We start from the raw sequence: 72089 nt of genomic DNA, 5'->3' as shown, positions 1-72089 counted from the left end.
AACATACTATTTTCTGGTTAGCCAATAAAGGTATCACTCCCAGAATACTTCTGTCATCATTGGGCAGAAAAGTATTCATATTGATTAATCAGACACATAAATATAAGGATAAAATGGCTATATTACAGCCCCCTATGTATAGGGATATAAGTACTATAATACTGCTCCCTATGTACAAGAATATAACTATTATAACACTGCCCCTATGTACGAGAATATAACTACTATAATACTGCCCCTATGTACAAGAATATAACTACTATAATACTGTCCCTATGTACAAGAATATAACTACTATAATACTGCTCCTATGTACAAGAATATAACTACTATAATACTGCCCCTATGTACAAGAATATAACTACTATAATACTGCCCCTATGTACAAGAATATAACTACTATAATACTGCCCCTATGTACAAGAATATAACTATTATAATACTGCCCCTATGTACAAGAATATAACTACTATAATACTGCTCCTATATACAAGAATATAACTACTATAATACTGCTCCTATGTACAAGAATATAACTACTATAATACTGCTCCTATGTACAAGAATATAACTATTATAATACTGCCCCTATGTACAAGAATATAACTACTATAATACTGCTCCTATATACAAGAATATAACTACTATAATACTGCCCCTATGTACAAGAATATAACTACTATAATACTGCCCCTATGTACAAGAATATAACTATTATAATACTGCCCCTATGTACAAGAATATAACTACTATAATACTGCTCCTATATACAAGAATATAACTACTATAATACTGCTCCTATGTACAAGAATATAACTACTATAATACTGCTCCTATGTACAAGAATATAACTACTATAATACTGCTCCTATGTACAAGAATATAACTACTATAATACTGCTCCTATGTACAAGAATATAACTACTATAATACTGCCCCTATGTACAGAATATAACTACTATAATACTGCCCCTATGTACAAGAATATAACTACTATAATACTGCCCCTATGTACAAGAATATAACTACTATAATACTGCTCCTATATACAAGAATATAACTACTATAATACTGCTCCTATGTACAAGAATATAACTACTATAATACTGCTCCTATGTACAAGAATATAACTACTATAATACTGCTTCTATGTACAAGAATATAACTACTATAATGCTGCCCCTATGTACAAGAATATAACTACTATAATACTGCCTCCTATATACAAGAATATAACTACTATAATACTGCCCCTTTGTACAAGAATATAACTACTATAATACTGCCCCTATGTGCAAGAATATAACTACTATAATACTCCCCCCTATGTACAAGAATATAACTACTATAATACTGCCCCTATGTGCAAGAATATAACTACTATAATACTGCTCATACGTACAAGAATATAACTACTATAATACTGCCTCCTATATACAAGAATATAACTACTATAATACTGCTCCTAATGTACAAGAATATAACTACTATAATGCTGCCCCTAATGTACAAGAATATAACTACTATAATGCTGCCCCTAATGTACAAGAATATAACTACTATAATACTGCTCCTATGTACAAGAATATAACTACTATAATGCTGCTCCTATGTACAAGAATATAACTACTATAATACTGCTCCTATGTACAAGAATATAACTACTATAATGCTGCTCCTATGTACAAGAATATAACTACTATAATACTGCCCCTATGTACAAGAATATAACTACTATAATACTGCTCCTAATGTACAAGAATATAACTACTATAATACTGCCCCTATGTACAAGAATATAACTACTATAATATTGTTCCTAATGTACAAGAATATAACTACTATAATGCTGCTCCTAATGTACAAGAATATAACTACTATAATGCTGCCCCTAATGTACAGGAATATAACTACTACAATACCAGCAAGCAAAAAAGAAAAGGGCACACAGCAACAAGTGACAGCAAAAAGTACAGCCAAGAAGCAACGAAGAGTGGTGGTGGTGGGAGACTCACTACTGAGAGGCACCGAAGCAGCCATCTGCAGACCGGACATAACTGCAAGAGAAGTATGCTGCCTTCCAGGTGCGATGATCAAGGATGTGACCGATAGGATACCAAAGCTCTTCAGCTCCAAGGACGTCCACCCATTTCTTCTGATACATGTTGGCACCAATGACACGGCAAGGAAGGACCTACCGACAATCTGCAAGGACTTTGAAGAGTTGGGGAAGAAAGTAAAGGAACTGGATGCACAGGTAGTTTTTTCTTCTATCCTTCCAGTAGACGGGCATGGCACCAGGAGATGGAACAGGATCCTTGATGCAAACAACTGGCTAAGACGATGGTGCAGACAACAAGGATTTGGATTCCTGGACCACGGTGTGAATTACTGGTATGATGGACTCCTCGCCAGAGACGGACTACACCTCAACAAACCTGGGAAACACACATTCGCCAGAAGACTCGCTACACTCATCAGGAGGGCGTTAAACTAGAAGAAGAGGGGACGGGAAGAAAAACATTAGACTCGAACAAAGACGACCCAGGAAAACATACTCAGAAGGGAGGTAAGAACATTTCTAAAACAATCCACAGTGAGGAGATTGGAACAAAACAAAATCCTCTTAACTGCATGCTCGCAAACGCCAGAAGCCTGACAAACAAGATGGAAGAACTAGAAGCAGAAATATCTACAGGTAACTTTGACATAGTGGGAATAACCGAGACATGGTTAGATGAAAGCTATGACTGGGCAGTTAACTTACAGGGTTACAGTCTGTTTAGAAAGGATCGTAAAAATCGGAGAGGAGGAGGGGTTTGTCTCTATGTAAAATCTTGTCTAAAGTCCACTTTAAGGGAGGATATTAGCGAAGGGAATGAGGATGTCGAGTCCATATGGGTTGAAATTCATGGAGGGAAAAATGGTAACAAAATTCTCATTGGGGTCTGTTACAAACCCCCAAATATAACAGAAAGCATGGAAAGTCTACTTCTAAAGCAGATAGATGAAGCTGCAACCCATAATGAGGTCCTGGTTATGGGGGACTTTAACTACCCCGATATTAACTGGGAAACAGAAACCTGTGAAACCCATAAAGGCAACAGGTTTCTGCTAATAACCAAGAAAAATTATCTTTCACAATTGGTGCAGAATCCAACCAGAGGAGCAGCACTTTTAGACCTAATACTATCTAATAGACCTGACAGAATAACAAATCTGCAGGTGGTCGGGCATCTAGGAAATAGCGACCACAATATTGTGCAGTTTCACCTGTCTTTCACTAGGGGGACTTGTCAGGGAGTCACAAAAACATTGAACTTTAGGAAGGCAAAGTTTGAACAGCTTAGAGATGCCCTTAATCTGGTAGACTGGGACAATATCCTCAGAAATGAGAATACAGATAATAAATGGGAAATGTTTAAGAACATCCTAAATAGGCAGTGTAAGCGGTTTATACCTTGTGGGAATAAAAGGACTAGAAATAGGAAAAACCCAATGTGGCTAAACAAAGAAGTAAGACAGGCAATTAACAGTAAAAAGAAAGCATTTGCACTACTAAAGCAGGATGGCACCATTGAAGCTCTAAAAAACTATAGGGAGAAAAATACTTTATCTAAAAAACTAATTAAAGCTGCCAAAAAGGAAACAGAGAAGCACATTGCTAAGGAGAGTAAAACTAATCCCAAACTGTTCTTCAACTATATCAATAGTAAAAGAATAAAAACTGAAAATGTAGGCCCCTTAAAAAATAGTGAGGAAAGAATGGTTGTAGATGACGAGGAAAAAGCTAACATATTAAACACCTTCTTCTCCACGGTATTCACGGTGGAAAATGAAATGCTAGGTGAAATCCCAAGAAACAATGAAAACCCTATATTAAGGGTCACCAATCTAACCCAAGAAGAGGTGCGAAACCGGCTAAATAAGATTAAAATAGATAAATCTCCGGGTCCGGATGGCATACACCCACGAGTACTAAGAGAACTAAGTAATGTAATAGATAAACCATTATTTCTTATTTTTAGTGACTCTATAGCGACAGGGTCTGTTCCGCAGGACTGGCGCATAGCAAATGTGGTGCCAATATTCAAAAAGGGCTCTAAAAGTGAACCTGGAAATTATAGGCCAGTAAGTCTAACCTCTATTGTTGGTAAAATATTTGAAGGGTTTCTGAGGGATGTTATTCTGGATTATCTCAATGAGAATAACTGTTTAACTCCATATCAGCATGGGTTTATGAGAAATCGCTCCTGTCAAACCAATCTAATCAGTTTTTATGAAGAGGTAAGCTATAGACTGGACCACGGTGAGTCATTGGACGTGGTATATCTCGATTTTTCCAAAGCGTTTGATACCGTGCCGCACAAGAGGTTGGTACACAAAATGAGAATGCTTGGTCTGGGGGAAAATGTGTGTAAATGGGTTAGTAACTGGCTTAGTGATAGAAAGCAGAGGGTGGTTATAAATGGTATAGTCTCTAACTGGGTCGCTGTGACCAGTGGGGACCGCAGGGGTCAGTATTGGGACCTGTTCTCTTCAACATATTCATTAATGATCTGGTAGAAGGTTTACACAGTAAAATATCGATATTTGCAGATGATACAAAACTATGTAAAGCAGTTAATACAAGAGAAGATAGTATTCTGCTACAGATGGATCTGGATAAGTTGGAAACTTGGGCTGAAAGGTGGCAGATGAGGTTTAACAATGATAAATGTAAGGTTATACACATGGGAAGAAGGAATCAATGTCACCATTACACACTGAATGGGAAACCACTGGGTAAATCTGACAGGGAGAAGGACTTGGGGATCCTAGTTAATGATAAACTTACCTGGAGCAGCCAGTGCCAGGCAGCAGCTGCCAAGGCAAACAGGATCATGGGGTGCATTAAAAGAGGTCTGGATACACATGATGAGAGCATTATACTGCCTCTGTACAAATCCCTAGTTAGACCGCACATGGAGTACCGTGTCCAGTTTTGGGCACCGGTGCTCAGGAAGGATATAATGGAACTAGAGAGAGTACAAAGGAGGGCAACAAAATTAATAAAGGGGATGGGAGAACTACAATACCCAGATAGATTAGCGAAATTAGGATTATTTAGTCTAGAAAAAAGACGACTGAGGGGCGATCTAATAACCATGTATAAGTATATAAGGGGACAATACAAATATCTCGCTGAGGATCTGTTTATACCAAGGAAGGTGACGGGCACAAGGGGGCATTCTTTGCGTCTGGAGGAGAGAAGGTTTTTCCACCAACATAGAAGAGGATTCTTTACTGTTAGGGCAGTGAGAATCTGGAATTGCTTGCCTGAGGAGGTGGTGATGGCGAACTCAGTCGAGGGGTTCAAGAGAGGCCTGGATGTCTTCCTGGAGCAGAACAATATTGTATCATACAATTATTAGGTTCTGTAGAAGGACGTAGATCTGGGGATTTATTATGATGGAATATAGGCTGAACTGGATGGACAAATGTCTTTTTTCGGCCTTACTAACTATGTTACTATGTTACTATGTTACTGCCCCTATGTACAAGAATATAACTACTATAATACTGCTCCTATATACAAGAATATAACTACTATAATACTGCTCCTATGTACAAGAATATAACTACTATAATACTGCTCCTATATACAAGAATATAACTACTATAATACTGCTCCTATGTACAAGAATATAACTACTATAATATTCTTGTACATAGGCGCAGTATTATAGTAGTTATATTCTTGTACATAGGAGCAGTATTATAGTAGTTATATTCTTGTACATAGGAGCAGTATTATAGTAGTTAAATTCTTGTACATAGAAGCAGTATTATAGTAGTTATACTGCTCCTATGTACAATAATATAACTACTATAATACTGCTCCTATGTACAAGAATATAACTATTATAATACTGCTCCTATATACAAGAATATAACTACTATAATACTGCCCCTATGTACAAGAATATAACTACTATAATACTGCTCCTATGTACAAGAATATAACTACTATAATACTGCTCCTATATACAAGAATATAACTACTATAATACTGCTCCTATGTACAAGAATATAACTACTATAATACTGCTCCTATGTACAAGAATATAACTACTATAATACTGCTCCTATGTACAAGAATATAACTACTATAATACTGCTCCTATGTACAAGAATATAACTACTATAATACTGCCCCTATGTACAAGAATATAACTACTATAATACTGCTCCTATGTACAAGAATATAACTACTATAATACTGCCCCTATGTACAAGAATATAACTACTATAATACTGCTCCTATGTACAAGAATATAACTACTATAATACTGCTCCTATGTACAAGAATATAACTACTATAATACTGCTCCTATGTACAAGAATATAACTACTATAATACTGCTCCTATATACAAGAATATAACTACTATAATACTGCTCCTATGTACAAGAATATAACTACTATAATACTGCTCCTATGTACAAGAATATAACTACTATAATACTGCTTCTATGTACAAGAATATAACTACTATAATGCTGCCCCTATGTACAAGAATATAACTACTATAATACTGCCTCCTATATACAAGAATATAACTACTATAATACTGCCCCTATGTACAAGAATATAACTACTATAATACTGCCCCTATGTGCAAGAATATAACTACTATAATACTCCCCCCTATGTACAAGAATATAACTACTATAATACTGCCCCTATGTGCAAGAATATAACTACTATAATACTGCTCATACGTACAAGAATATAACTACTATAATACTGCCTCCTATATACAAGAATATAACTACTATAATACTGCCCCTATGTACAAGAATATAACTACTATAATACTGCTCCTAATGTACAAGAATATAACTACTATAATGCTGCCCCTAATGTACAAGAATATAACTACTATAATGCTGCCCCTAATGTACAAGAATATAACTACTATAATACTGCTCCTATGTACAAGAATATAACTACTATAATGCTGCTCCTATGTACAAGAATATAACTACTATAATACTGCTCCTATGTACAAGAATATAACTACTATAATGCTGCTCCTATGTACAAGAATATAACTACTATAATACTGCTCCTATGTACAAGAATATAACTACTATAATGCTGCTCCTATGTACAAGAATATAACTACTATAATACTGCCCCTATGTACAAGAATATAACTACTATAATACTGCTCCTAATGTACAAGAATATAACTACTATAATACTGCCCCTATGTACAAGAATATAACTACTATAATATTGCTCCTAATGTACAAGAATATAACTACTATAATGCTGCCCCTATGTACAAGAATATAACTACTATAATACTGCCCCTATGTACAAGAATATAACTACTATAATACTGCCCCTAATGTGCAATAATATAAAACTTCCATAATACTGTCCCTATATACAAGAATATAACTACTATAATACTGCCTCCTATGTACAAGAATATAACTACTATAATACTGCCCCTATGTACAAGAATATAACTACTATAATACTTCCCCCTATGTACAAGAATATAACTACTATAATACTTACCCTATGTACAAGAATATAACTACTATAAGGCTATGTACCCACGTTCAGGATTGTTTGCAGTATTTTCCTGATCAAAACCAGACTCCTTTCGCAGGAAATCCGCACGAGGTTTTTTTTCCAGAGCATCCCAATACAATAATATAGCAGCAAATCTGCAGATTTTCCGCAAAATTAATGAACATGCTGCGTTTTATCCGCAACGTGTTTTTTTTGTGGGAAAAAAAAATGCAGCATGGGCACAAAAATTGCGGAATGTATTCTAATAATGGGATGCCTAATGTAAGTGTTTCTGCAGCGGAAAACCACCGCAAAAACGCTAAAAAAAAACAAACCGCGGAAAATCCTGAATGTGGGCACATAGCCTAATACTGCTCCTATGTACAAGAATATAACTGCACCATGTTCCAAATTATTATGCAAATGATATTTTTCTCAGAGTTTCCTAAATGGTCGGTGCAGATGACAGTCAGTCTAATAAAAGTCATCACCCGTTAGATTATACATCAAATTTTATTGGAGAAACCTCCCAATGTCCAATGATAACAGTATAATCTCCAAAATGAATAAAAACTCACACTGCCCTGTTCCAAATTATTAGGCACAGTAGAATTTCTAAACATTTGATGTAAAGAACTGACAATGCTCATTTGTGGAATTTGCAGCATTAGGAGGTCACATTCACTGAGCAAAAAAACTATTTAACTCCAAAACCTCCAAACAGGCCAAGTTACATGTAACATCGGACCCTTCTTTGATGTCACCTTCACAATTCTTGCATTCTTGAGTTTTTGCTTGTATTTCTTTGCCTCCCAGAGCTGTTTTGATGTGAACGGCCTCCCACCCTCATAGATCTTTTGCCTGATGATCCTCCAGGGATTTTCTATAGGGTTGAGGTCACAGGAAGATGGTGGCCGCCCCATGAGTTTATCTCCTTTTATGCCCATAGCAGCCAATGACTCAGAGGTTTCTTTGCAGCATGAGATGGGGCATTGTCAGCATGAAGATGATTTTGCTCCTGAAGGCACGTTTCTGCTTTTTAGACCATGGAAGAAAGTTGTGAGTAAGAAACTCTATATACCTTGCAGAGGTCATTTTCACACCTTCAGGAACCTTAAAGGGCCCCACCAGCTGTTTCCACATGTTTCTGGTCCAAAACATGACTCCTCTACCTCCTTGCTGACGTCGCAGCCTTGTTGGGACATGGTGGTCTCCACCAACCATCCACTACTCCAACCATCTGGACCATCCAGGGTTGCTCGACACTCATCACTAAACAAGACTGTTTGACAATTAGTCTTCATGTATGTCTGGGCCCAATGCAACCGTTTCTGCTTGTGAACACTGTTTAGGGGTGGCCGAATAGTAGGTTTATGCACCACAGCAAGCCTTTGAAGGATCATACACCTTGAGGTTCGAGGGACTCCAGAGGCACCAGCAGTTTCTAATAACTGGTTGCTGCTTTGTAATGGTATTTTGGCAGCTGCTCTCTTAATCCAATGAATTTGCCTGTCAGAAACCTTCCTCATTATGCCTTTATCTGCACGAACACGTCTGTGCTCTGATTCAGTCACAAATCTCTTCACAGTACGATGATCACTCTTAAGTTTTCGTGAAATATCTTAAGGTTTTCATCCCTTGACCAAGGCATTGTACTATTTAACGCTTTTCAGCAGCAGAGAGCTCCTTTTTCTTTCCCATATTGCTTGAAAACTATGGCCTGCTTAATAATGTGGAACATCATTTTTAAGTAGTTTTCCTTTAATTAGAATCACCTGGAAAACTAATTATCACGTGTTTAAGATTGATTTTAGTGATCCATTGAGCCCTGAGACACAATACCATCCATGAGTTTATTTGAAAAACAAAACAATTAAATCTTTATGACACTTAAATCCAATTTGCACAATAATTTGGAACACGGTGTAACTACTATAATACTGGCCCCTATGATTGACATAACAGGAGAGTTAGCTATTGTCAGTGATGTATGATGACAGTCCGTATAGAAGTTACTTTTGCATACACTGTATATCGCCATCTATACTCCGGGGTCTCGGGGATCCAGTCATGATTTAGGCGGAGATGAAACTGAGATCTTGGTATCTGTAAAAGACATAAATAAGTCTGACCTCCTGTAGTCACTTTCTTAGTCTTCCATAAATACCGCTTTTTTTTTTGGAGCCCCTTCTAGCGGCTATTATTGGCTCATTGGGAATAGTCCTGGTGCCTGCAAAACTCATCTATTTGTGGATTCAGGAGGGGGGGAAAACAGGAATCGGACAGACGAAGAGTCAGACTTGAGGAGAACACAAGGGGACAATTCACCCGAAACGCACGTGAGGGGTGAATAAGGATATAATATAGGAAATTAAAGGGACGTTATGATGATGAGTAGCGTGGCGTAGGAGGCGTTGCGTTGTACGACCGTAATTGTTTAGACTTTTGTGCGCTTCTTGTATATTGAACCCAAAGCAGCAGCTTCTTCTCCAGAGATGATGATGATGACAGGTGGAACCATGTGCCGGTCTCTCGTGGTCTTCTCCGTCCTGTGTCTTCCGAGCGTCTTCATGGAACAGAGCCGTCTTCTGGAACAGAGGAAGCCTTTCTTCGAACGTTTCCGCCGGTTGGAGGAGCAGGTGAGACTGATAAGAGTCTTGTGATGATTTGAGGTCCACAGTGTCCTTCTACAGCTCCTCACGAAGATTACGGTATATATTATGGTCTACACCTGATGGTGTTTATCCCAATATGTATTACTAAGGTCATATTCGCCCTTTCTTAAACCTCCCTTACATATTCCCCTCATTATGAAATATTTCCCATAGGGGGCACTGTTCCAGTGGACTCGATGGACTCTGTTTGCTGCTACATTTGCCCCTTTTTTTGTTTATTTTTTAGCGTTTTCTGCCTTGTTTTTCATTTGCGACTTACTCTTCTTTTCATTTGCGTGTCTTTTATAATGTATTTTTTATGTATTCGCCTGTTTTTATTTATGCTCGTCATGGTGAACTACTTTTCGGTTTTGCAGATGTTTTAAGATGATTTATCAATTGTGACTTTTAAAAAGTTGACAAAAGTTTGGTCCCAATGTTTTCCAGTCCTCTCCATCCCTGGAATTATTTTATTCATGTTTGGATTTTTTTTTGCATAAATTTTCCAACATTTTTAGGTAAAACGTGACTTTATTAGAGAAAGTCACAAAAATAAGTTTATAGATAAAAAGTTAAAAGCAATTTTTATTTTGTACAAAATACATCAAACGCGTGCGCGATTTTGAAGAATTTGGTGCAGTAAATATCAAAGCATATCACAAGATGAAAAGGGACTTAAAAAATGCAAATCATGAATTAGGCGCAAAGGAATTGATGGCTATTCGCAGATCACAAGTTATAACTGTATTATAGATATATCCACAGGTTTAGTAACGCCAAGATGGGAGGTTACAACACATGGAGAATTTTCAGATTTTAGAATATATATAATGGTGGATGTACAATCTACATAAACATTCATGACTCCGACATCCTGTATTATATGCCAGAGCTGCACTCACTATTCTGCTGGTGCAGTCACTGTGTACATACATTACATTACTGATCCGGAGTTACATCCTGTATTATACTCCAGAGCTGCACTCACTATTCTGCTGGTGCAGTCACTGTGTACATACATTACATTACTGATCCGGAGTTACCTCCTGTATTATACCCCAGAGCTGCACTCACTATTCTGCTGGTGCAGTCACTGTGTACATACATTACATTACTGATCCTGAGTTACCTCCTGTATTATACCCCAGAGCTGCACTCACTATTCTGCTGGTGCAGTCACTGTGTACATACATTACATTACTGATCCGGAGTTACATCCTGTATTATACTCCAGAGCTGCACTCACTATTCTGCTGGTGCAGTCACTGTGTACATACATTACATTACTGATCCTGAGTTACCTCCTGTATTATACCCCAGAGCGGCACTCACTATTCTGCTGGTGCAGTCACTGTGTACATACATTACATTACTGATCCTGAGTTACATCCTGTATTATACTCCAGAGCTGCACTCACTATTCTGCTGGTGCAGTCACTGTGTACATACATTACATTACTGATCCGGAGTTACATCCTGTATTATACTCCAAAGCTGCACTCACTATTCTGCTGGTGCAGTCACTGTGTACATACATTATATTACTGATCCGGAGTTACCTCCTGTCTCCTGTATTATACTCCAGAGCTGTACTCACTATTCTGCTGGTGCAGTCACTGTGTACATACATTACATTACTGATCCTGAGTTACATCCTGTATTATACTCCAGAGCTGTACTCACTATTCTGCTGGTGCAGTCACTGTGTACATACATTACATTACTGATCCTGAGTTACATCCTGTATTATACTCCAGAGCTGCACTCACTATTCTGCTGGTGCAGTCACTGTGTACATACATTACTGATCCTGTATTCTTCTCTTTAAAAGCGGCAGTACTATTATGAGCTCTTGTACTATTATAAGCTGATGACTTCACGTTTCTTTTTCTTTGCAGTTTCGTCGCTTTCAAGAAGTAACCTTGACCCGTCTACAAGGAATCGCTGAAAACTACAACATCTCCTACAATATTGATGCACGCTTCCACGCCACTTATGACCAGCAGCAATTGTTGTCCAAAACCTTCAACGATACCAATGAAGAGACTCAGAATGAGCTTAACGGCATCAAATTCTGGCTGAAGAAGATCCAGAAGAAAACCAAAAAGTTGGACCTCAAGATCTCCGCCCTAGAGGAAGCCATGGCAGAGAGGAACAAACAGATGACTAAGGAGAACAAAGCTAGAGATGTGGCTGTTGCCAACCTGACAACAGCTCTCAGCAGCCAGAAAAGGATCATCTACCAGCTGGTGAAGGACAAGAGCGCGTTACAGAATGGGATGGAGATGTTCCGTGAGTCTATGGAAAGACAAGGAGGCAAAATTGCTGATCTGGAGAAACAGTTGCAGAATATGCAGCAAAATGAGATCTTGCCACCAAGTGCTTTGATGGCACCACAAGAAATAAATCGAACCCCGGAAACCAAGCAAGAGCTTCCACCACAGACTAATTCTGACTTTAAAACGGATCAGCAACGCATGGTGAAGCTACAGGCCAAACATAATCAGAGGAAGAAGCTGCAGGAAGAGCAGCAGGTGCTGATGACCACCATCAATAAGATGCCTCCGATGGCAGCTCAGCGTGGACAGGAGACAAGGATGGTTAGTCATTCTGAGGAAGAGTTGACTGGTCAGCATGCTACAAAGGCTCCATTCAGCATAACAATGGTCCCAAACCACGATCCAAAAATTAACGAGAATGAAGACCAGGCTGTGACTGACCCTATCAACAATGTCATCCAAGTATCAGCTTTAAGAGCGAATATGACCAAGGATGACAGTCCTCCAGGATGGGAGAGAGCTCCCAATGTGCACATTACCAAGAGGCCTCCACTCTTCACAAAGGTCCCAGAAGAGATGACCGCCAAGGCTCCAGCAAAATGTAAGATCATCCAATGCAGAACATGGATCGCAGCCATTGGGAGGGTTTTGGGTCCAGTCTAATGTCCTGTGTGGTGTCAACTGCGAGATCAGTGACTTACATAACCCAAAACCAGGGTATACGTCCCACCATCTAGTGACCATTTATCAATATAACCAGAGACGTTATATGCAGTGCCGCAATCTGGGGTTTTTAAAAAGATTCAGACCCCTGAATTTAGACCTAGACCACGGTATAAATATAGACCAGACTAAACCTTAATCAATTTAGCCCCAGACCTGACCCTATAATTAGTTAAAATTAATAAAGTCTGCCTAAAAAGAAGTTCAGACTCCAGGCCAGGCAAAAAAGCAATTAGACTACAGACCACCAGAGCCAAACTTTTGCACCCTAGACCAGAATAAATTTAGTTTTCAGACCACACCTTTTTATTTACAGACGTCACCTTAAAATTTTAGATCCCAGACTAAGGGTTCCATATACACATTAGACTACAGTTTGCCAAACCCACCGATATCGATGGGTTCAACCAATAGTCTAATATGTATGGAGGCTGCAACTCATCGTCTTTCGAGGGAGATAAGAATCCGGTATGTCCGATTTTGGACTTCCGATCCTTTTCTTCTTTAGGAGGTGTCTGGCAGCGGCTCTCTCATAGAGAACACGGGAGTGCATTTCAAAGTTCTCCTGTGTATGGGAGAGTAGTGAGAAAGCTGTTTAAGGGTCCACAAGCCCAAACCCCTTCATCTACTTACCACTGTTTGTTCCCATGTCCTATTCATCACCAGACACCGCTGATAAGGTCCCGATGTCAGCTGGCACCTAGGCCCAGTGTGGTGGCCTGTAGAGGTGAGGAGGACCAAGGCGCAAGTATGTTTGTATCTTGAATGTGAATAATTATAATCTGTTCTTGTTTCTCATTGTAGTATGCAACGTGGACTCAATGCTGATTTTCCCAAATTCTTCCACGGAGAACTTCGCAACATTTGGCAAGGAGTTGAAGGAGCCTTTACATGAACTCTCCATCTGCAGCTGGGTGAAGGCTAATGTCAGCTACGTGGGCACCATCCTTTCATATGCTACAGAAGACAATGACAACAAGCTGGTTCTTCATGGTAGACATGGTGTCATCTCGGACTCTATTCACTTTGTCATCGGAGACCCAGCCTTCCGAGAGCTCCCTGTTGTCCCACTTGCAGATGGCAGCTGGCATCATACGTGCTTCATATGGTCCTCTATCCAGGGCAAATACTGGTTCTTTGTTGACCGCAGGTTAATTTCCACTGGCTCTAGATTTCAGAAAGGTTACGAGATCCCTCCTGGAGGATCTTTGGTTCTTGGCCAAGAGCAGGACATCTTGGGTGGTGGCTTTGACAGCACAGAGGCTTTTGTTGGACACTTGGCAGGATTTGCTATGTGGAATAGAGCCTTAACACCTGGAGAAGTATCTGGCATTGCCACTGGGAAAGGCTTGCCGAGAGGAACCATCTTAACCATAGCTGATGCCTCTTCTCTTCATGGTTCAGTGGAGCGGGTGGACTGTACCTGTCTTGAGCACTGTGTGTAGACTTTCAAGACATTGTGTAAATAGGGGATTGCTTCTATATTGGATAATTATTTATGGGACAGCTGTGGGCACGTTACATGGACTATTAGTAGTGACCAATAACCAAAAATGTATCAGTATATTTAGCTTGTTCACTAGAAGATCCTGCAATGGGCCCAATTATGACATGACAACTGCAGACAGCTACCATCAAGCCCAAGAAGTCCAGCACAGGACAACCCCATCAGAAGCTGACCGTGGAGGGGGATCACGTACTTCCTTTTTGGTTGTTTACAAATAGTCTTACTTCTTTACAATGATATTGTGAAGCCTTAAAGTCATTGTCTCCAGAGGGTCTACAGTTCCTCCTTTTGACCCCAAAAATATAAAGTATGTCACAATAGGGCACCATCAAAAGTCTATAGACTTCTTAAAGGTTGTGGTTGACAAAAGAACAATTAATCGCCTATTAACCTGATAAATATATGACTGTGGAGGGTCTCACCACTGGGATCTACCACCGATCACAAACACAGAGCTTTTGTATCCATTATTTGGATAGACTCAGTTATCTCCGTCAGTCAGTCTGATGAACAGAATGGAGAGGTAGCACCTTAAAAATGAGGGACAAAGGTTGGATCCCCATCAATCATATATTTAATACCTATCCTGCGCATAGTTAATCTTCTCATTGGCCACCAAAGTCAAACCGTGGACATGTCAGATTGTGTATTTATACCCAACACCTATAGATGGCAGTACAGAACTTGCAATATGCTGGACTTATGGAACCTTCTGGCCCATTATCATTCTGCAGAACTCCTGTATAATGTGCAATTGCTGCGTTTGTCATTTATTACATATACTGTAGTATGCAAGTTTTATCAATGCTAAGAATAGAAATACAATTTCTCCATCTTGTATGTAAGAATCACTATTTGCTTTCATGCTTGGTCTAGATATGTTTAAGCTTGTTTTTAATTTGCGTATCTTTTAATGGTCTTGGAAATATTGGATGAAGACTGACGCCAAAGCTCCGTTCCGAAGACTTCTAATGGCAATTCAATATGGAAGAAAGTTCAATTATCAACTGGCCAATGGCTTAGGGTTATGGTCACCAAAACTGCCCATGTCAGGTGTACACTTTGTGTGACCATACATCTGCACTGTGGTAAGGTGGCCGTACACATTATCTATAGGCCGGTCAATGGTTGAATGAACATTCGTCTATTGAATGCTTCTTTCCCGATGCAACCAATATCATTTTTGTTAATACTGGCCATTAAAGCAGCCACAAATGTTTAATGCCTAAGTGTCTTCCAGTATAGAAGGACAGAAGATTGTCTGTTTTGATCAACTTTAGACTAAAGCTGTCCATACACATTAGACTTTTGTCGGCCGAACCTGCTGATATCGACAGGTTCGGCAGATGGTCTAATGTGTTTGCAGGCACTGGCCAAATGATGGTTGTGAGGGATGCCGATCACGCGTGTCCAATTTTGAACTACCGATTGCATTGCTGTCCCTGAGATAAATCAGCTAGCCAACGTGTCAGTCCACGGCTTTCTCAAAGAGATACAGGAACGTTCGACAAACGAGCACTCCTGTGTGAGGGAGAGTCCGCTAAGATGGTCGAAAGATTGCTTTGCTGACAGCCAACAACCAACTAATGTGTATGGCCGACCTACTTGAGTACAGCTAGCTTTAGGCTCATGGAGCTCCAGACCCTAATTTTAAGCTTTCCTTTTGAGAAGATGGAAGAGCTTCAAGGTGTCTTTTGCTATGCAACGGTCAACAAGAACATATATGATCCAAACCAAACGTCCATTCAATACCATTAATGGTGGCCACTCAACATCACATAAAAGTAGGTTGATGATTGAAGAACCATTGAGCTAATGATCGTTACGAAGATGCCTAACTATACATGTTCAATTAAACCGGTTGATGAACACACAATTCCGCGAATGTTCTTAAAAGAAATAATTTTCTTGAAGAAAAATATTGAAGATTCAATAAAACAAGTTACATCCACTTCTGTCCAGACGATTGTGGTTTGCGATTAGTTCGCTAAAACTATAGCTCATTATTGAATTTCACCAGTTGAAATTGTATGGAAAAATAAAGTTGCCTAACGGTTCCGTCATGCTTCTCAAGGGGTGAAGGACCTCTTGTTGGAGGCCCTTTTGGTGGAGTCATCTTCTCTAGCCATATCTCATGGCCTTTCTACAAAATTACATATCAGATTGATGGTTTCAAAGATGGAAAACCCTATGAACTGGTGGATTCTTTTTGCGATTTATGACAACTTGACCCTTTCAAGACAGAACTGTTGGTGTTTGGAGAAAGTTTACTCAAGTGTAGAGAAGTTACAGTGTCATTTGGTTGAGAACTTTAAATAACTTAAGAATAACAAATTGAGCCAGTGAGGAGGTGCTCGGATTACAACTGGCTCCAGGACTGTTAGGCCATGAAGACGTCTTTTACAAGACCGAGCTGGTGGTTCAGAAGCCGTTATGGACACACAGAGGAATTTACTTGCCATTTTCTTCTGTCTTGGTTGTGGCTTGTCTTTGGGGAATGTTGGGTGGCCATTGCTAAATATGGATCTCCAGGGTGAGGACATAAAAAAAAAAAAAAGAAGTTGACAGGGCTCTTCAGGTGGTGAACCAACCAAGCTTCCAAGGATGGAGGTTTGAGCTTATCAAACAGGTGAGAAACAGATTCTGGTGATGTCAGACTTTGTAAATCTTTAGGTCTATGCATGGTAGCAGCCAACTGAGGTTACATTAATACCCAATGACCATATAAAGGGGCAGCATTATCTTAAAGGAGACGTGATGGGTGGGCTAGCAATTGTACAGATCTGGCATTGTGCTTTGTCTTCCAAACACTGGGCATTAGTACATTGATTAAAGGGTCTCTATGTTTGTATGTATGAAGATATGATGAGCAGTGAGCATTTGCTTCCAGCAAATTTGTGACTTCTAATTAAGGTATGTCCAAGCCATAAGTTATGATCAGTCTGAACAAAGTGTGTGATAATTGTAGCTAGGGCACTGATAAGAGGATGTTAACCCAGGAGGACAAGGAAACAGCCCAATATCATTCCTTTGGTCCTGCCGATCCTTCACTGGGCAACCTACAGAATCATAATAAAGAAGAACGAACCAAAAATATACTTACCACGAATCAAGGTAATGACTCAAAGCTGAAAGTCCTTTAATTCTGGATGACAGAGGTACCATTCAATGCAACTAACCAAACTTTGGTTGGGAAGGGAGTCACATAATCACTTCTCATGATGTGACGTGGCTACGACTGCACGGGGTTAATCTATCTATGCTCACTCACCTTCCAGTAAGGATGCAAAAGGGGTATAAAAATCACACCCCAACACAGTCCACACACCATGCATACACCAGGATCTGCCACCATTCCTCAAACAAACATTTTTTGGAGTATACAAGGACTAAACTTGTAGTCCTTGTATACTCATAGAAGAGGATTCTTTACTGTTAGGGCAGTGAGAATCTGGAATTGCTTGCCTGAGGAGGTGGTGATGGCGAACTCAGTCGAGGGGTTCAAGAGAGGCCTGGATGTCTTCCTGGAGCAGAACAATATTGTATCATACAATTATTAGGTTCTGTAGAAGGACGTAGATCTGGGGATTTATTATGATGGAATATAGGCTGAACTGGATGGACAAATGTCTTTTTTCGGCCTTACTAACTATGTTACTATGTTACTATGTTAAACTTAAAGTTTAAAAGGGAACCTGTCACCCCCAAAATTCGCCTATAAGCTAAGGCTACCAGCATCAGGGGCTTTTCTACAACATTCTGTAATGCTGTAGATAAGCCCTCCCCCCAATGTATCCTGAAAGATAAGAAAAACAGGTTATATTATACTCACCCAGGGGCGGTCCCGGTTCAGGTCCGGCGCCTCCCATCTTCATACGATGACGTCCTCTTCTTTTCTTCCTGCTGCAGCTCCTGCGCAGGCGTACTTTTCTGTCCTGTTGAGGGCAGAGCAAAGTACTGCAGTGCGCAGGTGCTGGGCCTCACTGACCTTTTCCGGCGCCTGCGCACTGCAGTACTTTGCTCTGTCCTCAACAGGGCAGATAGAGTATGCCTGCGCAGGAGCTGCGGCATGAAGCAAATAAGAGGACGTCATTGTATGAAGATGGGAGGAGCCAGACCCGGACCGCGACACCCATCGGACCAGAACCGAACCGCCCCTGGGTGAGTATAATCTAACCTATTTTTCTTATCTGGCAGGTTACATGGGGGGGGACTTATCTACAGCATTACAGAATGCATTACAGAATGCTGTAGATAAGCCCCTGATGCCGGTGGCCTTAGCTTATAGCCGAATTTTGGGGTGACAGATTCCGTTTAATAAAAAAAAAAAAAAAAGTAAAAAGTACAATGCTTACAAGATAATTAATGAAAGGAAGATAAGGCGACACAGTTATAAATTAAACAGACAGAAAAATACCTGACGCGTCCGTCTAAAGTTGTTCTGTTCCTCGAGGGTAGGGGAAATTATGGATTTTTTTATCCATAGTCCTGGACTTTTTTCGGGACGGCTTATCTTAATTGGTCTGTAGCTGGACAGTAAGCTCATGAGGCAAGTAGATTGAATATTAAGTAGTTTATATCCTTCCATCCCCGCTTCCTAGAGTAAGGGTATGTGCACACGTTCAGGATTTCTTTGCAGAAATTTCTTGACAAAAACCGGACATTTCTGCCAGAAATCCGCATGCGTTTTTATTGCGTTTTTTATGCGCTTTTTTTTCCAATGCATTAAATAGCAGGAAAAACGCAAAAAAAAAAAATCAGCAAAATTAATGAACATGCTTTTTTTTACCGCAATGCGTTTTTTTTTCGCGGGAAAAAAAAAACGCATCATTGCACAAAAATTGCAGAATGCATTGTAAATGATAAAAACGCATACATATGCATCCTATCGCGAAAAAACCTGAACGTGTGCACATAGCCTAAATGGGAGATATAGGACCATCTTCTCATCCTTTGAAGCTCAGGCTCACCAGGCGGAGGTGTCAGGATTGTCCCGCTCAGTAGTCCCAGGGATCTTCCCATTTTTTTCTGAGTTCTTATTTGCCTCGACAGATTTTATGACCCTTTGTACAACTTTACCATGGGAATATCACACTCATCATAATATTAGATTTGTTAACGTCATCCGTCATGTGCCTTCAACAGCCGGGGGACTACAGGATTTAACACGCGCCAGCTGGAAGCTCGTCATTCATCCCACCCATCGTGCCCCTGTCACGTGATCCCAGGGAACCGATGGAGTGTCATGACAGCCGGGGGTCTGCTGATGACCACCATGCCTGTCATTACAATCCTCTTGTTAATGCCCTGCTATGTGTAGCACAGGTGATGGGAAGATCGCACCCTCAAGTCTCCTAAAGGGACTATTAAACACCGTAAAATTAAAAACTTTACGAAAAAAATAAAAACAAAATAAACATATTTGGTATCGCTGAGCTCGTAAAAGTCCAGTCTAACAAAATATAAAATAAATTAATCTGATGGGTACACAGCGTAACAAGAAAAATAATCAATGCAAAAGAATTACTTTTGTTTGGCAGGTGCAACAATGCAATAATAGGTGATCAAAAGAACGTATCTACCCCAAAATGATATCAATAAAAACATCAGATCGGCACGCAAAAGATAAGCCCTCATCAAGCCCCAAATACCCTGAAAACGTCTTGGAAAAAGGGTGGCAGAAGCTAATTTTTTTCTTAGAAATGTTTGAATTTTTCTTCATCACTTAAAAAAAAAAAAAAAAAAGACACGTTTGGTATCTTCGTAGTCATACTAACCTGGAGAATTATATTTTTACCATATAGTGTACAAGGTAAATAAAACCCTCAAAAAACAATGGTGACATATCAATTTTTTTCTGCAATTTCAACGCAGGTGGAATTTTTCCCGCTTTATTTTGCAGCACATAATAAAATGAATGGTTTCATTCAAAAGTAAAACTTGTTGCGCAAAAAAAACAAGCCCTCATACGGCTATGGAGACCCAAAAATAAAAAAAACCTTACATCTCTTGGAAGAAGGAGAGGAAAAAACAAAAGCGCAAAGAATGAAAAATCGCAAGGTCATGAAAGGCTTAAAGGGAACATGATAGCTTTCCCAGGCCCCTTAACCGCTGCCATGCATTTATTGCTACCACTATTGCCTAACAAGCCTATTATACTGCCTTATTGATTTCTACATATGCCAAAAGGTTTTTATAACTGGTGACCAGTGGATGATGACTAGTCAAAGGCGCGCCGCTTAATCGTCCCACTAATGATGTTATCACGTCCCTGTGGGCATGAGTAATATTTGCCAAAGTGGCAGCCAGGTGTACGTTACGCATTTGGCATGCCCATGGATGCAGAGGCGACGTAGGACTCAGCCAGCTGTTGCCGTCAGCTGTGCAAATCTCGCGGCTGGTTATTTCCTTATCTGCAGACCTTTCCCTGTAGCTCCTGATTACTCTGCGGTGTTCGGTTTTGTCGCAGGCTGCGTCCCCGGTTGCACATTGATCTGCTTGAATTATGGTTTCAGTTTCGTAAATTCCAGAAAGATCAAGATGAAATGTGGAGGACGATGAAGAGGATGATGAGGACGTCTGCAGCTTCCTGCCAAGGTGCAACTTAAATTTTCCACCCCCATCACAAAACTGGACACAGGAAGTGACAATAAAACGTTAAGCTCCACCCCATTTGTGCCCGCTAAAGTCCTAATCTATGCAGAAACACCCATTTTTATGCAAATTTTAACAAGTCCCTCATCCTCATAGGGAAAAGTAGCTGACGATAACAGCTGCGAAAACTGGATAGTCCTTGTGCTGTACACAGGGGAAGTTACTGGTGGCGGTCACATGATGCCCGCCATTCAGTCAGCATTGGTAATTAGATTTTTCTGCATATAGGGTAAGACCGTGTTTAGAGATCTGATATGACATTTTAGGTTGTTTCGTGTAGTAATAACAAGTATTACAGGATCATTTTGGACCAGTCCCCAAAAAATATTTTAACATCCAGTTATGAAAATTTATAACCACCCCTTTGCCATCTATTTTGCATGACTATTGGAAAGTATATAATCCACATGATTGATTATTTTTCAGACCTGAAAGCCAAGATGAGGGACATTGCTATCCAGGTGCCAGATCGGATCGACCAGATCGAGAAACGCGTGGAAATAATGAGAGCCAGGGTAAAAACCATGGAGGATGCACACGAAACAGAATGGGCAGACAGAACACATACGAAGAAGAATCATCAAGAAAAGAGCAAAAATTCCTCCGAGAAGATGATGTGTGCCCACAGGGTCAGCGGGCCCAGGAAGGGTAAATTCAGCAGTACCCAGCTTGCCCACAAGGCGGCAGCTCTCACCGAGCTACTGCATGGGCACAATGAGCTGTTGGTGGAGTGGTATCAGAGGATGAATGCAATGGAGAAAGTGAATGAAGACAGGAGCCGAGACGGACGTTAAATGCCGACTGCTCGATCCTTTTCTCACACTGTATCATCATGTCTTTCACTCCAATCACAGCCAAAGCTGAATTTACAATTTTACCAATTTCACCTCCAAAGCGGAGTTCAGTGTCTGCTGGTTTGCTGTGTGGTCTGTTTTTTTTTTTTTTTGCTGGTTTAGTGTCCGTCCAGAGGTGGAGCGACCCTTCACTTACAGATGAATGCATAGTACGTGGCCCTGTAATGTATTGCAGGAGCAAAACAAGTTATAATAACTCACAAAGTCAATAACTGAGTTGTGTTTCTAGGGAAGTACCAATGCTGCGGGGTCTGCACAGCCGGGACCACCAGGTCACAACGCAGCTGCTGATCAGTTGAGGAATGGAGGACTTCGCTCACGAAAGAGGGATAATGGGGATGGAGAAATCACATTCCACTGGTTGGGAAATCTGCTCCTTGTGTTTTGGGAGAGGCAGGGGAGACGCGGACCTCCTGCTGTGCCGCTCCTCAGCAAAACTACAGATAAAGAGGAAACAGAAATCTAGACATGGAAAAAGAGTGCGTTCTGCCAGGAACAGCTCAAAATAGGGTAAAAAAAATAAATAATCACATGAACATTACTAATGACCTATTCTTCCTGGTCCCTCACCCCTTAAAGATATATTCATAAATCGTACACAGTGACTTAACTAATAATACTCCAATAATACTGCTATACAGTGTATAATGATTATGATACAGTGTTCACATACCACTATACAGTGTGCAAATACTATCATACAGTGTTCACATACCACTATACAGTGTGCAAAGAATACTATCATACAGTGCACACATACCACTATACAGTGTACAAAGAATACTATCATACAGTGCTCACATACCACTATACAGTGTGCAAAGAATACTATCATACAGTGCTCACATACCACTATACAGAGTGCAAATACTATCATACAGTGCACACATACCACTATACAGTGTGCAAAGAATACAATCATACAGTGCACAGCACACATACCACTATACAGTGTGCAAAGAATACTATCATACAGTGCACACATACCACTATACAGAGTGCAAATACTATCATACAGTGCACACATACCACTATACAGTGTGCAAAGAATACAATCATACAGTGCACAGCACACATACCACTATACAGTGTGCAAAGAATACGATCATACAGTGCACACATACCACTATACAGTGTACAAAGAATACTATCATACAGTGTTCACATACCACTATACAGTGTGCAAAGAATACTATCATACAGTGCTCACATACCACTATACAGTGTGCAAAGAATACTATCATACAGTGCACACATACCACTATACAGTGTACAAAGAATACTATCATACAGTGCTCACATACCACTATACAGTGTACAAAGAATACTATCGTACAGTGCACACATACCACTATACAGTGTACAAAGAATACTATCATACAGTGCTCACATACCACTATACAGTGTGCAAAGAATACTATCATACAGTGCTCACATACCACTATACAGTGTGCAAAGAATACAATCATACAGTGCTCACATACCACTATACAGTGTGCAAAGAATACTATCATACAGTGCTCACATACCACTATACAGTGTGAAAATACTATCATACAGTGTTTACATACCACTATACAGTGTGCAAAGAATACTATCATACAGTGCTCATATACCACTATACAGTGTACAAATACTATCATACAGTGCTCACATACCACTATACAGTGTACAAAGTATACTATCATACAGTGCTCATATACCACTATACAGTGTACAAATAATACTATCATACAGTGCTCATATACCACTATACAGTGTACAAAGAATACTATCATACAGTGCTCACATACCACTATACAGTGTACAAATACTATCATACAGTGCTCACATACCACTATACAGTGTACAAAGTATACTATCATACAGTGCTCATATACCACTATACAGTGTACAAATAATACTATCATACAGTGCTCATATACCACTATACAGTGTACAAAGAATACTATCATACAGTGCTCATATACCACTATACAGTGTACAAATACTATCATACAGTGCTCACATACCACTATACAGTGTACAAAGTATACTATCATACAGTGCTCATATACCACTATACAGTGTACAAATAATACTATCATACAGTGCTCACATACCACTATACAGTGTACAAAGAATACCATCATACAGTGCTCACATACCACTATACAGTGTACAAAGAATACTATCATACAGTGCTCACATACCACTATACAGTGTGCAAATACTATCATACAGTGCACACATACCACTATACAGTGCACAAAGAATACTATCATACAGTGCTCACATACCACTATACAGTGTGCAAATACTATCATACAGTGCACACATACCACTATACAGTGTACAAAGAATACTATCATACAGTGCACACATACCACTATACAGTGTGCAAAGAATACTATCATACAGTGCTCATATACCACTATACAGTGTGCAAAGAATACTATCATACAGTGCTCACATACCACTATACAGTGTGCAAAGAATACTATCATACAGTGCTCACATACCACTATACAGTGTACAAATACTATCATACAGTGCTCATATACCACTATACAGTGTACAAAGAATACTATCATACAGTGCACACATACCACTATACAGTGTACAAATACTATCATACAGTGCTCATATACCACTATACAGTGTACAAATAATACTATCATACAGTGCTCACATACCACTATACAGTGTGCAAATACTATCATACAGTGCACACATACCACTATACAGTGTACAAAGAATACTATCATACAGTGCTCACATACCACTATACAGTGTGCAAAGAATACAATCATACAGTGCTCACATACCACTATACAGTGTACAAATACTATCATACAGTGCTCACATACCACTATACAGTGTGCAAAGAATACTATCATACAGTGTTCATATAGCACTATACAGTGTACAAAGAATACTATCATACAGTGCTCACATAGCACTATACAGTGTACAAAGAATACTATCGTACAGTGCTCACATACCACTATACAGTGTACAAAGAATACTATCATACAGTGCTCACATACCACTATACAGTGTGCAAAGAATACAATCATACAGTGCTCACATACCACTATACAGTGTACAAAGAATACTATCATACAGTGCTCACATACCACTATACAGTGTGCAAATACTATCATACAGTGCACACATACCACTATACAGTGTACAAAGAATACTATCATACAGTGCACACATACCACTATACAGTGTGCAAAGAATACTATCATTCAGTGCTCACATACCACTATACAGTGTACAAAGAATACTATCGTACAGTGCTCACATACCACTATACAGTGTACAAAGAATACTATCATACAGTGCTCACATACCACTATACAGTGTGCAAATACTATCATACAGTGCACACATACCACTATACAGTGTACAAAGAATACTATCATACAGTGCACACATACCACTATACAGTGTGCAAAGAATACTATCATTCAGTGCTCACATACCACTATACAGTGTACAAAGAATACTATCATACAGTGCTCATATACCACTATACAGTGTACAAATAATACTATCATACAGTGCTCATATACCACTATACAGTGTGCAAAGAATACTATCATACAGTGCTCACATACCACTATACAGCGTGCAAAGAATACTATCACACAGTGCACAGATAATACTATCATACAGTGCTGAAATAATACCGTCATGCAGTATATAATAGTATTATACAGTGCTCACATAATACCGCTGTACAGTGTATAATGATTATCATACAGTGCTCACATAATACCACCAGTCAGTATACAAGTAAGGCTACTTTCACACTAGCGTCGGAATCTCCCCGTCGCAGTGCGTCGGGCCGAGATTCCGACGCTAGCGTTGTCTCCGCCGCACAACGGAGGCAGCGGATGCATTCTCTGGCGCATCCGCTGCCCCATTGTGAGGTGCGGGGAGGTGGGGGTGGAGTTCCGGCCGCGCATGCGCGGTCGGAAAAAGCGGTCCGTCAGGAGCAAAAAACGTTACATGTAACGTTTTTTGCTCCCGGCGGTCCGCCACAACACGGCGCAACTGTCGCACGACGGTTGCGACGTGTGGCAAAGCGTCGCTAATGTTAATCTATGGGGCAAAAACGCATCCTGCAAAAAACTTTGCAGGATGCGTTTTTTGCCATAAACGACGCATTGCGACGTCTGGCAAAAAACGCCAGTGTGAAAGTAGCCTAATACTATCATACAGCGCTTAATACCGTCATATACATTATATAAAGAATACTATCATAAAGCGCTGAAATAATAACGTCATACAGTGAAGAATACTATCATACAGTGCTGAAATAATACAGTCTTAGGTTAAGTTCACACAGGGCGTTTCTGCTGCTTTTTTTTCTGCAGCAAAACCCGATTTCTTTGCAGGAAAGTAGCTGCGGCAAAAACGCAGGTTTAGGTGCATTTTTGGTGCGTATTTGTGTCTCTTTGTCCATGCTAATGTCCAAACGCTGCAAATAACGATACCTGCGTATTTTCAACGCCCATTCAAGACAATGGGTGAAAACTGCTGAAAGTAGTGACATGCCCTGTGTCCAAAAAGAGCAGCAAAAACAAAATCCTGCTGACAAAAAAAAAATACGTGTGCGCATGAGAATTCTGAAATCTCATAGGCGTTGCTGGTGCTGTAAAAAAAAGCAGCAAAAACGCCCATTGTGAACATTGACAGTGATGAAATAATACGGCTGTACAAACAGCAAGAACACTATGACGCAGTGTATGAAGAATACTATACACCATCCTCTGTGACTGATTGCGACAGTGTGCATATCGCGATACGACTCCGATACTCACACACTACAACAGCGACCGGAGCAAGGAGACCGCTGCCTCACTCACTACTTCTTACACTGCTACTGAGGTAAAGCGAAAGCTGAGCTCTGATTGGTTGCACGGGAATGATAGCTGAGCTCTGATTGGTTGCACAGGAATGAGAGCTGAGCTTTGATTGGCGGACTCATCTGAGCCCCACGCTCGGCTTCTTCCCACTCACACGGACATTTGCCGCCCGCGGCCCCACGTTACCACCCAAGGAAACTTGTAAAGACGGAATTAACCCTTTGAGGCGACGCTGAGGGTTGTTGTGGATTTTTTTCTAGTGGACTCGGCTCGTTATTCGCGGTTATTTTTGCAGCCTTTTGATTGGCCGGCGCCATCACGTGGAAAGTTCCACATTTCAGCTCATCAGCTGCTCAGGAGAGTCCCCGCAGCCGGGTTGTTATGGTAACACTGTAGGACTACATTACCCGTCATGCCCCGGGAGCGTGTCACTGCTCTGACCCCGCCGCGGCGCCGTAGATGGGCAGTCACATGACCGCAGGATCTCCCGAGGCTCCGTCTGTCACATGCACAAACAGCGAGCGGAGCGGCCGCACAGGACGGAGCATGGCCAATGTGGCCAACAGGGTGTCGTGGTCCGGCCGGGAGCAGCCGGAGGAGGCCGGGGAGAGCACGCCGCTGCTGAACGGAGCCGGCAACCGGCAGGTGAGGAGGGACACGGGGGGCTCTGCAGGGGGGACACGGGGGGCTCTGCAGGGGAAGACACGGGGGGCTCTGCAGGGGGGGCACGGGGGTATTCTGCAGGGGAAGACACGGGGGGCTCTGCAGGGGGGACACGGGGGTATTCTGCAGGGGAAGACACGGGGGCTCTAGGGGGGACACGGGGGTATTCTGCTGGGGAAGACGTGGGGGGCTCTGCAGGGGGGACACGGGGGGCTCTGCAGGGGGGACACGGGGGTATTCTGCTGGGGAAGACACTGGGGCTCTAGGGGGGACATGGGAGGTATTCTGCTGGGGAAGACACTGGGGGCTCTAGGGGGGACATGGGAGGTATTCTGCAGGAGAAGACACTGGGGGCTCTAGGGGGGACATGGGAGGTATTCTGCTGGGGAAGACGTGGGGGGCTCTGTAGGAGGACACGGGGGGCTCTAGGGGGGGACATGGGAGGTATTCTGCAGGGGAAGACACTGGGGGCTCTAGGGGGGACATGGGAGGTATTCTGCTGGGGAAGACGTGGGGGGCTCTGTAGGAGGACACGGGGGGCTCTAGGGGGGACATGGGAGGTATTCTGCAGGGGAAGACACTGGGGGCTCTAGGGGGGACATGGGAGGTATTCTGCTGGGGAAGACACTGGGGGCTCTAGGGGGGACATGGGAGGTATTCTGCAGGGGAAGACACTGGGGGCTCTAGGGGGGACATGGGAGGTATTCTGCAGGGGAAGACACTGGGGGCTCTAGGGGGGACATGGGAGGTATTCTGCTGGGGAAGACGTGGGGGGCTCTGTAGGAGGACACGGGGGGCTCTAGGGGGGGACATGGGAGGTATTCTGCAGGGGAAGACACTGGGGGCTCTAGGGGGGACATGGGAGGTATTCTGCTGGGGAAGACGTGGGGGGCTCTGTAGGAGGACACGGGGGGCTCTAGGGGGGACATGGGAGGTATTCTGCAGGGGAAGACACTGGGGGCTCTAGGGGGGACATGGGAGGTATTCTGCTGGGGAAGACACTGGGGGCTCTAGGGGGGACATGGGAGGTATTCTGCAGGGGAAGACACTGGGGGCTCTAGGGGGGACATGGGAGGTATTCTGCTGGGGAAGACGTGGGGGGCTCTGTAGGAGGACACGGGGGGCTCTAGGGGGGGACATGGGAGGTATTCTGCAGGGGAAGACACTGGGGGCTCTAGGGGGGACATGGGAGGTATTCTGCTGGGGAAGACGTGGGGGGCTCTGTAGGAGGACACGGGGGGCTCTAGGGGGGACATGGGAGGTATTCTGCAGGGGAAGACACTGGGGGCTCTAGGGGGGACATGGGAGGTATTCTGCTGGGGAAGACACTGGGGGCTCTAGGGGGGACATGGGAGGTATTCTGCAGGGGAAGACACTGGGGGCTCTAGGGGGGACATGGGAGGTATTCTGCAGGGGAAGACACTGGGGGCTCTAGGGGGGACATGGGAGGTATTCTGCTGGGGAAGACGTGGGGGGCTCTGTAGGAGGACACGGGGGGCTCTAGGGGGGGACATGGGAGGTATTCTGCAGGGGAAGACACTGGGGGCTCTAGGGGGGACATGGGAGGTATTCTGCTGGGGAAGACGTGGGGGGCTCTGTAGGAGGACACGGGGGGCTCTAGGGGGGACATGGGAGGTATTCTGCAGGGGAAGACACTGGGGGCTCTAGGGGGGACATGGGAGGTATTCTGCTGGGGAAGACACTGGGGGCTCTAGGGGGGACATGGGAGGTATTCTGCAGGGGAAGACACTGGGGGCTCTAGGGGGGACATGGGAGGTATTCTGCTGGAGAAGACGTGGGGGGCTCTGTAGGAGGACACGGGGGGCTCTAGGGGGGACATGGGAGGTATTCTGCTGGGGAAGACGTGGGGGGCTCTGTAGGGGAAGACACAGGGGCTCTGTAGGAGGACACGGGGGGGTCTAGGGGGGACACGGGGGTATTCTGCAGGGGAAGACACGGGGGCTCTAGGGGGGACATGGGAGGTATTCTGCAGGGGAAGACACTGGGGGCTCTAGGGGGGACATGGGAGGTATTCTGCTGGGGAAGACGTGGGGGGCTCTGTAGGAGGACACGGGGGGCTCTAGGGGGGACACGGGGGTATTCTGCAGGGGAAGACACGGGGGCTCTAGGGGGGACACGGGGGTATTCTGCAGGGGAAGACACGGGGGCTCTAGGGGGGACATGGGAGGTATTCTGCAGGGGAAGACACTGGGGGCTCTAGGGGGGACATGGGAGGTATTCTGCTGGGGAAGACGTGGGGGGCTCTGTAGGGGAAGACACAGGGGCTCTGTAGGAGGACACAGGGGGGCTCTGTAGGAGGACACGGGGGTATTCTGTAGGGGAAGAGACTGGGGGCTCTGTAGAGGGGACACGGGGGTATTCTGCTGGGGAAGACATGGGGGCTCAGTAGGGGGGACACGGGGGGGTATTCTGTAGGGGGGACACAGGGGTTTTCTGCAGTGGAGGACACGGGGAGTATTCGGCTGGGGAAGACACGGCGGCTCTGTAGGTGGACACATGGGTATTCTGCATAGGAAGACACTGGGGGGCTCTGTAGGGGAAGACACGGGGGTATTCTTCCGGGTGAACACACTGGGGGGCTCTGTAGGGGAAGACACGGGTGGTATTCTTCCGGGTGAAGACACTGGTGGGGCTCTGTAGGGGAAAACACGGGGGTATTCTTCCGGGTGAACACACTGGTGGGGCTCTGTAGGGGAAGACACGGGGGTATTCTTCCGGGTGAACACACTGGGGGGCTCTGTAGGGGAAGACACGGGGGTATTCTTCTGGGTGAACACACTGGTGGCCTCTGTAGGGGAAGACACGGGGGTATTCTTCCGGGTGAACACACTGGGGGGCTCTGTAGGGGAAGACACGGGGGTATTCTTCCGGGTGAACACACTGGGGGGCTCTGTAGGGGAAGACACGGGGGTATTCTTCCGGGTGAAGACAAGGGGGCTATGTAGGGGGGACACGGGGGGTATTCTGCAGGGGGTGCTTTGTTTTGGGGTTCTGCTCTCGGGAGGGCAGTGGTGGAGGATCAGCAGGGCAGTCGTTTCTTCTGACTCTCGATCTGCATCTTGTGTAATAATACTGGGGGAGGGGGCACTTACTTTCTGTGTGGTATTTACACAGGGATTGGTCGTAGCTTGTCACACTGTTGCCCTTTAAGCCGGGGAGGTGAACCTAAGAGGATTACATGTTACTTGGAATGGATCTCAAAAAGGAGATCTTGTCTTAGCCATCTTTTATTCTTCACCCATTTAGGAACTACAGCTCCCAGCATGCTCTTCTATAGATAGTCCGACCCCCTGTATATTCATGACATTAGGGCTTATTTCAGACCATGTTTTGCAGCAGATGTTTTGGCTCTCTAAGGCTGAAAGAGTTAAATTCTGTGCAGATGTCAGCATGCTGGGAATTGTAGTTCTGCAGCATCTGTACACGCTATCCCATCTGGTGTTGTAAGAGCTTTCTTGATGGGGTCCGGAGTGAAGTATCCGCTTTCAGGCTTCTCTGTTCCTTGTACACGTTGCGGAGTTTCACAATAGATCCTGTGGTCTAACACTAAGGAACCCGAAAAATCCAGAATGAGGTAAAACCAGTGGAAACCACACAGAGCACAAATCTCGTACTGCTGCTCCCAGGGGAGTCCTGTACTGGTCCTGAGAAACTCCTGCATATACCCCAGAGCTGCACTCACTATTCTGCTGGTGCAGTCACTGTGTACATACATTACATTACTGATCCTGAGTTACCTCCTGTATTATCCTCCAGAGCTGCACTCACTATTCTGCTGGTGCAGTCACTGTGCACATACATTACATTACTGATCCTGAGTTACATGCTGTATTATACTCCAGAGCTGCACTCACTATTCTGCTGGTGCAGTCACTGTGTAACATAGTAACATAGTAACATAGTTAGTAAGGCCGAAAAAAGACATTTGTCCATCCAGTTCAGCCTATATTCCATCATAATAAATCCCCAGATCTACGTCCTTCTACAGAACCTAATAATTGTATGATACAATATTGTTCTGCTCCAGGAAGACATCCAGGCCTCTCTTGAACCCCTCGACTGAGTTCGCCATCACCACCTCCTCAGGCAAGCAATTCCAGATTCTCACTGCCCTAACAGTAAAGAATCCTCTTCTATGTTGGTGGAAAAACCTTCTCTCCTCCAGACGCAAAGAATGCCCCCTTGTGCCCGTCACCTTCCTTGGTATAAACAGATCCTCAGCGAGATATTTGTATTGTCCCCTTATATACTTATACATGGTTATTAGATCGCCCCTCAGTCGTCTTTTTTCTAGACTAAATAATCCTAATTTCGCTAATCTATCTGGGTATTGTAGTTCTCCCATCCCCTTTATTAATTTTGTTGCCCTCCTTTGTACTCTCTCTAGTTCCATTATATCCTTCCTGAGCACCGGTGCCCAAAACTGGACACAGTACTCCATGTGCGGTCTAACTAGGGATTTGTACAGAGGCAGTATAATGCTCTCATCATGTGTATCCAGACCTCTTTTAATGCACCCCATGATCCTGTTTGCCTTGGCAGCTGCTGCCTGGCACTGGCTGCTCCAGGTAAGTTTATCATTAACTAGGATCCCCAAGTCCTTCTCCCTGTCAGATTTACCCAGTGGTTTCCCGTTCAGTGTGTAATTGTGATATTGATTCCCTCTTCCCATGTGTATAACCTTACATTTATCATTGTTAAACCTCATCTGCCACCTTTCAGCCCAAGTTTCCAACTTATCCAGATCCATCTGTAGCAGAATACTATCTTCTCTAGTATTAACTGCTTTACATAGTTTTGTATCATCTGCAAATATCGATATTTTACTGTGTAAACCTTCTACCAGATCATTAATGAATATGTTGAAGAGAACAGGTCCCAATACTGACCCCTGCGGTACCCCACTGGTCACAGCGACCCAGTTAGAGACTATACCATTTATAACCACCCTCTGCTTTCTATCACTAAGCCAGTTACTAACCCATTTACACACATTTTCCCCCAGACCAAGCATTCTCATTTTATGTACCAACCTCTTGTGCGGCACGGTGTCAAACGCTTTGGAAAAATCGAGATATACCACGTCCAATGACTCACCGTGGTCCAGCCTATAGCTTACCTCTTCATAAAAACTGATTAGATTGGTTTGACAGGAGCGATTTCTCATAAACCCATGCTGATATGGAGTTAAACAGTTATTCTCATTGAGATAATCCAGAATAACATCCCTCAGAAACCCTTCAAATATTTTACCAACAATAGAGGTTAGACTTACTGGCCTATAATTTCCAGGTTCACTTTTAGAGCCCTTTTTGAATATTGGCACCACATTTGCTATGCGCCAGTCCTGCGGAACAGATCCTGTCGCTATAGAGTCCCTAGAAATAAGAAACATTACATTACTGATCCTGAGTTACATCCTGTATTATACTCCAGAGCTGCACTCACTATTCTGCTGGTGCAGTCACTGTGTACATACATTACATTACTGATCCTGAGTTACATCCTGTATTATACCCCAGAGCTGCACTCACTATTCTGCTGGTGCAGTCACTGTGTTTACATACATTACATTACTGATCCTGAGTTACCTCCTGTATTATACCCCAGAGCTGCACTCACTATTCTGCTGGTGCAGTCACTGTGTACATACATTACATTACTGATGCTGTATTATACCCCAGAGCTGCACTCACTATTCTGCTGGTGCAGTCACTGTGTACATACATTACTGATCCTGTATTATACCCCAGAGCTGCACTCGCTGTTCTGCTGGTCTGTGTGCGGTCACTGTGTACATACATTACATTACTGATCCTGAGTTACATCCTGTATTATACTCCAGAGCTGCACTCACTATTCTGCTGGTGCAGTCACTGTGTACATACATTACATTACTGATCCTGAGTTACATCCTGTATTATACCCCAGAGCTGCACTCACTATTCTGCTGGTGCAGTCACTGTGTACATACATTACTGATCCTGAGTTACATCCTGTATTATACCCCAGAGCTGCACTCACTATTCTGCTGGTGCAGTCACTGTGTACATACATTACATTACTGATGCTGTATTATACCCCAGAGCTGCACTCACTATTCTGCTGGTGCAGTCACTGTGTACATACATTACTGATCCTGTATTATACCCCAGAGCTGCACTCGCTGTTCTGCTGGTCTGTGTGCGGTCACTGTGTACATACATTACATTACTGATCCTGAGTTACATCCTGTATTATACTCCAGAGCTGCACTCACTATTCTGCTGGTGCAGTCACTGTGTACATACATTACATTACTGATCCTGAGTTACATCCTGTATTATACCCCAGAGCTGCACTCACTATTCTGCTGGTGCAGTCACTGTGTACATACATTACTGATCCTGAGTTACATCCTGTATTATACCCCAGAGCTGCACTCACTATTCTGCTGGTGCAGTCACTGTGTACATACATTACATTACTGATCCTGAGTTACCTCCTGTATTATATCCCAGAGCTGCACTCACTATTCTGCTGGTGCAGTCACTGTGTACATATATTACATTACTGATCCTGAGTTACCTCCTGTATTATACCCCAGAGCTGCACTCACTATTCTGCTGGTGCAGTCACTGTGTTTACATACATTACATTACTGATCCTGAGTTACATCCTGTATTATACCCCAGAGCTGCACTCACTATTCTGCTGGTGCAGTCACTGTGTACATATATTACATTACTGATCCTGAGTTACCTCCTGTATTATACCCCAGAGCTGCACTCACTATTCTGCTGGTGCAGTCACTGTGTACATACATTACATTACTGATCCTGAGTTACATCCTGTATTATACCCCAGAGCTGCACTCACTATTCTGCTGGTGCAGTCACTGTGTACATACATTACTGATCCTGAGTTACATCCTGTATTATACCCCAGAGCTGCACTCACTATTCTGCTGGTGCAGTCACTGTGTACATACATTACATTACTGATCCTGAGTTACCTCCTGTATTATACCCCAGAGCTGCACTCACTATTCTGCTGGTGCAGTCACTGTGTACATACATTACATTACTGATCCTGAGTTACCTCCTGTATTATACCCCAGAGCTGCACTCACTATTCTGCTGGTGCAGTCACTGTGTACATACATTACATTACTGATCCTGAGTTACCTCCTGTATTATATCCCAGAGCTGCACTCACTATTCTGCTGGTGCAGTCACTGTGTACATATATTACATTACTGATCCTGAGTTACCTCCTGTATTATACCCCAGAGCTGCACTCACTATTCTGCTGGTGCAGTCACTGTGTACATACATTACATTACTGATCCTGAGTTACATCCTGTATTATACCCCAGAGCTGCACTCACTATTCTGCTGGTGCAGTCACTGTGTACATACATTACTGATCCTGAGTTACATCCTGTATTATACCCCAGAGCTGCACTCACTATTCTGCTGGTGCAGTCACTGTGTACATACATTACATTACTGATCCTGAGTTACATCCTGTATTATACCCCAGAGCTGCACTCACTATTCTGCTGGTGCAGTCACTGTGTACATACATTACTGATCCTGTATTATACCCCAGAGCTGCACTCGCTGTTCTGCTGGTCTGTGTGCGGTCACTCTCTGCCTCCTCACATCTGACATTCTGCACGTTGCTGACTCTGTAGGTGACAGTTATGGTATAATGCCGCCATCCACACGTCTACAGTCCTGTCTCCTACACGGTCACCGTCTCCTCTGTGACTCATCTGGCTGATAACAGAGAGTAATAGATCACATTGTAGCAGGGTGGTGTATGTGGAGGGCAGGGGCTCGGCTCTGGACATTAGTATGTGCCCCCCTTCCTCGCCACGCTGATTTCTTACATAACAGGCGAGCGGCGTCTCGTTTCCTGCGCGGACACTGAGCCGCCATTCACAGCACAAACGGCCGTGTAATGCGCTAAACCCAGGATACATTCATCAGCAGAACTGTCAGCGGCCGAGAGATGGCTGATCACAGAGAGCAATAGCTGGGCTCATGTGTATTGCAGTAACCACCTCTTACCAGTCTGCAGTGGCTGATAACAGAGAGCTGTAGACCACCTCAGACTGTCTCCACTGATGGATGACAGCCGTCATTATTGTGCATTCACTTGTCCTGCACTCAGTCTCCAGTGGCTGATAACAGGGAGCAATAGATGTGAAGCGGGTGACTGAGCGATATGACTGGTGAGATGTTTGTGGTGCAAACACAGCGATGATCGGAGCGATTATCTCGGCTGCTGCTGATATAACAGGCCTGCGGCCTCCGGGCAGTCGGCCATGAGGACGGAGATTATACTAATCAGCCCTGATCGCGAGGGCAGGGGCTACCGCACCGCCCCTTTAATAAGTCATTTTACAGCTTTCTAAGTAGCATAGTTCCTTTTCATGGCGAAACCTCAAATTCTGCTTCCTGCTCCGAACCCTTCCTCTTTCTGATCTGTCTCCGGTCATCCATTTAAAGGGGAAGTCCACTTGTATCAGGGCGGGGTAACTGGTAATTAGCCCCTCCCCTTTCATATATTCATAATTAATAGATATTTTTCCCCCTTTTTAGTTTCCCGGTTCTGTTTTCTTCCGCATTGGGCAGCTGAGCACCGTGGACCTCGGCGACGAGAACCGCGAGCTGGTAAGGGGTTAATCCATGCACATCCATAGCTGAGATTATAGATCTGCAGCCTTCATATTAGGCCACGTTCACACGATCAGTATTTGGTCAGTGTTTTACATCAGTGTCTGTCCAAGAGCAGGAAAAGTATAATAGGAACGCGTCACCACGGCTGTATTATCACCACTGCTGGATCCGGCCTCTGCCCTCCCGGCCGCCACAGGTCGCCTCTGCCCGCCCGGCCGCCGCAGGTCGCCTCTGCCCGCCCGGCCGCCGCAGGTCGCCTCTGCCCGCCCGGCCGCCGCAGGTCGCCTCTGCCCGCCCGGCCGCCGCAGGTCGCCTCTGCCCGCCAGGCCGCCGCAGGTCGCCTCTGCCCGCCAGGCCGCCGCAGGTCGCCTCTGCCCGCCTGGCCGCCGCAGGTCGCCTCTGCCCGCCCGGCCGCCGCAGGTCGCCTCTGCCCGCCCGGCCGCCGCAGGTCGCCTCTGCCCGCCAGGCCGCCGCAGGTCGCCTCTGCCCGCCTGGCCGCCGCAGGTCGCCTCTGCCCGCCAGGCCGCCGCAGGTCGCCTCTGCCCGCCCGGCCGCCGCAGGTCGCCTCTGCCCGCCCGGCCGCCGCAGGTCGCCTCTGCCCGCCCGGCCCCAGCAGGTCGCCCCTGCCCGCCCGACCACCGCAGGTCGCCTCTGTCCTCCCAGCCGCCGCAGGTCGCCTCTGCCCTCCAGGTCGCCTGTGCCCGCCCGGCCGCCGCTGGTCGCCTGTGCCCGCCCGGCCGCCGCAGGTCGCCTCTGCCCGCCCGGCCGCCGCAGGTCGCCTCTACCCGCCCGTCACTGCCATTATACTGAATTTTCTGTTTTTGGATGTTTTACAGGAAACAGAGCTCTCATCTCCAGTCATTAAGGAAATCCCGCACAACGAGAACCTCCTCTCCCTGAAATATGAGGTGACCCCCCAATGTTGGGTGTTGTAGTTGTCTCTGAACCTTCATCAGCCGCTTAGGAAATTGCACAAATGACAATTCCTTGCTGTGTAAATCCCCAGCTCCCAGGATGCGACTCCCAGCGCATTCCTACTGATGGTTTCCACCATTGATAGAAGGGGAATAGAGTGTGCAGTCAGCTGAGGTGTCGTTTCAGTGTGTCACTCCTCTCTTGTAGAGCCTGGATTATGACAACAGTGAGAACCAGCTGTTTATGGAGGAGGAGCGCAGGATCAATCACGCTGTGAGTATAACCCCCAACATTAACTATTGGCATGAGGTTGTTAACGTATTTGTGAACTGCAACTCCCAGCAGGCCGTTAAGGCAGCTGCAGAGGTTGTGTGTGGTTGATAACTGCAGAGAATAGCGGCTCAGTGACCGATGTCTCTGGCAGGCGTTCCGCACCGTGGAGGTGACGCGCTGGGTGATCTGCGGGATGATCGGGATCCTCACCGGACTCATCGCTTGTTTCATTGACATCATGGTGGAGAAGCTGGCGGACGTGAAGTACCAGGTCATCAAGAGCAGTATCCTCCGCCGGGGGGCCGCCAGAGCAGTGTAAAGGGGGGTGCCATAGCAACCAGTATGGTCTCTTTGCACCTTACTCCTGAAACGCTCTGTGCTGCTGTGGTACCCACCCCTGACGCCCTCTGTGCTCCCCGCCTTTGGCGCCCTCTGTGCTCCCCTGACTCCCTCTGTGCTTCCCCCGGCGCCCTCTGTGCTTCCCCCGGCGCCCTCTGTGCTTCCCCCGGCGCCCTCTGTGCTCCCCACCCCTGACCCCCTCTGTGCTCCCTGACGCCCTCTGTGCTTCCCCCGGCGCCCTCTGTGCTTCCCCCGGCGCCCTCTGTGCTTCCCCCGGCGCCCTCTGTGCTTCCCCCGGCGCCCTCTGTGCTTCCCCCGGCGCCCTCTGTGCTTCCCCCGGCGCCCTCTGTGCTTCCCCCGGCGCCCTCTGTGCTTCCCCCGGCGCCCTCTGTGCTTCCCCCGGCGCCCTCTGTGCTCCCCACCCCTGACCCCCTCTGTGCTTCCCCCGGCGCCCTCTGTGCTTCCCCCGGCGCCCTCTGTGCTTCCCCCGGCGCCCTCTGTGCTCCCCACCCCTGACCCCCTCTGTGCTCCCTGACGCCCTCTGTGCTTCCCCCGGCGCCCTCTGTGCTTCCCCCGGCGCCCTCTGTGCTTCCCCCGGCGCCCTCTGTGCTTCCCCCGGCGCCCTCTGTGCTTCCCCCGGCGCCCTCTGTGCTTCCCCCGGCGCCCTCTGTGCTTCCCCCGGCGCCCTCTGTGCTTCCCCCGGCGCCCTCTGTGCTTCCCCCGGCGCCCTCTGTGCTTCCCCCGGCGCCCTCTGTGCTTCCCCCGGCGCCCTCTGTGCTTCCCCCGGCGCCCTCTGTGCTCCCCACCCCTGACCCCCTCTGTGCTCCCTGACGCCCTCTGTGCTTCCCCCGGCGCCCTCTGTGCTTCCCCCGGCGCCCTCTGTGCTTCCCCCGGCGCCCTCTGTGCTTCCCCCGGCGCCCTCTGTGCTTCCCCCGGCGCCCTCTGTGCTTCCCCCGGCGCCCTCTGTGCTCCCCACCCCTGACCCCCTCTGTGCTTCCCCCGGCGCCCTCTGTGCTTCCCCCGGCGCCCTCTGTGCTTCCCCCGGCGCCCTCTGTGCTTCCCCCGGCGCCCTCTGTGCTTCCCCCGGCGCCCTCTGTGCTCCCCACCCCTGACCCCCTCTGTGCTCCCCGACGCCCTCTGTGCTTCCCCCGGCGCCCTCTGTGCTTCCCCCGGCGCCCTCTGTGCTTCCCCCGGCGCCCTCTGTGCTTCCCCCGGCGCCCTCTGTGCTTCCCCCGGCGCCCTCTGTGCTCCCCCCGACGCCCTCTGTGCTCCCCCCGACGCCCTCTGTGCTCCCCCCGACGCCCTCTGTGCTCCCCCCGACGCCCTCTGTGCTCCCCCCGACGCCCTCTGTGCTCCCCTGACTCCCTCTGTGCTCCCCTGACTCCCTCTGTGCTCCCCTGACTCCCTCTGTGCTCCCCTGACTCCCTCTGTGCTCCCCTGACTCCCTCTGTGCTCCCCTGACTCCCTCTGTGCTCCCCTGACTCCCTCTGTGCTCCCCTGACTCCCTCTGTGCTCCCCTGACTCCCTCTGTGCTCCCCTGACTCCCTCTGTGCTCCCCTGACTCCCTCTGTGCTCCCCTGACTCCCTCTGTGCTCCCCTGACTCCCTCTGTGCTCCCCTGACTCCCTCTGTGCTCCCCTGACTCCCTCTGTGCTCCCCTGACTCCCTCTGTGCTCCCCTGACTCCCTCTGTGCTCCCCTGACTCCCTCTGTGCTCCCCTGACTCCCTCTGTGCTCCCCTGACTCCCTCTGTGCTCCCCTGACTCCCTCTGTGCTCCCCTGACTCCCTCTGTGCTCCCCTGACTCCCTCTGTGCTCCCCTGACTCCCTCTGTGCTCCCCTGACCCCCTCTGTGCTCCTTGCCCCTGACGCCCTCTGTGCTCCCCTGACGCCCTCTGTGCTCCCCACCCCTGACCACCTCTGTGTTTGCCGCCCCTCACGCCCTCTGTGCTCCTGACCCCCTCTGTGCTCCTTGCCCCTGACGCCCTCTGCTCTTTTTGTTGTATTCTTTCCCTTAACCCTTCTCGTCAGATATTGATAAGTTCACGGAGAAGGGCGGCCTGTCGTTCTCGCTGCTGCTCTGGGCGACACTGAACGCGGTCATCATCATGGTGGGCTCCCTGATTGTCGCCTTCATAGAGGTAAATCTGACGGAGGGGCTTTCTTATAACGGACGCCATCGGGGGGGCTCTCGCCTGATATTTTGGGTTCTTTCTTCCAGCCAGTCGCGGCCGGCAGCGGAATCCCACAAATCAAGTGTTTCCTGAACGGGGTGAAGATCCCCCACGTGGTGCGACTCAAGGTAAGGAACGAGAACAAGATCTCCCAAATAGTCTTCTACTCCAGTCACATTCAAAGCTGCATTCGAGACTTCACAATCCTTCCAGTTGTCTTTGGGCGGTTACTTTCTGTTGTCACCGGCTGCAGAGCGTTGTCAGGTTTTTTAAGGGACACGATCCAGAGGCTCTGGCAATTGAGATGCAGCTTTGGTTGTGATTGGAGAGGAAGCAACGTTGCTGCATAGAGCTGTGCGAAACTCCGCACTGGACTGTGTGTGACATCTGTCTGTCTGCAGACCCTGGTGGTGAAGGTGTGCGGGGTCATCCTGTCCGTAGTCGGGGGACTCGCAGTCGGGAAGGTCGGTGGCGTCTTTCCTTATCCTTTGTTGTTGCAGGCAGCGCGGTACGTGTAGTAAAGTCTCATCATTCTGTATTTAGGAAGGGCCCATGATTCACTCCGGAGCCGTGGTCGCAGCCGGCATCTCTCAGGGAAGGTCGACCTCTCTGAAGAAGGATTTCAAGGTCAGTGATGTTATGTAAGATCCTGCGGGGGGCGACACTGAGCACGACGGAGGAACACTGATCCTCTCCCACTGTCATACGCTGTGTATACAGGGAGCTCCCCCTAGTGGTGGCTGCAGACAGGATCTTATGTATCTCTGTATACAGGAAGCTCCCCCTAGTGGTGACTGCAGACAGGATCTTATCATGTATCTCTGTATACAGGGAGCTCCTCCTAGTGGTGACTGCAGACAGGATCTCATCATGTATCTCTGTATACAGGGAGCTCCCCCTAGTGGTGACTGCAGACAGAATTTTATGTATCTCTGTATACAGGAAGCTCCCCCTAGTGGTGGCTGCAGACAGGATCTTATGTATCTCTGTATACAGGAAGCTCCCCCTAGTGGTGACTGCAGACAGGATCTTATCATGTATCTCTGTATACAGGGAGCTCCCCCTAGTGGTGGCTGCAGACAGGATCTTATCATGTATCTCTGTATACACGGAGCTCCCCCTAGTGGTGACTGCAGACAGGATCTTATCATGTATCTCTGTATACAGGGAGCTCCCCCTAGTGGTGGCTGCAGACAGGATCTTATCATGTATCTCTGTATACAGGGAGCTCCCCCTAGTGGTGACTGCAGACAGGATGTTATCATGTATCTCTGTATACAGGGAGCTCCCCCTAGTAGTGACTGCAGACAGGATCTTATCATGTATCTATGTATACAGGGAGCTCCCCCTAGTGGTGGCTGCAGACCGGATCTTATCATGTATCTCTGTATACAGGGAGCTCCCCCTAGTGGAGGCTGCAGACAGGATGTTATCATGTATTTCTATATACAGGGAGCTCCCCCTAGTGGTGACTGCAGACAGGATGTTATCATGCATCTCTGTATACAGGGAGCTCCCCCTAGTGGTGACTGCAGACAGGATCTTATCATGTATCTCTGTATACAGGGAGCTCCCCCTAGAGGTGGCTGCAGACAGAATATTATCATGTATCTCTGTATACAGGGAGCTCCCCCTAGTGGTGACTGCAGACAGGTTCTTATCATATATCTCTGTATACAGGGAGCTCCCCCTAGTGGTGACTGCAGACATGTTCTTATCATATAGCTCTGTATACAGGGAGCTCCCCCTAGTGGTGTCTGCAGAGAGGATCTTATCATGTATCTCTGCATACAGGGAGCTCCCCCTAGTGGTGACTGCAGACAGGATCTTATCATGTATCTCTGTATACAGGAAGCTCCCCCTAGTGGTGGCTGCAGACAGGATCTTATCATGTATCTCTGTATACAGGGAGCTCCCCCTAGTGGTGGCTGCAGACAGGATCTTATCATGTATCTCTGTATACAGGGAGCTCCCTCTAGTGGTGACTGCAGACAGGATCTTATCATATATCTCTGTATACAGAGAGCTCCTCCTAGTGGTGACTGCAGACAGGATCTTATCATGTATCTCTGTATACAGGGAGCTCCCCCTAGTGGTGACTGCAGACATGATCTTATCATGTATCTGTATACAGGGAGCTCCTCCTAGTGGTGGCTGCAGACAGGATCATATTATGTATCTCTGTATACAGGGAGCTCCCCCTAGTGGTGGCTGCAGACATGATCTTATCATGTATCTGTATACAGGGAGCTCCTCCTAGTGGTGGCTGCAGACAGGATCATATTATGTATCTCTGTATACAGGGAGCTCCCCCTAGTGGTGGCTGCAGACAGACAGGATCGTATCATGTATCTCTGTATACAGGGAGCTCCCCCTAGTGGTTACTGCAGACAGGATCTTATGTATCTCTGTATACAGGGTGGTATATAGTGGTGGCTGCAGACAGAATGTTATCATGTATCTCTGTATACAGGGAGCTCCCCCTAGTGGTGGCTGTAGACAGGATCTTATCATGTATCTCTGTATACAGGGAGCTCCCCCTAGTGGTGGCTGCAGACAGGATCTTATCATGTATCTCTGTATACAGGGAGCTCCCCCTAGTGGTGGCTGCAGACAGGATCTTATCATGTATCTCTGTATACAGGGAGCTCCCCCTAGTGGTGACTGCAGACAGGATCTTATCATGTATCTCTGTATACAGGGAGCTCCCCCTAGTGGTGACTGCAGACAGGATCCTATCATGTATCTCTGTATACAGGGAGCTCCCCCTAGTGGTGACTGCAGACAGGATCTTATCATGTATCTCCGTATACAGGGAGCTCCCCCTAGTGGTGGCTGCAGACAGAATCTTATCATGTATCTCTGTATACAGGGAGCTCCCCCTAGTGGTGGCTGCAGACAGGATCTTATCATGTATCTCTGTATACAGAGAGCTCCCCCTAGTGGTGACTGCAGACAGAATCTTATCATGTATCTCTGTATACAGGGAGCTCCCCCTAGTGGTGGCTGCAGACAGAATCTTATCATGTATCTCTGTATACAGGGAGCTCCCCCTAGTGGTGGCTGCAGACAGGATCTTATCATGTATCTCTGTATACAGGGAGCTCCCCCTAGTGGTGGCTGTAGACAGGATCTTATCATGTATCTCTGTATACAGGGAGCTCCCCCTAGTGGTGACTGCAGACAGGATCTTATCATGTATCTCTGTATACAGGGAGCTCCCCCTAGTGGTGACTGCAGACAGGATCTTATCATGTATCTCTGTATACAGAGAGCTCCCCCTAGTGGTGACTGCAGACAGAATCTTATCATGTATCTCTGTATACAGGGAGCTCCCCCTAGTGGTGGCTGCAGACAGGATCTTATCATGTATCTCTGTATACAGAGAGCTCCCCCTAGTGGTGACTGCAGACAGGATCTTATCATGTATCTCTGTATACAGGGAGCTCCCCCTAGTGGTGGCTGCAGACAGGATCTTATCATGTATCTCTGTATACAGGGAGCTCCTCCTAGTGGTGACTGCAGACAGAATCTTATCATGTATCTCTGTATACAGGGAGCTCCCCCTAGTGGTGGCTGCAGACAGGATCTTATCATGTATCTCTGTATACAGGGAGCTCCCCCTAGTGGTGGCTGCAGACAGGATCTTATCATGTATCTCTGTATACAGGGAGCTCCCCCTAGTGGCGGCTGCAGTTTGTTTCCTCGCCTCCTCTCATGTGTTTTCTCTCCTCAGATCTTTGAATACTTTCGCAGAGATACAGAGAAGAGAGACTTTGTTTCTGCAGGAGCGGCGGCCGGAGTCTCCGCAGCGTTCGGGGCCCCCGTGGGTACGGTCTCTTTATCCAGAACCAGAAATAAATGTCAGGATGGCGCAGTGCTGACGGGGTGTAACGTCCCCTCCCGGGGGGTTCCCCTCTGACAGCTGTTCCTTCGTTTTAGGATCCGGCCGTCTTTATATCTGTACAGTTATAATTACAGGAGCGGTTGCCATTTGTGGCCTTTTTATGCCCCTTTTCCGGCTATATTTGGTTTGCTGCAGTCTGTGGACTTGCTGGTAATTGTAGTGTCACAACAGCTGTTAAGCCGCGGCCTGCAGAACATATGCCTGAAGGATTTGTCAGCGACAACTCTGTAATCTCCAGATTAATGTTGGCCGATGCTGCAGATATTTTGCTACCCGACGCATCATGTGGTGTCCTCTAGTCACAGCTAGAGCTGCGGCACTGCGGAGCATGAAGTTACCCTCCTAATACTGCAGCAGAGCGTGCATGTAAAGCCTTGCAGGAAACCAGTAGGATTTAAGCTGCAGCTCTGGATGTGACTGGAGTAGAAGAGCGGTGGTCACCTGTACTAATTATGGGGGTCTCTCCGCAGGCGGGGTGCTCTTCAGCTTGGAGGAAGGAGCTTCTTTCTGGAACCAGCTACTCACCTGGAGAATAGTGAGTACAGGTGTAGAATAAGGCCGGGGCTGCATGCTGGGAGTTGTAGTCTCACATCAGCTGCAAAGCCGCAAGTTGTGGACCCCTGCTGAGGTCGGGTGCCATGACGTGCTGTGTCCACAGGGGGCGTTGTCCCCGTCACATCTAGTCCTGGAGGCAGAGGACCGGTGGGGGGTGAAGGGTCACAAGGACGGGCTGACGCCGCTGGTCTCACATCAGACGCTGCGGACTGAACGCAGCTCTGGAGGCGACTGGGGTAGAAGGATGGTGGTCATTGTGGAAGGACGATGACCGCAGCTCTGGGGGTGACTAGGGATTGAGGATGTGTCCAGTAGATGTTTTCCATCTCACCGATTCTCTGCTCTCCTCCCCCAGTTCTTCGCCTCCATGATCTCCACCTTCACCCTGAACTTCGTCCTGAGCTTCTACAACCACAAGCCGGGCGACCTGTCCAACCCCGGCCTGATCAACTTCGGGAGGTTCGACACCGACGTGAGTATCATCTGCATGTGTGTCCTCTAGAAGGACGACCCCCTGCTGGGGTGGTTGTTCGTAGGCGCTGCCTCCTGTTGGGGTTGTTTGTAGGCACTGCCTCCTGCTGGGGGGTTGCTTGTAAGCGCTGCCTCCTGCTGGGGGGGTTGTTTGTAGGCGCTGCCTCCTGCTGGGGGGTTGCTTGTAGGCGCTGCCTCCTGTTGGGGGGGTTTGTAGGCGCTGCCTCCTGTTGGGGGGGTTGCTTGTAGGCGCTGCCTCCTGTTGGGGGGGTTGCTTGTAGGCGCTGCCTCCTGTTGGGGGGTTTGTAGGTGCTGCCTCCTGCTGGGGGGGTTGTTTGTAGGCGCTGCCTCCTGTTGGGGGGGTTGCTTGCAGGTGCTGCCTCCTGTTGGGGGGGGGTTGCTTGTAGGCGCTGCCTCCTGTTGGGGGGGATACTTGTAGGCGCTGCATCCTGCTGGGGGGGTTGTTTGTAGGCGCTGCCTCCTGTTGGGGGGGTTGTTTGTAGGCGCTGCCTCCTGTTGGGGGGGTTGCTTGTAGGCGCTGCCTCCTGTTGGGGATGCTGCTTGTAGGCGTTTTCATATATATATATTTTATATATTTATTCATACTTAATGTATGTATATTATATTTTTGGGTTATGGTGTTCTTATAATTTTTTTTTGTATATTCGATGCGGACATGTGTGTCCTCATGACACATTGTATATTATTTCTTATCACGGTTGTTCATCATCCTTTGTCCTTTTTCTTTTTTCCTTCTTTCCCCTTCTTTCCTTCCCTTTTCCTTTTATTTTTTCCCTTATTTATCATTATCATTTTTATATTCCTTACATTAGTGGGCACGAGTTACTGTTTATTATCCGGCTGTCGGCCGGCACACTAAGGGCTCGTATGGGACACACACTTTTGTTTTCCGGATTGTGACCCCACTGTGCGCATGTCTGTCGGCCGCGCAGCGTCTGGGGCATTGTGGGCGGCGCCGGGTGATGACTCGTGCGGCTCAGTGACGTCAATCGGACGGAACTGGCCGCGGCGCCATCTTTGGTCGCTGCTTATGATGCAATTCCCGGCTGTGTGTGCGGGAACATGCGCCGCATCATGTGGCGCTCATCTACAATCATTTGGGGGGTCTTTAAATAGCAGCCTTAGTCATCTAGCAGCACCAGCCCCCTGACGAAGCAAACGCGAAACGCGCGTTGGGGCCACAGCGCGGTGTCTTTCTGTCGGCCATCTCTGAGGGGTAAGGATTGGAGGTTTATATGTGACTCTTTGATACATTATGTAGTGGCGTGAGTCAGTGTACAGGGCTCAGTTACCGGTCCACATGGACTTAACCAATGAAACATTTAAATGAAATACATTTAGCCTCCTCCTCTCTCCTTGGTATTTTTATGGCACTATGCACTTTAAGGGAATGATTTTTGGCACCAGTCTTACCCCGCGCTGTCTTTATCTGTGCTACCATAGCCATCCATCTGTTTATCATATTCTGTTTTTGTACTAATATCTACTGTATTATTAATATTATTATTGTTTGGTTTTTCAATAAAGTTGATTTTTTATGGACTATTACTCCAGTTTTCTTGTCTGAAATAATGTAGTTTTGGGAGTGTCCTATTATCTAATTGTAGTGGTTTTTTCTGTACTGGGCTCCCCTATTCTGGGTTGTGAGCATGGTACAGAAGTTCCATATGATCTTTTTTAGTTTGGGCTTATTATATGCTTGTAGGCGCTGCCTTCTGCTGGGGGGGATGTTTGTAGGCGCTGCCTCCTGCTGGGGGGTGGGGATGTTTGTTTGTAGGCGCTAGCTCATGCTGGGGGGGGGGGGTTGTTTGTAGGCGCTGCCTCCTGCTGGGGGGGATGTTTGTAGGCGCTGCCTCCTGTTGGGGGGGTTGTTTGTAGGCGCTGCCTCCTGCTGGGGGGTTGCTTGTAGGCGCTGCCTCCTGCTGGGGGGTTGCTTGTAGGCGCTGCCTCCTGCTGGGGGGTTGCTTGTAGGCGCTGCCTCCTGTTGGGGGGTTTGTAGGCGCTGCCTCCTGTTGGGGGGGGTTGCTTGTAGGCGCTGCCTCCTGTTGGGGGGGTTGCTTGCAGGTGCTGCCTCCTGTTGGGGGGGTTGCTTGTAGGCGCTGCCTCCTGTTGGGGGGGATACTTGTAGGCGCTGCATCCTGCTGGGGGGGTTGTTTGTAGGCGCTGCCTCCTGTTGGGGGGGGTTGCTTGTAGGCGCTGCCTCCTGTTGGGGATGCTTGTAGGCGCTGCCTCCTGTTGGGGATGCTTGTAGGCGCTGCCTTCTGCTGGGGGGGATGTTTGTAGGCGCTGCCTCCTGCTGGGGGGGGGGGAGGTTTGTTTGTAGGCGCTAGCTCATGCTGGGGGGGTTGTTTGTAGGCGCTGCCTCCTGCTGGGGGGGGGGGGGTTGTTTGTAGGCGCTGCCTCCTGCTGGGGGGGGGGGGGTTGTTTGTAGGCGCTGCCTCCTGCTGGGGGGGATGTTTGTAGGCGCTGCCTCCTGCTGGGGGGGGGGGGGGTTGTTTGTAGGCGCTGCCTCCTCCTGGGGGGGATGTTTGTAGGCACTGCCTCCTGCTGGGGGGGGGGGGGTTGTTTGTAGGCGATGCCTCTTCTGAGGGGATTGCTTGTAGGCGCTGCCTCCTGCTGGGGGGGGATGTTTGTAGGCGCTGCCTCCTGCTGGGGGGGGATGTTTGTAGGCGCTGCCTCTTCTGAGGGGATTGCTTGTAGGCGCTGCCTCATGCTGGGGGGATGTTTGTAGGCGCTGCCTCCTGTTGGGGGGGGCCACACAGCAGCACGTTGTAGATGACCAGGTTATACATTCATCCCCTATACTGTGGGTTTGGGTGATGGATGTATTTAGAGGGACAACCCCTTTAAGAACCCCCGTCTTCACACACTGCTCCTCGCCCGTCCTTCCTCTTTCTGACGACCCTTCCTGGAAATTCATCTTCTCTGAGCAAAATATTCCTTTCCTCTAAGTCACAGTCATGTCGGTCTGCCGGAGCCGAGATGTGCAGCCCTCGTGTCATGGACTGAGCTCACTATATAGAAGTGACTCATTGTAACAGACCCTCAGCTGTGCGAGGAGGACTGGCACAATCTTCAGTCTGTATAAGCGGAGATCTTTATACATCAGTTCCTCGCCATTTTGAAGTATATTGGAAAGTTGCAGAATTTATTATTATGCAACATGGTCGATTCAGAACCTAGAAGACGTCACAATGTGGGGGGATAAGAAGGGTCTGTGGTGTAAGAAAGTGTAAGACACACGTCCCATTGTTCTCCTCACAACAAGGCCTCGGTTATTCCCTGCATGTGACCCCCATCGCGTGTTCACATTACACGGACGCTGCCCCCACTCCACACAACCCGTCCTCTGAGAATATATATATATATGTGTGTATGTAAGAAAGCGGCTCACAAGGGAAGCTCGTGGTCTAATGGCCGAAATCTGCACCCTCAGGGGTCCTGAAGATGAAACAACCCGACCACTGCATAAATCATTACCAGTATGTTCCCTTCCCGAGCGTCCTGTACTAATGTCCCCAGTCACAACTCAGATCAATAATCTCCTTAGGCTACGTTCACATTAGCGTTGCACCGCCGTGCGTCGGCGACGCAACGCACGCTAAAACGCGCGCAAACGCGCGCGTTTTGCGACGCGTGCGTCGTTTTCCGACGAAAATCAGACGCACAGAAAATGCTACATGTAGCGTTTCCTTGCGTCCGACGCTAGCGTCGGAAACGACGCACGTGGCGAAAAACGCCACCAAAACGACGCACGCGTCCCCTATGTTAAACATAGGGGCGCGTCGCCGCTGCGTCGCCGGCGCAACAGCGACGCACATTGGCGGAACGCCAATGTGAACGTAGCCTTACTGATTAGTTATATAATCATGTCACACCCTGATATAACTACTATAATACTGCCCCTATGTACAAGAATATAACTACTATAATACTGCCCCTATGTACAAGAATATAACTACTATAATACTGCTCCTATGTACAAGAATATAACTACTATAATACTGCCCCTATGTACAAGAATATAACTACTATAATACTGCTCCTATGTACAAGAATATAACTACTATAATACTGCTCCTATGTACAAGAATATAACTACTATAATACTGCCCCTATGTACAAGAATATAGCTACTATAATACTGCCCCTATGTACAAGAATATAACTACTATAATACTGCTCCTATGTACAAGAATATAACTACTATAATACTGCTCCTATGTACAGAATATAACTACTATAATACTGTCCCCTATGTACAAGAATATAACTACTATAATACTGCCTCCTATGTACTGGAATATAACTACTATAATACTGCTCCTATGTACAAGAATATAACTATTATAATACTGCTCCTATGTACAAGAATATAACTACTATAATACTGCTCCTATGTACAGAATATAACTACTATAATACTGTCCCCTATGTACAAGAATATAACTACTATAATACTGCCTCCTATGTACTGGAATATAACTACTATAATACTGCTCCTATGTACAAGAATATAACTACTATAATACTGCTCCTATGTACAAGAATATAACTACTATAATACTGCTCCCTATGTACAAGAATATAACTACTATAATACTGCCCCTATGTACAAGAATATAACTACTATAATAATGCCCCTATGTACTGGAATATAACTACTATAATACTGCCCCTATGTACAAGAATATAACTACTATAATACTGCCCCTATGTACAAGAATATAACTACTATAATACTGCCTCCTATGTACTGGAATATAACTACTATAATAATGCCCCTATGTACAAGAATATAACTACTATAATACTGCTCCCTATGTACAAGAATATAACTACTATAATACTGCCTCCTATGTACTGGAATATACTATAATGCTGCCCCTATGTACAAGAATATAACTACTATAATACTGCACCTATGTACATGAATATAACTACTATAATACTGCTCCTATGTACATGAATATAACTACTATAATACTGCCCCTATGTACAAGAATATAACTACTATAATACTGCCCCTATGTACAAGGATATAACTACTATAATACTGCCCCTATGTACAAGGATATAACTACTATAATACTGCCCCTATGTACATGAATATAACTACTATAATACTGCTCCTATGTACAAGAATATAACTACTATAATACTGCCTCCTATGTACTGGAATATAACTACTATAATAATGCCCCTATGTACAAGAATATAACTACTATAATACTGCTCCCTATGTACAAGAATATAACTACTATAATACTGCCTCCTATGTACTGGAATATAACTACTATAATAATGCCCCTATGTACAAGAATATAACTACTATAATACTGCTCCCTATGTACAAGAATATAACTACTATAATACTGCTCCTATATACAAGAATATAACTACTATAATACTGCCCCCTATGTACAAGGATATAACTACTATAATACTGCCCCTATGTAGAAGGATATAACTACTATAATACTGCCCCTATGTAGAAGGATATAACTACTATAATACTGCCCCCTATGTACAAGGATATAACTACTATAATACTGCTCCTATATACAAGAATATAACTACTATAATACTGCCCCTATGTACAAGAATATAACTACTATAATACTGCCCCCTATGTACAAGGATATAACTACTATAATACTGCCCCTATGTACAAGGATATAACTACTATAATACTGCCCCTATGTAGAAGGATATAACTACTATAATACTGCCCCTATGTAGAAGGATATAACTACTATAATACTGCCCCTATGTAGAAGGATATAACTACTATAATACTGCCCCCTATGTACAAGAATATAACTACTATAATACTGCCCCCTATGTACAAGGATATAACTACTATAATACTGCCCCTATGTACAAGGATATAACTACTATAATACTTCCCCTATGTACAAGGATATAACTACTATAATACTGCCCCCTATGTACAAGGATATAACTACTATAATACTGCTCCTATATACAAGAATATAACTACTATAATACTGCCCCCTATGTACAAGGATATAACTACTATAATACTGCCCCTATGTACAAGGATATAACTACTATAATACTGCCCCTATGTACAAGGATATAACTACTATAATACTGCCCCCTATGTACAAGGATATAACTACTATAATACTGCCCCTATGTACAAGGATATAACTACTATAATACTGCCCCTATGTACAAGGATATAACTACTATAATACTGCCCCTATGTACAAGGATATAACTACTATAATACTGCCCCTATGTACAAGGATATAACTACTATAATACTGCCCCTATGTACAAGAATATAACTACTATAATTGTTTTGGTTGTTTTGCAGGAGAACAGTTACAAGTATTTTGAGCTTCCGATCTTTATACTGATGGGAGCGGTAGGTGAGTGTGGTGGCGGTGATAGTTATGCTGTTATGTGCGGTATGATATCATTGTGACTTGCTGTGTGCTCTCTGACAGGCGGGATGCTGGGGGCGCTGTTTAACGCCCTGAATAACTGGCTGACCATGTTCAGGATCAGGTAATGTGACGTTTTCGTTGCTTTCACAGAGCCGGGGTTGAGTTTTGGGAAGTGATGTTGTTTCGGTTGTGTTCATCCTGAGCCCTCTGGTTCATGAGCAGAGTAGTAAGTAGTAGTAAGGCCCTCTGGTGGTCGCTGTAGTATTGGTGTTGTCTCGGCGCCTGCTTTTTGCATTTATCCCCCACAGAGGGGACCACGTCCGCGGCCGGTGATATTTAATCCGTTTCTTCCTCACAAACCTCTTTTTTTTTAATTAACTTTAGAAATGGAAATTTGAAGACGTCTTAGGAAGTAATTAATAACGTTTATCTGGGAAGGCGGCAACTGTCTGGCGGCGTCCTGTGATTGGAAATTCACATGTGCGGACCCTCCTGTCCAGAATATTGGGGGGAGGGCAGAGGGCTGATGTTTAACCCCGTGTTTAGATTTTTCGTTGAAAAAGCTCCTGGTTGTGTCCTATCACTGACGAATAGCGGCCCATCCCTTTAACACCTTTAAGGATGGTATAGGCAGCAGGATCTATGGGCTTAACAGCAGTGATCAGACAAAGTTCCAGTCGCAGCTATTATAGGCAGGTTCTGACCCGCGCAGCCGCCCCTACCCATCGCCGCACCGCTGCCCCTACCCATCGCCGCACCGCTGCCCCTACCCATCGCCTCGCAGCCGCCCCCCCTACCCATCGCCTCGCAGCCGCCCCCCCTACCCATCGCCTCGCAGCCGCCCCCCCTACCCATCGCCTCGCAGCCGCCCCCCCTACCCATCGCCTCGCAGCCGCCCCTACCCATCGCCTCGCAGCCGCCCCCCCTACCCATCGCCTCGCAGCCGCCCCCCCTACCCATCGCCTCGCAGCTGCCCCTACGCATCGCCTCGCAGCTGCCCCTACCCATCGCCTCGCAGCCGCCCCCCCTACCCATCGCCTCGCAGCCGCCCCTACCCATCGCCTCGCAGCCGCCCCCCCTACCCATCGCCTCGCAGCCGCCCCCCCTACCCATCGCCTCGCAGCCGCCCCCCCTACCCATCGCCTCGCAGCCGCCCCCCCTACCTATCGCCTCGCAGCCGCCCCTACCCATCGCCTCGCAGCCGCCCCCCCTACCCATCGCCTCGCAGCTGCCCCTACCTATCGCCTCGCAGCCGCCCCCCCTACCTATCGCCTCGCAGCCGCCCCTACCCATCGCCGCTCAGGCGCCCCTACCCATCGCCTCGCAGCCGCCCCCTCTACCCATCGCCTCGCAGTTGCCCCTACCCATCGCCTCGCAGCCGCCCCCCCTACCCATCGCCTCGCAGCCGCCCCCCCTACCCATCGCCTCGCAGCCGCCCCCCTACCCATCGCTTCGCAGCTGCCCCTACCCATCGCCTCGCAGCCGCCCCCCCCTACCCATCGCCTCGCAGCTGCCCCTACCCATCGCCTCGCAGCTGCCCCCCCTACCCATCACCTCGCAGCTGCCCCTACCCATCGCCTCGCAGCCGCCCCCCCTACCCATCGCCTCGCAGCTGCCCCTACCCATCGCCTCGCAGCTGCCCCTACCCATCGCCTCGCAGCCGCCCCCCCTACCTATCGCCTCGCAGCCGCCCCTACCCATCGCCGCTCAGCCGCCCCTACCCATCGCCTCGCAGCCGTCCCCCCCCCCCACCCATCGCCTCGCAGCCGCCCCCCCCTACCCATCGCCTCGCAGCCGCCCCCCCCCTACCCATCGCCTCGCAGCTGCCCCTACCCATCGCCTCGCAGCCGCCCCCCCTACCCATCGTCTCGCAGCCCCCGCCCCTATCCATTGCCGTGCCGCCGCCCCTACCCATCGTCTCGTAGCCCCCGCCCCTATCCATCGCCGCGCCGCCGCCCCTACCCGCAGCCGCCCCCGACCCGCTCTGTGACGGATATGTCCATCATGGCACATCAAAGGGCTAAAGATCGTATTGGTTTGTATGACAGCCTCCATCTTTTCAGGTACCTGCATCGGCGCGGCCTGCAGGTGATAGAAGCCATGTTGGTCTCCGCCGTGACGGCCACCGTCTCCTTCGTTATGATCTATTGGTCCTCAGACTGTCAGCCGCTGCGGCACAGCGCCGGAGACTACAACCTACAGGTAATCTCAGGCTGCTCCTTGTCGCCTCCACTCACATCCAAAGCTGCAGTCTGATTTCTGCTCAGACCTCCAGGTCCGCCATGCTTTCCTCCGTGTGACCTAACTTCTTAGCTGGGGGCCGAGCAGCGAGAATCTGAAAATCTTCAGCTGTAACTGGAGAACATTGCGTGAATTTAATTTTCTTGACCGTTGTGGTGATTGCAAAAGTATTCACCCCCTAATGCCGCGCTTGTATCTCCGCCTGTTTAGCTCTTCTGTGCCGATGGAGAGTACAACGCTATGGCATCTGCCTTCTTTACTACGCCAGAAAGCAGCGTGCGGAGGCTTTTCCATGACCCTGCCGGTGAGTGTAGTGTCCGCACACATGAGCCTGCGGCCCCCCTACCTTCCTCTCTCCTCGGACCCTCTTATTTTTTGTTAGTGTTGTTAGTTTTTGCTATAAGTTGTCATTATCTGGAGAAGTGGTCGCTGCGATCTGATCGCCTCGGTTTGCCCCCCATACTGTCCCTTCCTCTCCGCAGGTTCCTTTAACCCGCAGACCCTGGGGCTGTTCACCCTCCTCTACTTCATCCTGGCGTGCTGGACCTACGGCCTGACCGTCTCCGCCGGGGTCTTCATCCCGTCCCTCCTCTTGGGGGCCGCCTGGGGCCGTCTCTTTGGGATCCTCCTAACCAGCATCTCCAATGAGTCCATTGTAAGTGTCTGCACCCCTGCCGGTATGGCCGCCCTCAATCCCCCCTCCCGGTATGGCCACCTCAATCCTCCCTGCTGGTATGGCCACCTCAATCCTCCCTGCTGGTATGGCCACCTCAATCCTCCCTGCTGGTATGGCCACCTCAATCCTCCCTGCTGGTATGGCCACCTCAATCCTCCCTGCTGGTATGGCCACCTCAATCCTCCCTGCTGGTATGGCCGCCCTCAATGCCCCCTGCCGGTATGGCCGCCCTCAATCCCCCCTCCCGGTATGGCCACCTCAATCCTCCCTGCTGGTATGGCCACCTCAATCCTCCCTGCCGGTATGGCCGCCCTCAATCCCCCCTCCCGGTATGGCCACCTCAATCCTCCCTGCCGGTATGGCCACCTCAATCCTCCCTGCCGGTATGGCCACCTCAATCCTCCCTGCCGGTATGGCCACCTCAATCCTCCCTGCCGGTATGGCCACCTCAATCCTCCCTGCCGGTATGGCCACCTCAATCCTCCCTGCCGGTATGGCCACCTCAATCCTCCCTGCCGGTATGGCCGCCCTCAATCCCCCCTGCCGGTATGGCCGCTCTCGATTACCCCCCTGCCGGTATGGCCGCTCTCGATTACCCCCCTGCCGGTATGGCCGCTCTCAATTACCCCCCTGCCGGTATGGCCGCTCTCGATTACCCCCCCTGCCGGTATGGCCGCTCTCGATTACCCCCCCTGCCGGTATGGCCGCTCTCGATTACCCCCCCTGCCGGTATGGCCGCTCTCGATTACCCCCCCTGCCGGTATGGCCGCTCTCGATTACCCCCCTGCCGGTATGGCCGCTCTCTATTACCTCAGCTTCGCTATATCACTGTGGTGAAAAATAATAAATTACTCCTTTTGCATTTGGAAAAACTACAAAAATTTGAGTGCGGCTGTTTCTTACTTATTTGTGACTCCACTGGTTCAGCCTGCACCTACCCGCATTGACCTGAGTGCACGACATTGCTATCTCTATTCTCTTGTCTTGTACAGTCGTGGGCCGATCCTGGGAAGTATGCGCTGATGGGGGCAGCGGCTCAGCTCGGTGAGTGTTTCAGCAGACGCAGGAAGCCGCCGCCGCTGCTCATCCTGCAGGAATTTCTGCATTTATTAATCTCCTATGTGACGGCTGATTGTTTAGACAGATGTTCAGCCGCCTGACTGCAAAACTACAACTCCTAACATGCTCACATGCTTTTAGGACATGCTGGGACTTATAGTTAAATAGCTTGCAGTGTTACATCCCCAAATATAAGAATTGGGTCATTCTATTGGGGTTAAATTTATGCAGCCACCACTAGGGGGAGCTCACTACATACAGATTTATATGCTCTCCACTAGGGGGAGCTCACTACATACAGATTTATACAGCCACCACTAGAGGGAGCTCACTACATACAGATTTATACAGCCACCACTAGAGGGAGCTCACTACATATGGATTTATACAGCCACTACTAGGGGGAGCTCACTACATACAGATTTATATGCTCTCCACTAGGGGGAGCTCACTACATACAGATTTATACAGCCACCACTAGAGGGAGCTCACTACATACAGATTTATACAGCCACTACTAGGGGGAGCTCACTACATACATATGTATACAGTCACCACTAGGGGGAGCTCACTACATACAGATTTATACAGCCACCACTAGGGGGAGTTCACTACATACAGATTTATACAGCCACTACTAGGGGGAGCTCACTACATACATATGTATACAGTCACCACTAGGGGGAGCTCACTACATACAGATTTATACAGTCGCCACTACTAGGGGGAGCTCACTACATACAGATTTATATGCTCTCCACTAGGGGGAGCTCACTACATACAGATTTATACAGCCACCACTAGAGGGAGCTCACTACATACAGATTTATACAGCCACCACTAGAGGGAGCTCACTACATACAGATTTATACAGCCACCACTAGGGGGAGTTCACTACATACAGATTTATACAGTCGCCACTAGAGGGAGCTCACTACATACAGATTTATACAGTCACCACTAGAGGGAGCTCACTACATACAGATTTATACAGCCACCACTAGGGGGAGTTCACTACATACAGATTTATACAGCCACCACTAGGGGGAGTTCACTACATACAGATTTATACAGTCGCCACTAGAGGGAGCTCACTACATACAGATTTATACAGCCACCACTAGGGGGAGTTCACTACATACAGATTTATACAGTCGCCACTAGAGGGAGCTCACTACATACAGATTTATACAGTCGCCACTAGAGGGAGCTCACTACATACAGATTTATACAGCCACCACTAGAGGGAGCTCACTACATACAGATTTATACAGCCACCACTAGGGGGAGTTCACTACATACAGATTTATACAGCCACCACTAGAGGGAGCTCACTACATACAGATTTATACAGCCACCACTAGGGGGAGTTCACTACATACAGATTTATACAGCCACTACTAGGGGGAGCTCACTACATACAGATTTATACAGTCGCCACTACTAGGGGGAGCTCACTACATACAGATTTATACAGCCACCACTAGGGGGAGCTCACTACATACAGATTTATACAGTCGCCACTACTAGGGGGAGCTCACTACATACAGATTTATACAGCCACCACTAGAGGGAGCTCACTACATACAGATTTATAGTCTCACCACTAGGGGGAGCTCACTACATACAGATTTATACAGCCACCACTAGGGGGAGCTCACTACATACAGATTTATAGTCTCACCACTAAGGGGAGCTCACTACATACAGATTTATAGTCTCACCACTAGGGGGAGCTCACTACATACAGATTTATACAGCCACCACTAGAGGGAGCTCACTACATACAGATTTATAGTCTCACCACTAGGGGGAGCTCATTACATACAGATTTATAGTCTCACCACTAGGGGGAGCTTATTTTGGATATTGGCCGCAGATATTTCAGACACTGGGGACATATTAGTGAATAGTGACGTCCCAGTGCTTCCCTCCTATGCTCCCAACCCCCCGATGTGTGTTTGTCCTAATATCCCATATTCCCCGGGTTACAGGCGGGATTGTCAGGATGACGCTCAGCCTCACCGTCATCATGGTAGAAGCCACCGGAAATGTCACCTATGGTTTCCCGATCATGCTCGTCCTCATCACGGCGAAGATAGTCGGAGACCTGTTTATTGAGGTCAGTAATGTGATTCCTCTACAGCGCCACCATGGGAGAATTGAGGCATTACACAGTGGGTGACCATGTAATGCGTATATACAGTATATGTCGAGTCCTCCAGACAGGCAGGGGGCGCTCTTTTATCAAGTAGTTTTTTTTTTTTGTTTTGTTTTTGTAAACCAGATAACACTTTCTTCCCCCCCCCCCCCCCCCCCCAAGATCTCTGCTTTCTGTCAGTGAATGGAGCTCGGAGACGTCAGGTGTTTTCATGGTTTTCCTTTGTGCCATCCAGGGCCTGTACGATCTTCACATCAAGCTGCAGAGTGTCCCGTTCCTGCACTGGGAGGCCCCCGTCACCTCGCACTCCCTGGCGGCCAGGTCAGTTGCCCCCCATTCTGGTCTGTAAACCCGTCATATGCGTGTGTGGCGCCCCCTGTACCCGGAATTACTATAGGAGGCACAGCGCCATCCAGAGAGTGTGGCCACCACCAGTACTGCAGCCCATTCTATGGGCGGAGGTCTGTAGTACCGGACATGGCCACAATCCTGTGGGTGTCACCGTGTCCGCGTCTTCTCGGTGGCGTGTGCCCCTTTAAGCATGACCTCGTGTCAGTTTAGATTCTGATAACTTCCTATGATCTAGAACCGTTCCGCACATTTCACGCCGCCATTAATAGTGATCCGCGGATTTTCTATGGTCGGGTTATCTGGAAATATCTGATATTTCCAACCATGAAAAGAGTGAAGGGAGGAGCAACTAAACTGACAGATGGGATACATAGTGAAAAATCGCCCCGGTCATGACATGGTTAAATAAATCCACTGGGATTTGTGAGGTCCTGGAATCCCTCTCGTCTCTCCTGTTAGTAGAAGGGATGAATGTATTCATAAGGGAATTGAGGCTGGGCTGCAATACCGAACACAGCCTATGGCATGAGGAGGCGCTGTTTCTGGAAGGAGCAGTTTTTTCCGTAGCCTACCCCCTTTAGGACCCTGTGGCCACATCTGTACTCTGGGTAGTAAGTGAAGCTGTGTACGGATTTTCTGAGCTCTGCTGCCACCTGGTGGTATTTTTATGTCTTTACAGCTTTTCTTTTTTTTTTTTTTATAATTATTATTTCAAGTTCCTAAAATGTTGTTTTTCCGCCCCGATATCAGAGAAGTGATGAGTACGCCGGTGACGTGTCTGCGCAGGAGGGAGAAGGTCGGCCTCATCGTGGAGATTCTGAGCCAAACCACATCCAACCACAATGGCTTTCCTGTGGTGGAGAACAGCGGGAATACTGGTCAGGTGAGCGAATGTGCGTCGTGTCCCCCACGTCATATCGTCTGGTACCCTACAGGCCGGAGACGAAAGTGCAACAAGTGACCCCAAAATCAGACTATCAAGTCTGCATGGGAGCTGCATACAGAAAACGGGGGGACATTTTTAATCTAGACAATTTGCGAAATTGCTTCATGTATTTTTTGTTTATTTTAGATGCAATAAACCGCAAATTGCGAAAGTTTTCATACCCTTTAAATAAAATGTTGTGTTGGATCATAATTTTTATTTTTTTTGCTGACAGGCTCCGCGATTATGCGGATTAATCCTGAGGTCCCAGCTGATCGTCCTCCTGAAACACAAGGTGCGGCCCTCTGGATGACTAACCTACAAATTTGAATGGAGGGGTGTGGCTTAATTTTGTGGGCGTGTTTAATAAAGTTTGGGGAATTGAGATGGGCGATGACATCTGTCTCCCTGTGAAGATGATTATAGTGACATCTGGTGGCTGACATGAAAATTGCAGCACGTAAAAAAAAAAAAAAAAAATGTATACTTTTTTTTTCCTAGCACAGTTTCTCTTTTCAGGGGTTCAGAGTCCACCTGTAATTTGATAACCTGGGGTTCAGCGTCGCTCATGGATGAGTCAGGACCTTTTTTTTTGTGGTTTATTTAGGTCTTCGTTGAGCGGGAAAATCTAAGTCTCATCCAGCGGCGCTTGAAGTTGAAAGATTTCCGGGACGCGTACCCCCGCTTCCCCCCCATCCAGTCCATTCACGTGTCTCAGGACGAGTGCGACTGTCTGATGGACCTGACGGAGTTCATGAACCCCACCCCGTACACAGTGCCCCAGGTACGGCGTTCAGGCCCGGCATCTGCCCCGCGATGTCGGGATCGTGGTGATGATCTTACACTTGTGATTTACAGGAGGCCTCGTTACCGCGGGTCTTCAAACTATTCCGAGCGCTCGGCCTCCGGCACCTGGTGGTGGTGGATGATCGCAATCGGGTGAGTCCCCCAGGTGTCGCCCTGCTGTAGGCGACTCCATTAGCCCTGGCCTCCCTCGCCTGCTGCTCCCTCCGCCTTTGGGCCCTACCTTCATGCTTTCTCCGTTCTTTCTACCCATTGCCTGTTACGTCATCTCTCCTTTTTCTTCCTCCTCCTTCCTGCTCATTTCTTGCTGCGTTTCGCCTGAGCTGCTTTCTCCTTGGCTTCTGCTTTTTGTCTTTTGATCTGGGTGACCCTTCCTTTGCACGTCATATTTTGCCTTCGCGCTCACCCCCACATGCTCGCTGCTTTTTGTCTGTTTGCTTCCCAGGTGAATTTCTTTTGTGCTTCCATCCTACTCGTCTTTTGCTTTTCACCTTCATCCGTACACGCTTTGCACGTTGTTTCACCACGTTCTCGTTGTGTTTCACCTGCGCTTCTGTCCCACGTGTCTTTTGCTTTGTCTTCCTTTCCTATCTTACATGTTTCACCCTTACACGTTCTCTCTGTTTCGCCTGTGCCTCCTTCTCACTTGTCTTCTCCTTTTCACCTTCTTCATCCTTGTAAGCTTTGCACGGTGTTTCACCCTTACTCGTCACCGTCATATTCTCGCCGTGTTTCGCCTGTGCCTAATTCTCACTTGTCTTTTCCTATTCACCTTCATCTTTGCACGGTGTTTCACCCTTACTCGTCACCGTCATATTCTCGCCGTGTTTCACCTGTGCCTAATTCTCACTTGTCTTTTCCTTTTCACCTTCATCTTTGCACGGTGTTTCACCCTTATTCGTCATCGTCACATTCTCGCCGTGTTTCGCCTGTGCTTCCATCCCACTTGTCTTTTCCTATTCACCTTCATCCTTCCCCTACTCCTTTGTCCATATTACGCCCTGTGTTTCACCCTTACTCGTCACGTTCTCGCCGTGTTTCGCCTGTGCCTAATTCTCACTTGTCTTTTCCTTTTCACCTTCATCTTTGCACGGTGTTTCACCCTTACACGTCATCGTCACATTCTTGGCGTGTTTCGCCTATGCTTCCATCCCACTTGTCCTTCCCCTACTCTTTTGTCCATATTACTCCCTGTTTCACCCTTACGCGTCACCGTCACGTTCTCGCCGTGTTTCGCCTGTGCTTCCTTCTCACGTGTCTTTTGCTTTTCACCTTTTTCCTTTACCATCTTACATGTTGTTTCACCCATACTCGACCATGTTTCTGCTGCGTTTCGCCCTTCTCAGCTGCGCTCTGTTTCCCGATTTTCGCAGGTCGTGGGTCTGGTCACCAGAAAAGATCTTGCTCGCTATCGTATTGGGAAGAACGGGCTGGAGGAGCTGAGCCTGGCGCAGACGTGATGCCGCCCAGCGCCACCATTTTCTGTTCTTCTCCTTTTCTTGAAGCGGACACTTAGCAGGTCTGAGAACTTTCCGCACTGCCAGGACCTGACTGCACCGGAGGCGACCTCCACTGCCGAAAGTGAACACACGAGCGGCCTCTCACACCAACATCCACCAAACCTCCGCTCAGGAACCGGCCGCGAAGAGTACGCAGCTCCGGTTCATCCATCCCGCCGATGTTACCTTCACACGTCCTTGTTGTATTGTGCTCCAGTCACATCCAAAGCTGCATCAGAATGCCTTCTCTCCATGCGTACAGTGAATCATGAGCCGGTCAGCAGAGCACTGCACAGAATTATGAACGCAGCTCTGGATGTGATTGGAGCATAGCATGACTTAAACCAAATGGATTTATACTGCGAAACGATGGACTTCCCTCGAGCTGTGGCCTCCAAGCTGTCGCTAAACTACGACTCCTAACATGCAAGCAGTCACGACCTGCTGGGAGTAGTAGTTTACTATCAGCTGTAGGTCCTCGTATCCATGGTAATTGCTCATTAATCCGTCAGAATTCCCAGGAACGCAGCAGTCTTATCAACCCATGCACAGAAAATGGACGATATCTCTTTAAAAAAATGGGGGAGGGGGGAATTGTTTTTATGTCAAAACATTACAAAATGTAAAAAAAAAAAAAGTATATTTCGCACAGCAGAGCCTCCAGATTCCGTTTTAATTAATTTTTATTTACTCCAAGGCCTGTAGGGGGCGACTTTTTTTGCTTTCAGGTTTGATAGAATCGGTCAGGAGCAGCGCAAAATATGCATTGACCGGCCTAAAGAGAGCTGAGCATCATGGGAGAAGGTGTAGCGGTACAAAGCGGGGGGCGGAGCTATATCTGACGCCACTTTTGTGTTACTTTATTTTATTCCTTTAGTTTAATTCCGCAATTATTAGATGTTGGGTGTATGTGACCAAGAAAGGCAAAATAAATATTAAAAAAAATATATATCTATATAATTAAATTTTGTTAATCTCATTTTTAGAGCACACTTTTTTTTATATATTTCCCCCCCCCCAGTTTTTCGACTTAAATAATGGGTTTCACTATATTGATATGGTGTTGTAGGGCGGCTTGAGGATTGCTTGGAGCACACTTAGTTCTTCAAGTATTGTAACCACTATAAACTAAACTAAACTATCATTAGTTGGCAAAAAAAAAATTGTATTTACAGCTTGCGGAACTTCCTAAAATCTTCAGTTCTGCCCAAAGAAAATCTCTGCTGCTCCTCCAGGGCTGGTTACAGTGGTAGAGCCCTTATTGACCAATCAGATTTGAATATGTTGCCCCGCCCCTGAGGATTTTCTTTTGCAGTCAGGTTCTAGATTCCAGTACTTTATTTAATCTGATCTTCTGACCTAAGTTAGGCATTTTTTTTTTTTTTTTTTTTTTTGTTTGTGTTTTTTTTTTTTGTTTTTATTTTCTATTAATGAATCCTAGTTGATTTTGATTATTTCTACACTCCTCTTGATTCAGCACACGGCAGCGGTGATGCTGCTTTGCTTTGTGCTCCGGCTCCTGGGCCACCAGCAGGGACCAGACAAACATTTTCACTAAGTGACTACTTGCTATAAAAGCCAAATATTGCAACGTTTTTACAGGGGTTTTTTTTATTTTTTTATTATTAATTTGAACAAGACCCCATTGGTGTGCGAGAGTGCATGGAAGGACGTGTCTGTGCGGATGCTTGTATGATCGTCGTCCAGCTTTCAACATTGATTTCTTTTATCGGATTCTGTTCTAGAATGTGCTGCTGTTTCAATAAACCGTTTAGTTTACCTGCGACATTTCTCTGGAGTTTTGTCATTTATAGAGATGAGCGAGCACTAGAATGCTCGGGTGCTCGTTGCAATTCCTAATACTCGTTGCGATTAACGAGTATAATGGGAGTCAATGGGAAAGTCGAGCTTTTTTTTCCGGCAGTGCTGCAGAGCTTTCCGGCTGATGTGATAGTGGCGGCTGGGGACCGGGTACTGAGAGACCAAATTTCTACACTTGTAGCATGACAAGTTTATTTTTTTTTCTATTTCAAACCGACGCAATTTCACACAAAGCAGGTTCTACAGTTATATGACAATTTATTTTTTAACAAAAATATTTTGTGACGAGGCCAAGCGGTTTTTAATATTTAGCACAAAGCACGTAATACTGTATGGATGAGTAATTGAATCCAGAAACATTTTGCAATGCTTTTTAGGAGTGTTATATACTACAGAAATGTATGGATGAAAATGTATATACCGTATGTGGGGCCCATAATACTGTATGGAGGACTATGTGGGGCCCATAATACTGTATGGAGCACTATATGGGGCACATTATTCTGCATGGAGGACTATGTGGGGCCCATAATACTGTTTGGAGGACTATGTGGGGCCCGTAATACTGTATGGAGGTCTATGTGGTGCCTGTAATACTGTATGGAGGACTATGTGGTGCCTATAATACTGTATGGGGCACTATATGGGGCACAATATTCTGCATGGAGCACTATGTGGTGTCCATAATACTGTATGGAGCACTATGTGGGGCCCATAATACTGTATGGAGGACTATGTGGGGCCCATAATACTGTATGGAGGACTATGTGGGGCCCATAATACTGTATGGAGCACTATATGGGGCACAATATTCTGCATGGAGCACTATGTGGTGTCCATAATACTGTTTGGAGGACTATGTGGGGCCCGTAATACTGTATGGAGGTCTATGTGGTGCCTGTAATACTGTATGGAGGACTATGTGGTGCCTATAATACTGTATGGATTTCTATGTGGTGTCCATAATACTGTATGGAGGACTATGTGGGGCCCATAATACTGTATGGAGGACTATGTGGGGCCCATAATACTGTATGGAGGACTATGTGGTGCCTATAATACTGTATGGAGGACTATGTGGTGCCTATAATACTGTATGGAGCACTATGTGGTGCCCATAATACTGTATGGAGGACTATGTGGGGCCCATAATACTGTATGGAGGACTATGTGGTGCCTATAATACTGTATGGAGGGCTATGTGGTGCCTATAATACTGTATGGAGGGCTATGTGGTGCCTATAATACTGTATGGAGGACTATGTGGTGCCTATAATACTGTATGGAGGGCTATAATGTCCAGTTTATGACCTTTTGTAGAATTTACAATAGATATCACTCATGTAATGTAAGAAGTGAAATCTTTGGCTTTGTACTATACCTATATTTCTCTGCTGTGTCTGACTTGTGGTATGTGTTAAAGGGGCCCACAGAGAGTTTTTCGCCCAGGGCCCACGAGAACTCGGAGCCGGCCCTGCTGCCTAGAGACTGTATTCTGCCACTCTCCCTGCTCCTACATTCTGCATTTAGCCCAGGGACAGTTGTATGTGATACAAATAGCAAAGCGCAGGATTAGCCCTTAGAAGGGCTGCTAGTATGATGGCTCCGCTCCAGCCACCGTATCTACACTACAGGCCTCTGATTTGTTATACTGTGCACACAGGCCTGGACAATCACCGTCTCCCTCCAATACGAAGTGCCACAGCTGTACAATGGCGTTAGTGTGCCGGACGGCGCCTCGCCTTTTATAATCCCTGATGATGTCATACTGCCAGCCAATCACAATAATGCCACAACCAAGATGGCTGCGGCATTACAGTGACACGCTGGCAATCTCCGCATGCTTATTGGCTGTGTAAGAGGTGCCAAACATGCAGGGCACAGATTCGAGCATCATGATACTCGAGTGATAAGAATATCACCGAGCACGGCCCCTCATCCCTAGTAATTTATTATAAATTTAGTTCATTATCTGACCAGCAGGTGGCGCCGGGACTCAGGTTTTGTCTCTGTGCCCTTTAATTGGATGATCACACACGCAGACAGGAAGCGTATCATTGATGCCGTCCGTCAAATGATCATGGGGCGCCAATGGGTTGTCATGGATCTGGGGGCTGCTGAACACCCCCGTGCCTCTCATCACAAACCTCCTGTGAACGTCGGCACGTGGCCGGCATTCATAGAAGATCGTGATGTTTGCTGTAGCCTTGCTATGTGTAGCAGAGACGATCAGATGATCTCAGATTCAAGCCCCCTAAAGGAACTATTAACCCCTATCTGACCTCGGACGGGATAGTACGTCCGAGGTCAGATCCCCTGCTTTGATGCAGGGCTCCGCGGTGAGCCCGCATCAAAGCCGGGACATGTCAGCTGTTTTGAACAGCTGACATGTGCCCGTAATAGGCGCTGGCAGAATCGCGATCTGCCCACACCTATTAACTAGTTAAATGCCGCTGTCAAACGCAGACAGCGGCATTTAACTACCGCTTCCGACCGGAAATGACGTCATCGCCGACCCCCGTCACATGATCGGGGGTCGGCGATGCGTCTCCATTGTAACCATAGAGGTCCTTGAGACCTCTATGGTTACTGATCGCCAGTGGCTGTGAGCGCCACCCTGTGGTCGGCGCTCACAGCACACCTCCATTTCTGCTACATAGCAGCGATCAGCAGATCGCTGCTATGTAGCAGAGGCGATCGTGCTGTGCCTGCTTCTAGTCTCCCATGGAGGCTATTGAAGCATGGCAAAAGTAAAAAAAGTTGAAAAAAAATGTTAAAAAAATAAAAAAAATATAAAAGTTTAAATCACCCCCCTTTCGCCCCAATCAAAATAAATCAATAAAAAAAATATAAAATCTACGCATATTTGGTATCGCCGCGCTCAGAATCGCCCATTCTATCAACTAAAAAAAAGCATTAACCTGATCGCTAAACAGCGTAGCGGGAAAAAAATTCAAAACGCCAGAATTACGTTTTTTTGGTCGCCACGACATTGCATTAAAATGCAATAACGGGCGATCAAAAGAACGTATCTGCACCGATATGCTATCATTAAAAACATCATCTCGGCACGCAAAAAATAAGCCCTCAACCGACCCCAGATCACGAAAAATGGAGACACTACGGGTATCGGAAAATGGCGCAATGTTTTTATTTTATTTTTTTTAGCAAAGTTTGGAATTTTTTTTCACCACTTAGATAAAAAATAACCTAGTCATGTTTGGTGTCTATGAACTCGTACTGACCTGGAGAATCATAATGGCAGGTCAGTTTTAGCATTTAGTGAACCTAGCAAAAAAGCCAAACAAAAAACCAGTGTGGGATTGCACTTTTTTTGGCAATTTCACCGCACTTGGAATTTTTTTCCCGTTTTCTAGTACACGACATGCTAAAACCAATGATGTCGTTCAAAAGTACAACTCGTCCCGCAAAAAATAAGCCCTCACATGGCCAAATTGACGGAAAAATAAAAAAGTTATGGCTCTGGGAAGGAGGGGAGTGAAAAACGAACACGGAAAAACGAAAAATCCCAAGGTCATGAAGGGGTTAAATACAGTAAAAAAAAAAAAATTTGTAAAAATAAAAAAACATTCAAATCACCCACCCCCTTTAAAATAAAGCCATAAAAATTTACACATATTTGATATCACTGCATTCAGAAAAATACGATCTATCAAAATCTGAAGTCAATTAATCTGATCAGTAAACTGCATTAAAAGAAAAAAAAAATCAAACGCCAGAATAATTTTTTTTTTTTTTTTTGGTCACCGCAACATTGCAATAAAAGGCGATCAAAACCTTGAATCTACCTTAAAAAAAAAAAAACATGGCGTCAATAAAAACGTAAAAAAATAGGCTCCCCTCCCCCGCCTCAGATTCCAAAAAAATGAGAATGTTACAAGTTTTGGAAAATGAAAACAAAAGTTAATTTTTGGGGGGATAAATTTCTGTTTTTATTTTCCCCAACCTAAATAATAGAAAAATAACCCTCACATGTTTGGTGTCTGCGCGCTCGTAGTGACCTGGGGAACCATATTAGCAGGTCAGTTTTACCATATAGTGAACATGGTAAATACAAAACCCCAAAAACCATTGTGGAATTGCACTTTTTTTTTTTTTTACAGTTTTTTTTTTTCTCCTGTTTTCCAGTACAGTATGTGGCAGAATGAATGGCGTCATTCAAAAGTACAACCCGTCCTGCAAAAAAGAAGCCGTCATACAACTATATGGCTGGAGGAGGAAAAAAACTATATATCATTTTTATTTTTTAATCAAAGTGACACGTATCAGATAATTAATACAAATATATATATATATATATATATATATATATATATATATATAATTTTTTTTTGTTAAATGCATGTGTTTGGGGCTAAACTTTTTTTTTTTTTTTTTTTTTTTTTGCAATTGGGTTTCATTAAAAAATTATATTGTTTTGGTTTTACATCCTCTGTTTTTCTTAACATTCAACTTTGATGTGGTCTATGGCCATAAATCAGCAGAGGAGGAGTTCGGTGTGGGGGGGGGGGACAGATAAATGATCTAAAGACTCTCCTGTAAGACGACAGAATGAGCTCGCTGACAGAATCTCAGTGAACTCATTCCGCAGCTGACAATAGACAGTGCAGCATGGAGATTGTAGAAGTCAAATGGTGCAACACTATTAATGAAATCTAAATGTAAAGCAAAATAAAAAGTCTCCGAAGGTGGACAACCCCTTTACCTTTCGCTTTGTTATATCTTAGATTTTTTTTTTTCCCTTCATCAAACCTTATGGCATCAGAATTGTAAAATGTTACATGTGCCTGCAGACCAGGCTGTGTGCTGTGATCTGCCAGGGCAGGATTGTGACAAAAGCAGAGCTGTCAATCACACAGCAGCCCCGCCCCCTGTGAGCTGCGCAGGGTTACAAAACGGCGGAGTCAAAAACTGTGATGTGGGAAGAGCAATAAAAATCTAGAAGACGTCAATGATATATATATACTAGCTGAAGAGCCCGGCGTTGCCTGGGCATAGTAAATATCTGTGGTTAGTTATAGCACCTCACTTTTTCCTCCTCACTCCTCTTATTTTCCCCCTCACTCCTCTCATTCCCCCCTAACACTTGTCATTTCGACTTCACATCTGTCATTTTCTGATCACTCCACTATTTTCCCTCACTCCTATCATTTTGCACTCACACCTTTTCATTTTCACCTCTCACCTCTCATTTTCACCTCAGTATATACATGTTTGTCATCTCCCTTATATATAGTGTACACCTGTATGTCATCTCCTGTATATAGTATATACCTGTATGTCATCTCCTATATATAGTATATACCTGTGTGTCATCTCCCCTGTATATAGTATATACCTGTATGTCATCTTCTATATATAGCATATACCTGTATGTCATCTCCTGTATATACTATATACCTGTGTGTCATCTCCCCTGTATATAGTATATACCTGTGTCATCTCTCCTGTATATAGTATATACCTGTGTGTCATCTCCTCCTGTATTAGACCTCGTTCACACGTTATTTGGTCAGTATTTTTACCTCAGTATTTGTAAGCTAAATTGGCAGCCTGATAAATCCCCAGCCAACAGGAAGCCCTCCCCCTGGCAGTATATATTACCTCACACATACACATAATAGACAGGTCATGTGACTGACAGCTGCCGTATTTCCTATATGGAACATTTGTTGCTCTTGTAATTTGTCTGCTTATTAATCAGATTTTTATTTTTGAAGGATAATACCAGACTTGTGTGTGTTTTAGGGCGAGTTTCGTTTGTCAAGTTGTGTGTGTTGAGTTGCGTGTGGTGACATGCATGTAGCGACTTTTGTGAGATGAGTTTTGTGTGGCGACATGCGTTTAGCAACTTTTTGTGTGTCGAGTTGCATGTGACAGGTTAGTGTAGCAAGTTGTGTGCAGCAAGTTTAGCGCATGGCTAGTTTTGCGCGTGGCGAGTTTTATGTGTGGTGCCTTTTGAGTATGTGCAAGTTTTGTGTGAGGCAACTTTTGCATGTGTTGCAACTTTTGTGCATGTGGCAATTTTTCCGCGTGTGCAAGTTTTGCGTGTGGCGAGTTTTCCATGAGGTGAGTTTTGCACTTGTGGCGATTTTTGCGTGAGCCTAGTTTTTGCATGTGGCGAGTTTTGCGCGTGGTGAGTTTTGAGCGCCGACTTTTGTGTTTCGACTTTTATGTGGCGAGGTTGGTGTATGTGTGGTGAAATGTGTGCTGAGGGTGGTATATGTGTTCAAGCACGTGGTAGTGTGTGGCGCATTTTGTGTGTATCCATATCCCCGTGTGTGGTGAGTATCCCATGACGGGACCCCACCTTAGCAACTGTACGGTATATACTCTTTGGCGCCATCGCTCTCACTCTTTAAGTCCCCCTTGTTCACATCTGGCAGCTGTCAATTTGCCTCCAACACTTTTCCTTTCACTTTTCCCCATTATGTAGATAGGGGCAAAATTGTTTGGTGAATTGGAAAGCGCAGGGTTAAAATTTCACCTCACAACTTTGCCTATGACGCTCTCGGGGTCCAGACGTGTGACTGTGCAAAATTTTGTGGCTGTAGCTACGACGCCTCCAACACTTTTCCTTTCCCTTTTTCCCCATTATGTAGATAGGGGTAAAATTGTTTGGTGAATTGGAACACGCGGGGCTAAAATTTCGCCTCACAACATAGCCTATGACGCTCTCGGGGTCCATACGTGTGACTGTGCAAAATTTTGTGGCTGTAGCTGCGACGGTGCAGATGCCAATCCCGGACATACACACACACACACACACACACACACACACACACACACACACACACACACACACACACACACACACACACACACACACACACACACACACACACATTCAGCTTTATATATTAGATTTTTTTTTTAAACTTTATTAAGCAAAATAAATTCTGACTATGTACAGAGGTGGGTATTTAACGTGCGGGTGGGGGGTGATTGGTAGAATGCAAAATGTGTCTTTGGGTGGAGGGATAATTGTGATGCTAACCCCTTCAGACCTATTGGCTGGGATTCTCTGGTGATCTTGTACCCAATTTTCGTGGAGTTTCATGGAATAGGAAAAGACCATATTTGTCGGTGGTCTCGGACCCTCTTGTTTGATTACGGTACTGCTTTCCAGCCTGTGTCCGTAGACACTGCCAGAAGACCTAAAGCTTTCCAGTAGGGTTCAACTGCTCCTCACCCCTCACCCATTGTAATGATTCTGGGAACCCAGTGGGTTTGGCTTTTCGGAGATGTGGACCATTCGACCTACGGTCTTGTTATGGAGTTTGGCACCAGGATCGTTCCTTGTTCTACCAGGTAGACTGATAAATGTTCTTCTAATCTAGAAAGTTTCTGCTCCTAAACTATCTGGAAATACATCATACATTTTGGACCTGAATACTCGGGATCTATCTGCCGAATTCGCTCATGAGGTCCCTTCCGGCGCTATGTAATTCATGATGTGTGTCCGACGTCCAGTTTTCCAGAAGATCACTGAAGTCTGGGGTGTTGGTGTTCAGGATGCAGGATGGTACGGGAGATGGTTCCTTCCAGAAGGAGAGGGGTAGCATCCGTCTGTGCATGGGCACGATATGGGCATATTTGCGGTCTAGTCTGTGCAGCCTGGTATCCTTTCCCATTGAAATCTTTTGCCTTGTGTACTTTCGAAGACCAAAGTCGAAGAGCTCAGTGAGAGGACCAAGCTTTTTGGGATCTTCCTTGGTGCAGATGCTCCTTAATATCTTCTGGTCTATTTCTACCGAAGGAGTGAGAGGGTGGAGTAAATCTTCTCTATCGTGGTCTTTGCTTTGTGCCATCTTCACCAGGTCTTGATAATACAATTCCTGCCCTCCATACATTCGAGGTGTGAAGTAGTCTTCGTAAATATTACAAGAGTCCGGGTCTTCTTCTTTGGTCTTCTGTCCAAAATATCTTTGAATGTCGTTGCTGATGAGTTCCGAAAACTTGAGAAGCTGCTCAGTCATCTCTGTAGGACTTTCTCCGGTGGAGACATCATGGTTGCTGGTTGACTGGATATCTTCTTGCTCTTCTCCGTAGGATAAATCATCCATCTCGTCCTCTTCTAAAAGTTCATCGTCTTCTTCTGAGGAATCTTGGAAGTCCACATCCTGAGTCAGGGCTGGGAAGAAGAATGGATGTTGGAACGGTGGAGGTAATTTAAAGTCTGAGAGGTTCCTTATGACACCAGTTGCCATTGTGTTTCGAAAGCTGCCAAAAAAAAATAAAACTTGGTTTAGTAGAGTCTCATGACCTTCAAGGTGTAACGGACTACCCTCCCGATTTTCTCCACTATTTGGACCATCACCCCTGAAATATTTAGCAAGTGGGAGCAAAACATTTTAATAGGAGTAATCTCAGGTGTAAGCCCAAGTTTAGGACCTTTCATGGTCTTTTCCGTTTTTTATGGGTCAGTGTTGTAGACCCTTGATCGCCACTGTACATTGGGGGGTTGTGTACTAGGCTCTACGAGTACATGGCTATAGGGAGTGCAGTCATGGTAGTCAGACCTGGGTTCTTGTGTCTTAATGCTTCCCTGTCACATCACAAGTTCGAAAATGACACACAAGTAGGGGGCCTGTTAAAGGGATCTTGTAAATACCAAATATGTAAGAACAGTACAATCGGCAAGCAGCTCGATATAGAGCAGGAGAGGCTTGATGTATAGTTTTGTCGGTGATAGAGTTGGTATAACTTTTTATTGGTCTAAAATCCTGCTTATTCCAAGATCAGGAGTCCAATGGGCGGGTCTAATAAGTGACTGACAGTAACTTGTGTATGATTAGGACCGCCCACTGGACTCCTAAGCTTTAGATTGATAATAGGTTATATACCAATCTTATCCTACAGATATATATAATCTCTTCTCTGCTCCTCCTGCTCTATAATATGCTATGTTTAAGGTGACTGGTTCCCTTTTAAAATGCATTGGGACCCTAGAGTTTTCGAGTTAGACCCATATAGCTGAAGAATCCCAACCTACACCTGAA

General features: G+C 46.3%; 3 protein-coding genes across 3 annotated transcripts in view; 2 read left to right on the top strand and 1 right to left on the bottom strand.

The window, feature by feature from the left end:
• The first annotated feature begins 9856 nt into the window (after positions 1-9856).
• On the top strand, positions 9857-15575 carry PTX4 (pentraxin 4). Its single transcript, XM_069734736.1, has 3 exons — positions 9857-10211; positions 12125-13106; positions 14033-15575. Exons 1-3 carry the CDS (start codon positions 10068-10070, stop codon positions 14671-14673), a joined length of 1767 nt encoding a protein of 588 aa, XP_069590837.1. The 5' UTR covers positions 9857-10067; the 3' UTR covers positions 14674-15575.
• Positions 15576-27562: 11987 nt separating this feature from the next.
• On the top strand, positions 27563-63031 carry CLCN7 (chloride voltage-gated channel 7). The gene is made up of 25 exons (XM_069734735.1): positions 27563-27750; positions 36381-36452; positions 37295-37366; positions 37581-37646; positions 37798-37930; positions 40014-40123; positions 40204-40284; positions 40558-40620; positions 40700-40783; positions 43893-43986; positions 44534-44598; positions 44974-45090; positions 51457-51511; positions 51590-51650; positions 53593-53731; positions 53981-54074; positions 54253-54425; positions 55439-55490; positions 57500-57627; positions 57902-57987; positions 58768-58900; positions 59178-59237; positions 59550-59726; positions 59801-59881; positions 61120-63031. The coding sequence occupies exons 1-25, from the start codon at positions 27565-27567 to the stop codon at positions 61204-61206; spliced, it is 2469 nt and encodes an 822-aa protein (XP_069590836.1). The 5' UTR covers positions 27563-27564; the 3' UTR covers positions 61207-63031.
• A 6977-nt stretch (positions 63032-70008) lies between these two features.
• Positions 70009-72089, bottom strand: part of PERCC1 (proline and glutamate rich with coiled coil 1) — a 2193-nt gene continuing 112 nt past the window's right edge. Inside the window, exon 1 of the mRNA XM_069735512.1 lies at positions 70009-72089. This exon is cut by the window's right edge and continues 112 nt beyond it. Coding sequence (XP_069591613.1) covers positions 70491-71297 — 807 coding nt within the window. The 5' untranslated portion in view covers positions 71298-72089 and the 3' untranslated portion in view covers positions 70009-70490.

This window comes from Ranitomeya imitator, chromosome 7 (genome assembly GCF_032444005.1).
Source record: "Ranitomeya imitator isolate aRanImi1 chromosome 7, aRanImi1.pri, whole genome shotgun sequence".
Taxonomy (NCBI): Eukaryota; Metazoa; Chordata; class Amphibia; order Anura; family Dendrobatidae; genus Ranitomeya; species Ranitomeya imitator.
Note: the sequence above shows the minus strand (reverse complement) of the source record. Positions and strands in the feature narration are given on the sequence as shown.

What these genes read in the sequence shown, in the direction of transcription:
- CLCN7 (XM_069734735.1), top strand. Translation starts at nt 27,565, where the DNA reads ATGGGCAGTCACATGACCGCAGGATCTCCCGAGGCTCCGTCTGTCACA. An exon ending in AGCTACTCACCTGGAGAATA is followed by an intron (nt 44,599 to 44,973) that starts GTGAGTACAGGT and finishes CTCCTCCCCCAG; the next exon opens with TTCTTCGCCTCCATGATCTC. An exon ending in TCGTCCTCCTGAAACACAAG is followed by an intron (nt 59,238 to 59,549) that starts GTGCGGCCCTCT and finishes TGGTTTATTTAG; the next exon opens with GTCTTCGTTGAGCGGGAAAA.
- PTX4 (XM_069734736.1), top strand. Translation starts at nt 10,068, where the DNA reads ATGATGATGATGACAGGTGGAACCATGTGCCGGTCTCTCGTGGTCTTC. An exon ending in TCCGCCGGTTGGAGGAGCAG is followed by an intron (nt 10,212 to 12,124) that starts GTGAGACTGATA and finishes TTTTCTTTGCAG; the next exon opens with TTTCGTCGCTTTCAAGAAGT. An exon ending in CGCCAAGGCTCCAGCAAAAT is followed by an intron (nt 13,107 to 14,032) that starts GTAAGATCATCC and finishes TTCTCATTGTAG; the next exon opens with TATGCAACGTGGACTCAATG.